Source organism: Triticum aestivum, chromosome 2A (assembly GCF_018294505.1).
Source record: "Triticum aestivum cultivar Chinese Spring chromosome 2A, IWGSC CS RefSeq v2.1, whole genome shotgun sequence".
Lineage (NCBI taxonomy): Eukaryota > Viridiplantae > Streptophyta > Magnoliopsida > Poales > Poaceae > Triticum > Triticum aestivum.
Window position 1 is genome coordinate 345,870,222 of NC_057797.1, and position 72,089 is coordinate 345,942,310.

Consider the following 72,089-nt stretch of genomic DNA (forward strand, 5'->3'; position numbering starts at 1 on the left):
CCACGAAAAAGCCAAAAAAAATTAGGGTTAGTTCATCATATCCGAACCAATCTGAGCCTTTGCATAATCTTTTTAGGGTTTTGCTTTGTTGAATTTGCGGTTGCATCGTCGTGTCTAGTGGCTGGTCTTAGCGTTAGTCTTTTAGAGTTTCGAGTTCTGGTCATAAGTTGTCACGCCGCCACCGCACCATCATCATCGCCCCTGTCACCTACCACCACCGCTCCGAATCCGTATCCATATACCACCACCAATCCGTATCCATATACCACCACCGATCCATATCCATATATTACCACCGCTGCCATATACCACCACCGCTGCCATATACCACCACCATATATCCACCACCAATCCGAGTTCCTTGCATATTAGGTGTGTTTTTGAGATCCATCTAGATTCCGATTCGTGTTTCCTTGCCGGAGTAGGTTTCGGGAAAAAAAACGAGTCCGAAAACCACCCTCCGTTTAGGCCCAAAATTTTTCGAAAATGCATTTTTCGAAAAAAATTCTGGCTATCCTATTTTTAGGTGTTTCTGAGTGTTTTGAGACAGGTGCCATTATAGGAAGTTTTTTTTTGACCTGTTTCCAGTTTTTGGGTCCGGGCAGTCGAAAAAACGAAAAAAAAATTTGGTCCAAAATATTTCGTGCCCATCCTGTCAGTTTGACCTAGGAAGAGTTTTGAGACACTCGCCATTATAGTGATTTTTCGCAAAACAAAAGCAGCGCAAAAAAAAGAGCACAAAAAAAAGAGCGAAAAAAAAATTCCAGAGTGTGCTTGTTCCTTGTTTACGTGCAGCGCCGTGATTTTGTTAGTGTTCTAGGCTCGCGTCTCTAGCACGGTCTAGCCTAGGACCAGCACAGTACCGTCGTTGAGCGTTTATTCAACTTTGCATCTCTGAATTGATTATTGCTGACCCTTTTTGCTACCATATTATAAGCCTTCCCAGCTCCACATACATCTACGTCGTGCGTTTGACTCTCCCTGGTAATCGCTCTATCCAAGCTTTGAGAGTTTTGACTACAACGGTTGCCGATCACCGCCTGCTGCTGGGTAAGAACTGGTAAGAATTTGAGTTTTGCTTGACGGGTTTGTGATACACCACCACCACTTCTTAGTAGTCTGTAGGATCATATTCTTGTGTGTTTCTATTTGCTGCTAACCATGGTAGGATCACAAGCCGATGAGACTGATGGGAGAACCTGACGAACAAACAGCTACATGATAAATTTCAGCAAATGATGAGTGGACAGGTGCAAGATGTGCTAAACAGATTTGACGAGGCCATGGAGAAGATAGATGGCATGGAGAAGACGTTCGAAACAAAGCTTGATAGCAAGTTTAATGAATTGCTCGCGCGTTTACCACCACCACCGGCGGCTGCACCTATCGCACCTCTGCAACACCAACAACAACGCATCCTTCCGAATCAGTATGGACGAGCGAAGCGTGTTCCTATTGAGGATGGCCAAACTTCTGGTGCTGCTGTTCCTGTTATTGATGCTTCTTTGGCTCCTGCTACTGCTGCTGCTGGTACCCAGGAGGATGATGAGTATGCGGGCGATTATGAGGATGAGGTTGATCAAAATCAGAACTACGTGCACCCACCAGCACCACCACCAGAAGGTCGACCTCAGGTATATATTCGTAATGGTAGGCCTGCACCACCACCTCAGGTACGAGATGATGTGCACATTCCTAAACTGAAATTGAATATTCCACCATTTGAGGGTAGATATGTTCCTGATATATATCTTACTTGGGAGTTAGAAACTGAACAACGTTTTACATGTTTACAATATCCCGAGGAGAGACGGGTTGCTGCTGCTGTTTGTGCTTTCACTAGTTTTGCATGTGTATGGTGGTCTGAACATTGTAGATTATATCCTATTCCAACTACTTGGGCTGCTTTGAAAACTGCTATGCATACGCGTTGGGTTCCACCATATTATCAACGTGAATTGCTTCAAAAATTGCAGCGTTAAGACAAGGGAAAAATTCTGTAGAAGAATATTATCAGGAATTACAAACTGGCATGATTAGATGTGGTATTGTTGAGGAGAATGAAGCTATGCTTGCACATTTTCTGGGTGGATTAAATAGAGAGATTCAGACCATTCTAGACTATAAGGAGTATACTAATATCACTCGTTTATTCCATCTTGCTTGTAAAGCTGAACGTGAAGTGCAGGATCGACAAGCATTGGCGCGATCTAACTTTTCTGCAGGCCGACCTTCATCATGGACACCGCGTGCATCTTCTACTTCAACTGCACCAGCACCTCAATCAGGTGCCTCCTCCAGTCGTGATACGAGAAAACAGGCACAACCACCATTATCTGCCAAGAGTGCACCTGCTGGGCCTGCACAGAGTTCTTCTTCTTCCATGGCATCAATAGGGCACACGAGTGATATTATTTGTCATCATTGTAAGGGAGGAGGTCATTATGCGAGAGAATGCAAATCTCCGCGTGTGATGATTGCTACCGCAGATGGTGGATATGAGTCCGCTAGTGACTATGATGAGGAGACTTTGGCTCTTATTACACGTGAAGAACATGGTGGAGATGATTCTGATCATGAGATGCAATACATGGCTCCTGAAGACGCTGACAGGTATGAATGTTTAGTTGCTCAACATGTTTTGAGTGTGCAGGTCACACAAGCTGAGCAAAATCAGAGGCACAATTTGTTCCATACCAAGGGAGTTGTGAAGGAATGTTCTGTGTGCGTCATAATAAACGGAGGGAGCTGCAACAACTTGGCTAGCATGGAGATGGTGGAGAAGCTTTCTCTCACCACAAGACCACATCCACATCCTTACTACATCCAATGGTTCAACAACAGCGGCAAGGTTAAGGTAACATGTACTGTTCGTGTGCATTTTAGTATCTCTACATATGTTGATTATGTTGATTGTGATGTGGTACCTATGCAAGCATGTTCCTTATTACTTGGTAGACCATGGCAATTTGATAAAAACTCTGTACACCATGGTAGAAACAATCACTATACTCTTGTTCATAAGGATAAAAATATTACTTTGCTTCCTATGACTCCTGATTCCATTTTGAAAGATGATATTAATAGAGCTAATAAAGCAAAACAGGTGAAGAATAAGAGTGAAAATCAGATTGTGGCAAAAGAATTTGAGCAACAAATGAAGCCTAATAATAAACCATCTAGTGTTGCTTCTGAAATTAAATTGAAAAGTGCATGTTTATTTGCCACCAAATCTGATATTGATGAGCTAGATTTCAGCAAATCTGTTTGCTATGCTTTTGTGTGCAAAGAGGCATTATTTTCATTCGAGGACGTGCCTTCCTCTTTGCCTCCTGCTGTTACTAACATTTTGCAGGAGTTCGCTGACGTCTTTCCACAAGACGTGCCACCGGGATTACCACCTATTCGAGGGATTGAGCATCAGATTGACTTAATTCCCGGTGCTTCACTGCCAAACCGTGCACCATACCGTACCAATCCAGAGGAGACGAAGGAGATTATGCGTCAAGTACAAGAGCTTCTCGACAAAGGTTATATACGCGAATCCCTTAGTCCTTGTGATGTTCCTATTATTCTAGTGCCGAAAAAGGATGGTACATCACGTATGTGTGTTGATTGTAGAGGCATTAATAATATTACTATTCGTTATCGTCATCCTATTCCTAGGCTCGATGATATGCTTGATGAATTGAGTGGCTCTACAATATTCTCCAAAGTTGATGTGCGTAGTGGATACCATCAAATTCGTATGAAATTGGGAGATGAATGGAAAATAGCATTTAAAACTAAGTTTGGATTATATGAGTGGTTAGTCATGCCTTTTGGGTTAACTAATGCACCTAGTACTTTCATGAGATTAATGAACGAAGTTTTACGTGCTTTCATTGGACGATTTGTGGTAGTTTACTTTGATGACATATTGATTTATAGCAGATCTTTGGAAGAACATTTGGAACATTTACGTGCTGTTTTATTTCTCTACGTGATGCACGTTTGTTTGGTAACCTTGGGAAGTGCACCTTTTGCACCGACCGAGTATCTTTTCTTGGCTATGTTGTTACTCCACAGGGAATTGAAGTTGATAAAGCCAAGATTGAAGCTATTGAGAGTTGGCCGCAGCCCAAAACGGTCACACAAGTGAGGAGTTTTCTTGGCCTCGCTGGATTCTATAGGCGTTTTGTGAGAGATTTCAGCACCATTGTTGCACCTCTCAATGAGCTTACAAAGAAAGATGTGCCTTTTCTTTGGGGTACCGCACAGGAAGAAGCCTTCTCGGTATTGAAAGATAAGTTGACACATGCTCCTTTACTCCAACTTCCTAATTTTAATAAGACTTTTGAGCTTGAATGTGATGCTAGTGGAATTGGATTAGGCGGTGTTTTATTACAAGATGGCAAACCTGTTGCAGACTTTTCTGAAAAATTGAGTGGGCCTAGTCTGAATTATACTACTTATGATAAAGAATTATATGCTCTTGTTCGGACTTTAGAAACATGGCAACATTATTTATGGCCCAAAGAATTTGTTATACATTCTGATCATGAATCTTTGAAACATATTAAAAGTCAAGCTAAACTGAATCGTAGACATGCTAAATGGGTTGAATTCATTGAGACTTTTCCTTATGTCATTAAACACAAGAAGGGAAAAGAAAATGTTATTGCTGATGTATTGTCTCGCCGCTATACTATGCTTTCACAACTTGACTTCAAAATATTTGGTTTGGAGACCATCAAAGATCAATATGTGCATGATGCGGATTTTAAAGATGTAATGCAGAATTGTAAAGAAGGAAGAATGTGGAACAAGTTCGTCGTTAACGATGGATTTGTGTTTCGTGCTAACAAGCTATGCATTCCAGCTAGCTCCGTTCGTCTTTTGTTGTTGCAGGAGGCGCATGGAGGAGGATTAATGGGACACTTGGCGTGAAGAAGACGGAGGACGTACTTGCTACACATTTCTTTTGGCCAAAGATGAGACGGGATGTTGAGCGTTTTATTGCTCGCTGCACTACATGTCAAAAAGCTAAGTCACGACTCAATCCTCATGGTTTGTATATGCCTTTGCCTGTACCTAGTGTTCCTTGGGAGGATATATCTATGGACTTTGTTTTAGGTTTACCTCGAACAAAGAAGGGGAGGGATAGCATATTTGTTGTCGTGGATAGATTCTCGAAAATGGCACACTTTATACCATGTCATAAAAGCGATGATGCTGTTAATGTTGCTGATTTGTTCTTTCGTGAAATTATTCGCTTGCATGGTGTGCCAAATACTATTGTTTCAGATCGTGATACTAAATTTCTTAGCCACTTTTGGAGATGTTTATGGGCTAAGTTGGGGACTAAACTGCTTTTTAGTACTACTTGTCACCCCCAAACTGATGGACAAACTGAAGTAGTCAATAGAACGTTGTCTACTATGCTTAGGGCTGTTTTGAAGAATAATAAGAAAATGTGGGAGGAATGCTTGCCTCATATTGAATTTGCTTATAATCGTTCATTGCATTCTACTTGATAGAGGCAAAGGTGTCCCGTCTTTCGATGAGATGGTGGATTTCGCTTTGGTGGAAGTCGACTTTGACGATCCGACTACGAACGTGCGAGGACGTCGCGCCTTAGCAATCGCTAAACCAACTCCGAGAGGTTATTGACCACGCCGGAGCACGATCAACCTGACCACGAGGGTCTGTTTCCTGCGAGCAAACGAAGAACAAGCAAGAAACTGAGATTGCAATCTGGATATTGCGAATATAAGATGAAAGCTTTATTGATCAAGGTGGGGTTCTGTGACGCCTTTGTCTGGTCGTTGAACACAAACGAAGTACGCGAAGTTGCAGCTATGGCAAACTTTTAATCTAAACAAAACCCAAAGTCTAAACGATGCCCTAAGGGCTGTATATATGGAGGAAGAGGGGGGAATTTCGTGGCCCTTGGTGGAGGGGTCCAAAATCAACCCTATCTCTTGTTTCCCCACACATACGGACTCTAAAAATAGCCTATACTTATGTATTTCGAAATTACATGGGCCTGGCCCAATAATAAGGTGACGCAGCACCTAAAATAGCCTCGGGACGAAATTTATGAAGTGGCATCTTGTATATTTCGTCCAAGGCTTCATGCACCCATTATGGTGGCTTCAAAGTCCTGAAATCATCACTTGTAACTCCGTTATTGTTTCCCTTGCGCATGCCATCATCTCCATGCTTGTTCTTGCTCCAATGTTCATCCTTCTCCAAGCTAGGCCCTTCATTTGTAAGCAAAACAAATGTATCCAATTTAGGCAGCATCATATTCTCATGAACATTAGAATCATTACCAAGAAACGAAAGTACCTGGTAATTTAGTTGGCGTGCACGAGCTCTAGTAATTGGTCCAGTATGTATAGCAGCAGGGGCTGTGGGTGTAACAATTGTATTGATGTCCTTATCAACGTACTTGCTACACATTTCTTTTGGCCAAAGATGAGACGGGATGTTGAGCGTTTTATTGCTCGATGCACTACATGTCAAAAAGCTAAGTCACGACTCAATCCTCATGGTTTATATATGCCTTTGCCTGTACCTAGTGTTCCTTGGGAGGATATATCTATGGACTTTGTTTTAGGTTTACCTCGAACAAAGAAGGGGAGGGATAGCATATTTGTTGTCGTGGATAGATTCTCGAAAATGGCACACTTTATACCATGTCATAAAAGCGATGATGCTGTTAATGTTGCTGATTTGTTCTTTCGTGAAATTATTCGCTTGCATGGTGTGCCAAATACTATTGTTTCAGATCGTGATACTAAATTTCTTAGCCACTTTTGGAGATGTTTATGGGCTAAGTTGGGGACTAAACTGCTTTTTAGTACTACTTGTCACCCCCAAACTGATGGACAAACTGAAGTAGTCAATAGAACGTTGTCTACTATGCTTAGGACTGTTTTGAAGAATAATAAGAAAATGTGGGAGGAATGCTTGCCTCATATTGAATTTGCTTATAATCGTTCATTGCATTCTACTACTAAGATGTGCCCTTTTGAAGTTGTGTATGGTTTCCTACCTCGTGCACCTATTGATTTGTTGCCTCTTCCATCTTCGGAGAAGGTTAATTTTGATGCTAAACAACGTGCTGGATTGATTTTAAAAATGCATGAGTTAACTAAGGAAAACATTGAGCGTATGAATGCTAAATATAAACTGGCTGGAGATAAGGGTAGAAAACATGTTGTGTTTGCACCTGGAGATCTTGTTTGCTTACATTTGCGTAAGGATAGATTTCCTGATTTGCGCAAATCAAAGTTAATGCCACGTGCTGATGGTCCCTTTAAGGTGTTAGAGAAAATAAATGATAATGCATATAAACTTGAGCTGCCTGCAGATTTTGGGGTTAGTCCCACTTTTAACATTGCAGATTTGAAGCCTTATTTGGGTGAGGAAGATGAACTTCCGTCGAGGACGACTTCATTTCAAGAAGGGGAGGATGATGAGGACATCAATACAATTGTTACACCCACAGCCCCTGCTGCTATACATACTGGACCAATTACTAGAGCTCGTGCACGCCAACTAAATTACCAGGTACTTTCGTTTCTTGGTAATGATTCTAATGTTCATGAGAATATGATGCTGCCTAAATTGGATACATTTGTTTTGCTTACAAATGAAGGGCCTAGCTTGGAGAAGGATGAACATGGGAGCAAGAACAAGCATGGATGATGAGGACATGACTACCTTGGATATGACCAAAAATATTGCATATATGCATATTTGTCAGGTGATTTCTAGTGCAAACTATTCAATAATCTATTTATGTTATCTAGAACAAAAATACTTCACACACTTTTGTGTTTTGTCTAATTGCAGGTGTATGGGACATTTGTACAATCCACATATGAAGATAAGGAAGAAAGAGATGTTTATTTGCTGTCCAAAAAGTTCTCTCACGTCACTTTTGGCCCAAGAGAAGATAGAGTCCAAGTCTCTCACGTTCTGGATTCAGATTCGGACTGCACAGACATACCTGACTCAAAACGCACACAAGATTTTCATACGGACTCCGAATTGGGTGATTCTTTTTTTGTTGGAAACTAGATTTCGTGCACTTTCCAACCCAATTGGAATCACCTTCAAATTCGTCCGGAGCGTTGAGTTGTGGATGAAACAATCTGATGCTGCAGCAGAATCCGAGTCAAACTACAAGTCCAAAGGTGTTACATCACCTCCACTTGGGCCCATTGGCCTTGTACGACCTAGATTTAGTTTTAGGCTGCCTTGGGACGTCCTCCCACCTCCTTGGCCGCCACCCCTTGCTCCTATATAAGTAGATCCATCTAGTAGCTTTTTCTTGGGATTTGTTTAGTTAAAAGTTAGCCATTGCAACTTCGTGTACTTCGTTTGTGTCCAACGACCAGACCAAGACCGCTTACGGATCCCCACCTTTATCAATACTTCATATATATTCGCAATATTCAGATTGCTTTTATCATATTCTTGCTCGTTCTTCGATTGCTTGCAGGAATAGACCTTCGTGGTCAGGTTGATCGTGCTCCGGCGTGGTCAATAACCTCAGGAGATTGGTTTCGCGATTGCTAAGGCGCAACGTCGTGCACGTTTGTAGTCGGATCGTCAAAGTCGTCTCCACCAAATCGGTAGTATCATGTCATCGAAAGATCGGGACACCTCGCCCCTATCAATGGAGATGATGGCATGCGCAAGGGGAACAAGAACGGAGTTACAAGTGATGATTTCAGGACTTTGAAGCCACCATAATGGGTGCATGAAGCCTTGGACGAAATATACAAGATGCCACTTCATAAATTTCGTTCCGAGGCTATTTTAGGTGCTGCGTCACCTTATTATTGGGCCAGGCCCATGTAATTTCGAAATACATAAGTATAGGCTATTTTTAGAGTCCGTATGTGTGGGGAAACAAGAGATAGGGTTGATTTCGGACCCCTCCACCAAGGGCCACGAAATTCCCCCCTCTTCCTCCATATATACAGCCCTTAGGAAAGATACACTCTACATAGTGCGTGTGCTTGGGAAAGACGTTTGGGGGCGACGTTTTGTGTGTGTGAGGTGAGTGTGCGAGAACCACATAACTAGGGAGATAGACGTTTGGGGGCGACGTTTTGTGTGTATGGGAAAGATACACTCTACATAGTGCGTGTGCTTGGGAAAGAGATATGCCAGGAGACCTAGCTAGAGAGTGGGGAAAGAGATGTGTGCATGCCCAAGAGACAAAGTGATAGAGACCTATATTGGGGTCCATACTTTAGAAGAGAGAGGGGTGTTAATGTGCTCGTGTGTTGGTGTTTGGGGGAGAGAACGACTTCTCTGTGTGTGGGGCGACGAGGGGGGGTTGGCTTCAGATAAAGAATGAGGTGTCTATATTTGAGGGACTTTAGCGTAATTGAGATATACATGGTCAATAGTGTGTGCACTCGAGGTTGATCAATTTGTTTCATAGTTTGGACAATGAGATAACGATACTTTTGAACATGCATGATATACTTTGATGTACCAGAATTACAAACCTAAGATTGGAATTTTGGAATTCGACTCCATCATTAGCTTTTGTAGTTCATTTAAATGGAGGTACATTTTTAAGCCGGGATTTCGTGATTTCAAATTCATATATCAAACCTAGAGATATACACATACGGGCATGTTCAAACTTTATAATCATCCACTTTATTCATACACATACACATTTTTGCTTTTGTCATCATATTTAGGATAAACACATTTGGAATTTCATTGAAATTGGACCATATGATGGTATTTGCTTGTAGTAGCTCAATGATCCATATTTGAATTGAATGGACAATCTAAGTTTCGAGTTGGAGACATTGATTTTCAAAACTCGCACTTTTTTGCGTGCAAAACTGACAAATTCTCGGCCATGATATCATAGTCAGCCGTACAAGAGCTGAATATAATTTCAGGCGCCAAAAGCTTTCAAACTTCCTTCTCACATCGAAATATCTCGCGCCCGAAAGTTTAGCCCTGTGATATTCCTATTTTACCCCTGCCACATGAATGGAAAAGGGTTGCTTTGGTAACTCCATTGTTTTCCCCTCTTTGCCCCCAACATTCTTCCCTAGAGCCCCTCCCCTTCCCCTCCCCGACCCCTCCCTCCAACCACGGCAAGCCGCCGAACCTAGTCCTCCGCCGCAGCGGTGGACCTCACACCCCGACGGATCTACCTTCCGCACCTTGGACCCCCAACTACCAACTCACCACTTCATCGGAGCCGCTTCAGCGACTGGCTTGTACACCGCTCCAGATCTCCTTGACTGCCATCATGGTCCACCACACCGGATCTACTTAACCGGCGCCCTCGTCCGCCACAGTGTAGGCCCTTCACTGACTCCCTCGTACGTCCCTTCGCTGGCCCTTCATACAAGCCCTCGTCTGCCGCAACAGATCCGCCTCACTGAAAGCACTGTACAACACGCCCGCCAAAGCCTTCGTCCACTGCACCGGACCCGCTCCACGGACGCCATATTCAACTCCACCGTCCCTGCTTTACCGACGCTACAGCCTCATCAGGTTATTTCGATCTGTACTCCTTCGGTTTTTCTCTTTATCGTGCAACTGTTCACTTACCACATATGAGCTTTCTTGTATGTCGACAAGCGCCGCAACCGTAGCACCGGAGCCGCTTCAGCGACGGCGACAGCCGGCCCAAACTCAACCGCAACACGAGCACCATCAATGATCTTTAGCTATCAAGTATGCCAACGATACCCATACGCCGCCGAGAATCAGGTATTATTATCCAACGGCCGGCGCCTACGTTCACTTTCTCAGCATAAGCACCGCACCTTTGAATTTCTTCAGGGCATCATTCAGTTTTTCATGAGACGCGTTATTCTGCTTGCACCTGTAGGGCCATACTTCTGGCAGTGAACATGTTACATGTGCTAAATTAGATACCAGTGCACATATAGTTAATATGCTTTAGTTTTGTCCTAAGTATTAATGTACTTCCTAGATATCACTGCCTACTATTTTACTTCTTGCATGCTATATTTATGATAATGGTGTTGTTTTGGTGCCACCTGTTGGTTCCATCAGACTGCTTCATGTTCTCTGTGCTTAATTACACATCAGCAAACTATCATGTGGTTCCGCTAGTTTTTGTTCATTTTACCCTACATTTTCTGATGCTAGCTATTACATCACTGCTACGAGCCTCTGTTCATTAATTTTTTTGTGTGTTCTTGATCTTCCCAAGTTGCATGACTAATTTGATGCTTCTATTAATTATGGAGCTGCCAACCCCATCAAGCAAAATATTTGTTCTTTTGGGGCTGGCACCTCGAACAAGCATAAAAATAGAGGGAAGCAGATATATTGTCGTCTATGCACACACCCTTCTTTCATTAGTTTAGATGAACCATTGATGATCAATTCGAACCAGTGCATGCGATTAAAATTAATTTTACCTAAATAGAGGGTGCGGAATAAACTACAACAAGGGGATTTGCAACCACGGGATGCTGACGATATCTTCAAAGAACATTGCAACAGCAGCGAGGCTTCACAGCAACATATGGTAAGCTAGTGTGTTTTAGTACATGTGAAATGTAATGTGTGTGGCTGCTTTCTTGGCTTGTGCCTCAACCTGTAATCCTACAGAATAACAAATAGTTTAGTTGTCTGCTTTGTTGTATTGCTTGATTCGAATGCTTGTTTGTTACTTGTTATGCTATACCTGAGTTGGCCAATATGTCAGTAGTGCCTACTGTACTATCGTAAATAAATGCATGCCTAGTTCATTTGAGTCCTTAACTTTTCCTCTGAACTTCATCACAAGATTGTCTTTGTAGTTTATATGAGGCCACACTGTTAAGTGCTTTCTCAGATTATTTCAACTACTTAGATGCCTTGGCAACTTAAATATAGTGGTGGTACACTCCCTTTCAACTAGGGATGTCAACTGGGTCCCGGTTAATCCCGATTAAAGTCCACTAGTGGTATGATAGTTCAAAAGAGTTTTTGTTTTTGAGGAAAATGAACCAGGGAGCTAGCAAAAACTAACTAGATGGGACGGGCGGATGTCGTTTATTTGCCACTTACATCCTTAGTTTCATCTTACCATTTTAATTTCTTTTCGGCTGATGCTGCTTCGAACCATTTAAATATAGCTTGCCATGCTCGGCAACAATTCGTATGTCATTTACCATGTAAGCTTACTGCATGGATCATGCGATAACTATCTCTTACTTATGTCCAGCGGAAACCTTTCAGGATGCTGTTCACACTAGGACACAATGTACAACCCCAGAATCTATTTGTGGAAGTAGTGCGCCATCCATGTTACCAGATGGTAGCAGTTCAGAGGCAACACCGCCGGAGAGCAGTCTGAGCACAAATATTATAGTTCTTGAGGCTCTACTAGAGGCGGAAAGAGATGGTGTGGCTGCCATGAATGAGGTAATCTCAATCTTGAAGCTCGAAATTATGAAATTAGCTGCACGCATTATGCAAGCAACCCAAAAATTGGAGGAAGTAAGAATGTTGCATTTGAAGATGGAGGAGGTCCTGCTGCTTCTGCTATTTGAAGCCCAAGGTAATCCCAGTTCTTCTTTAGATAGCAATTGAAATTGTCGTTAGATTATTGTGCTTGCATGTTGTGTCATGTCTCTGAATGGATTATGTTGTAAGACCCCCTATGTTGTCCATGTGTTGTAATGATCCGAATTTTTTAGGTGAGGTAATCCTCAGTACTTGTATGATTGACATAAGGTGAACTGTTTTTGGTGTGAGCATATTGTATTGGATGAAATAATTGTTTGACTCAAAGTGTATCCAACCTACTGAATTCGAAGATCATGGCATTTCTAAATCATAATCATATATAAAGGTGGAATAAATCTTTGTTGTGGTTTTGAAGAAATAAATAACAAAACCTAGAATTATCTGTGGATATTCATAATCGAATAAAAATTGGATTTGGATTTAGTTGCTAGGGCCCAGGGCAAACGTGAAAGCTAATTCTCTCAAGTTTTGAACGAAGCGGCTAAACACCACTATCATTTGTGGGCTGCCCAAAGCAAGTGTTTGCGAGATGGAAATTGATGTCTACCCCTGACACTTGACATCCTTATCGACCGGATTTACACTGCTGTCGATAGGGGTAGACTACTAACTTCAATCGGACATGACACGGCGGCCTCTGAGCCCATTCAGACATGGTGGCGCCAAACGTGGGTTGCAAAACACATTTGATTCAAGCTCGTCCGAAAGACATGTGTCTCTCTCCATTTCCCCATTCATCCATGGTGGGCGGCAAAACAAACTCTCCTCGTCCGAAATCGATGTAGGCTAATATTTTAAATAGGAGCAGATGTGTAACTTCCCTCAGACGTGACACAACCGCCCTACCTGCCAGCCCTGTTCATACACCATGGGCGCCAACCGTGGGCGGCGAAACACCCTCTCCTCGCCCGAAATCGTTACCAGCAAATATTTGGGAGATGCGAGATTACCGTCCTATCCCCAACCGACATGATGTCCGAAATTTTAAATGGGGGATAGGTTCGTAACTTTCCCACATTTCAGACAAGCGCTTCCCCAAGTTTGAGATCCCCCCTCCCCCTCCATTTCCCCATACATACACCGTCGGTGCCACGACAACCTCCCCACTGCGGCCAGCCTCCTCCGTCCACCACCCCATCCTCCAACTTGCTGGAGCGCTACCCCTACCCTGTCGTCCACTGCAAGAGATGGATGTGTCTCATCCACGGCGCCGGACCAGGATCCTTTCATCGCGTCGTCTCGCTTCATCGGCGCCGTCGTCCACTTTGTCGTTGCCGCTCCTACGACCGCCTCGTCCACGGCAACAGGATTTATCCCCCAACCCGGTCGTCTGCCATCTAAAGTCTTCTTCCCCACCGCCGACAGCCATAGCCCCCGTAGCACCCTCAACGTGTCGGCAGGGGCCTACACGGTGTCGCAAGAGAGGTGGTACTCTTCCATATGTGCTTAAGTTATTGATCTCACCCAGAAAATAGATCTTAAATTGTTTACTGTACTTTTCTTGTCCGTACCAAATCGTAGTGGCTAGTTGAATGCAAACATTGGTTGCGAAGTCGCTTTGTCCGGTTTGCACCTTCAGATCCGCCATGTCACGGTCACTATACTCGTAAAGCTTATGGTTTCTCCCTTTATATTCACTACCATCATCATAGGTGCTTCACTTCTTCATGTCGTGCTAGCACTTCTCCTCAAGACCTCAACCCATCAAACAACATGCCACTCATAATTCCAAAGCTTACGTGTTGAAATATGAATCTGATATGATGCTCATATTACTAAAACAGAGAATGTTTAATTGGTCACCTAATGTTCCTATATTCGTTTTGAAAAGCATGTGCGCCACCCACTGGTCCAGCTAGTTCCACTTTCCTGATTTTACTCTTGATGCTTAGGGTTTTCCCCTTTTATCTACTCTACTATGATCTGCGTGGGTGCTTTCTGTCATACTAGCATTACTCCACCCTTCAAGCTAAACAACACAACACTCAAAATTCCAAAGCTTAGTTATTCAAATATGATTGTGATATGATACTGATATTAGTTAACAGACACATTTAATTGGTTAGATAAAGGTCCCACTTGAGTTTCCAAATGCATGTCGCGACATATAGAGAGACAGCAGAATTGCATTTCTTTGTCACTTGTTGACCGTACTTTCTTGTCCATAACAAATCGTAGTTGTTATTTCAAAGCAAATATCGGTTGCTAACTACCCTTTGCGCGGTTTGCAGCTTTAGATCTGCCATCCCACTGCCACGATCAACACTATACTCATCATGCTTATGATTTCCCCATTTTATGATGACCACGATCAGCCTACGTGGTTCGTGTCGTAATAGCACTGCTCCACCCATCGAGCTAAACAAGCTTAGTTGTACAAATTCAAATCTGATATTATGCTGATATTAGTAAAACTGAGAGATGTTTAATTGGTCAGCTAAATGTTCCTACTTTAGTTTCGAAATGCATGTGAGCCACATATGGAGAGGCCGGAAGGAATAGTATTTCTCTGTGCGCTCTGGTTCGTCATGGGTGGCCAACCGACATTGTATAGAAAGACTTGTAATATCTTCAATCTGCTTGCTCTTCTGCCCTTCTTTAAGATGATCCTCTTCTCTTGCGGTCGACTGGTCAGGTCGAGTTATTCTCCCTTAGTATATTTTGAATCTGTCAGGTCAGGTCGACTTGTTCTTCTTTACTATATGTTGAAGCTATCATCTGCGAAGTATCATCACTTTTGGAGCTCTCATATTTTGAGTAGTAGGCCACATTATATTAATGCACACACCAAATTATAGCATGCATGACACCTCTTAGAAGAATTGCAGAGATAGCACAAAGGGGTTTACAGGGAGGAAGTATTGGATTAGAATCACTTCTGCATTACAAAGATAATCTCACTTGTTTTTATGTTTTCATGCATGTCAGGTATTGAACATTATCAAAATGAATATGATAATGGGCGCACGAGAGGAATATTGCGGAACAATCCACTAGCTAACAAACTTGGCATGGTGGAGGATGGCCTATCTTATTCACCCATCAAGGTGCATGCTCTAACCTGGCAAGGTTGTATTGGTCGCACATATTTTGCATCTGACTTCTTGAATTACTTCTACTTTGTTACACCATCTGCTTAGTTTAAGCATCATATATGAGTATATGCCATACCTATCCATTTTCTGTACATATTCCATGTGTTGTCATACTATGTTTTTCCAGTCAAATGTTGTTCTTTCGTAATACATGTCCAAAAGGAAGAGGGTGATTGCAGATCCTCAAGGAGTACAAACTAGGTATTTGGAAAAGGTAGTGATACCTGTTAAAGCAGATAGATTAGCAGCCACAGAAAACACAGGCCCAACTATAACAAACTTTACCCCTACTCCAGTGGCCAAACCCCTATTAGAACTACTGACAGCCCAGCGTCAGGTGCTGTTTATGATATCAATTCAAAATTTGAACTCCTAAATTTTTGCATGTGCCTTACCTTCTCTCTTGTATGAAAACTAATTTTAGATGAATCTCCTTGCTCAAAGGATCATAGGATCTCACGACAATATTGGGCTCTGCATTGCTCTTGTCAGTACCTCTTGCCCTTTGTCAGCATACTTACACTCATTGTTGTTTGAATATGTAGCATCACTGTAAATGTTCGCTTCTTTATCTTCCCTTTGCTTGAAATTGTAAGATATATATTTAATCTTAGATAAATGTAGAATTAACAGAATGGTTATGAAATTTTGGATTGCTCATGTAAGTACATGTTGTCATGTACTCCCTCTGTATCGAATTAATTGTTGATCAATTGGATGTATTTAGAACTTAATAGTGCTAGATACATCCATTTGAGCGACAACTAATAATGGAAGATGGTGGTATTACTATACATGCATCGCGAGATAGGTGATTGTCTAGCATTACTCTGCATCTTATCTGCCCTGCCCACCACTTTCTCTAAATTATCATATCTACATTTACTCTTACCAAAATTTTGAATAAAGCCACCATTGCACACGTTGATGTCTGCATTCCTCTTGTCAGTACCTTTTGCCTTGTAACGTTGTACTTAATTAATTGCTATTTGATTATGTATCATCAGTCTGCACCTGAGCTTCATTATCCTCTATTTATTTCAATATTATTTGATCTATATTTACTCTTTGCAAAATGTAGAATAATGGCAACGCTTATAAAGAATTTTCTTTGGGGAATTTATTGAATTATCTTTCCATCAACATGGAGAAGGGCTTTGTCCATCCCGTGTTAACATGTAATGTAAGTTCATCCTTCTCAAGCCTTCAAACTTTGTTCTAGTATAGATTTGGATAGGCATCATTTCCTCCACTGATGTTTACATCTGATTGGATGTTTGCAACAACTACCAGCTTTAAATTGTAGTTGTAAAAACATGTTCCTTATGCAGAACAGATCCATTTATTTGCATATATAATTGTGAAACCTATTATGTGTCTCCTTGTTTCTCTTTCAGAGTCGTATCTCTTATGCCAAGCAGAACTTTAGGAAAGATAGTGAGCCAAACCATCTTGAGGACAGCGAGATGACCCCAAGGTCATGTCTTGATGAAGAAAGTGAGTTGAAGCTACTCACCAGCAGGTGTGAGACAACCTCTGTGCAGTCGCTGCCTCAATCAGTCTGACTTCTTCAGTCTCAACTTAAAGCGGAAAGGCTTGCTTCAGCTCAGCTCCGACTTGAAGTCGAAGATGTAATGAAGATGTCAGGGGACTGCCTTGCGCACTATGGTGCCATACAGCTAGGGATGAAGCATCTATCGTTGACACAACTGAGGTCTCATCAGCTTGTTCGGCTGCTTGCGGGGCCCGAGCTTGCCAGGTCTGGTGCCTTCTGAAGTGCTCTCAGTTTTGTATATTCTTTTGTCGTCGCGTTTATATGCACTGGTGGCGACCTTTGATGCCCAGTGTATGTAATCCGCGATCATGTTGCGCTTTAATATCACCGGTAGCGAACTTTGATTCCCAGTGGATGTAATATGCCGTAATTTCTTTGTTGTATAGTCTAGGTTTATTCTTTGGTCGGTGTGTTGTAATTTAGGCCGGAAGGTTCAGTGGATCTCAGTGTTGTCGGTCTTCAGGCCGGCCCGTTACTCATATGGTCCAAAACGTGGGCATATAATCATCTTGGGCCATTAGCAGGTCTAAACCTATAGTAGTTTCCCGCCGCCTTTAACAGGCCATGGGCTACATATTTACTATAGTGACATTGGGCTTCCTACGGGCCGTAGAAACAATGGGCCTTCTACGGTCTGTAGAAACAATGGGCCTTCTACGGGCTGTAGAAACAATGGGCCTTCTACGGGCCGTACCATCAATGGGCCTTAGACGGGCCATATGATCGATTAGCCAAACATGGGCCAAAAACAGACCGCATTATGGTCATAAACGGGCTAGAGTTGGAGTCGTCCGTTCATGGGCCGACCATAACGGACCGTTGTTAATAGGCTGTATTTGATGACGCTATGAAAACGGCCCAATGTATTAACGAGCCACAAATGGGCCGACTGTAACCACGGGCTGAATTTGGCCCACAAGCAGAAAATGGCAATAACTGGTCGTAAGTAACCGAATGCTGGAAATGAGCCCAAGAATAAATGGGCACTGAGAAGGCCGAAAGATAACATGGGCTGCAAACGGCCCAATGGATTAATGGGCCATTAATGGGTATAAAGTGATACACTGTTCAGTACGGGCTAGTTTCACCACGGGCCGTTAATGGCCAAGAGTTACAAAGGGCCTCATATGGGTCGAAAGACGTCATGGGCCATACATGGGCCGGAACTTAAAATGGGCTAGAATCATATTGGACGGCCCAGACAACGCTACTGGGCCTAATTCGGATAGGTCGTAACGGGCCCTGGGTTAGCGGGCTGTAAATGGGCTATATGCGAACAGGCTGTTCACGGGCTTTCCATGGGCCGGCCCGCCACCTTTTGACCAAGTCAAGCGGGCCGGCCTTTTCACAGGAATGGGCCTCTGTTCGGTCGTGCCACGTGTCGACGTATCATAGGCGCCTTCGGTCCAATGAGTGGATGACATTTGTCCCAATGGTGAGCCGACACGTGTTTCCTCCAGCCAATGATGATTTTACACGTGGAAAATCCCCATTGGTCGGGGCTGTTAGCGGGTTATCGGATCCAAAACCGGACCCGATAGCTTAATGGCGTTCCGTTACGGTGGATGCCACGTGTCGGTCACCCTTGACGAAAGCACTTCTATGACGCACGATTTATCGTCATGGAAGTGGACACTTATGTGATGATAATTTTGGTAATGTCATGTAACACTTCTACGACAGCACAGGTATGACTATCTTGATTCTGTCATAAAATTGTCATGGATGTACATGCATAACAGAAAACGTGACCTACTGTGACAAACACGTATCATCACGGAAGTGTATTTTTTTGTAGTGATACGAGCCAATGTCACGGAAGATGATGAGCAAACTATGGCACGTTTCTTGAATGGACTCAATCATCCCATCAAGAAGATCGCCGACTTCCAACCATACTCGAACCTCATCGAGCTAGTGCATCAAGCTACCAAAGCGGAACGTCAAGTGCAAGATGACTTCAAGTATGCCAAGTTCTCATCCAAGTCCTATGGTTTCTCCAACACCCAACCTTCAACGACTCCAACACCTTCTACATCAACAAAGCCTTCTACAAGCAATGTTGACAAGTCGAGTTACAAGAAAACTTCGACAACTCCAAGTCATCCTCCTACTACAAGCAACTTCAAGCCGAGAGCTTCATCATCTTCTACCCCAACTGATGAGACCGTCAAGACAAGTTCCTTCAAATGCTTCACATGCGGAGGCTGAGGCCACAAGTCCTTTGAGTGTACCAACAAGCAAACCATGATCCTCAACAACGATGGTACATACGACTCCATGAGTGAGGGAGAAACGGAAGCACTTGAGCAAGTCGCCATGCACCGGCAAGTGAACGATGAAGAGGAACAAGTCTTTCGTGAACAAGATCTTGAATCTTCAACAACAAGAAGAAGAAGACCAACGATGCCACATCTTTCATACTAAGGTCGGCATCAATGGAAGGTCCGTCAAGGTCATCATCGATGGAGGGAGTTGTCATAACCTAGCAAGTGAAGAACTTTGCTCCAAGCTCCAATTGCCCAAGACGAAGCACCCACATCCCTACAAAGTTCAATGGCTAAGCGACTCCGGCACTATTCAAGTCGAGCATAGAGTGCAAGTCTCCTTCAAAATCGTAGCTTACAAAGACACTTTGGAGTGTGATGTCGTTCCAATGACCGTTTTCCACCTTCTTCTTGGAAGACCATGGCAATTTGATAGAGGTGTCATCCACAACGGTCGAACGAACCACTACATCTTCAAGATGAAAGGAAAGGAGTACGTACTTTGCCCTATGTCTCCAAGACAAGTGATCGCCGACAAGCAAGCCACCCATCGTGGAGAGAATAGTGAGAGAGCGAACCACCAAAAAGAGAGTGAGCGCCACAAGCCCAAATTGAGTGCCCCCATGATGAGCGACAAGAAGAACTTAGTTCTATTTGCGACCAAAAGTGAGATAAGAGGAGTGTGTGAGAACCCATCTAGTGTCCTACACTATGTCCTTTTGTGCAAGGACGACGCACCAAAGGCTAACACCTCTCACACTCTACCTTTAGTGTTGTCTTCTCTTTTGCAGGAATTCCAAGATGTTTTCCCCGACGAGCTACCTCCGGGACTACCTCCACTACGAGGCATCGAGCACCGCATCGACCTCATCCCTGGAGCACCTCTTCCGAACAAAGCTCCCTACCGCATCAACCCCAAAGAAACCAAAGAAATACAAAGCCGAGTAAAGCATCTCATAGACCATAGACATGTGCGCGAAAGTTTGAGTCCTTGTGCCTTTCCAGTCATTCTTGTGCCAAAAAGAGACGGTAACTTTCGCATGTGTTCCGATTGTAGACCTATCAATGCTATCACCGTTCGCTATAGGTATCCCATTCCACGCCTTGATGATATGCTTGATGAACTTAGTGGTGCCACTATATTTTCCAAAATTGTTCTTAAAAGTGGTTACTATCAAATCCGCATACAAGAGGGTGATGAATGGAAAACCACTTTCAAAACAAAGTTTGGTTTGTATGAGTGGTTAGTCATGCCTATGGGTTTATCGGAAGCACCGGGTACTTTTATGCGTCTTATGAATCATGTATTTCACCCTTACATTGGTGAGTTTGTTGTGGTATACTTCAATGATATCCTTGTTTATAGCAAATCTCTTAAAGATCATGTCACCCATGTTTGAACAATTTTGCAAAATCTTCGAAAATAGCATCTCTATGCTAACATGGAAAAGTGCCTTTTTGGCGTTGATAAGCTCATTTTCTTGGGTTTTGTAATTTCCTCTAAGGGTGTTCATGTTGATGACTCTAAGATCAATGCTATTAAAACTTGGCCACAACCAACCAACTTGCATCACGTGCATAGCTTCCTTGGTTTAGCCTGTTTCTACCATAGATTTGTGAAGGACTTTAGCACCATTGCTTCACCTTTGCATGCTTTGAGCAAGAAAAATGCACCTTTTGTTTGGGGACCATCCCAAGATACCGCATTCAATGAGCTTAGGAATTTGCTTACTCATGCTCCCGTGCTTGCATTGCCCAACTTTGACAAACCCTTTGAGATTCATTGTGATGCTAGTGGTAATGGCATAGGAGGTGTGTTAACGCAAGAGAAGCGCCCCATAGCTTACTTTAGTGAGAAACTTTCCGGAGCGGAACTCAATTACCCCATCTATGACAAAGAGTTATATGCTTTAGTGCGAGTTTTGCATGAATGGGAACATTATCTTCGCCCTCATGAATTTATCATCCATACCGATAATGAAACACTTAAATACCTTAAGGGTCAAACTAAGTTGAACAGTGTCATGCTAAATGGAGTGAATTCATTGAGTCTTTTCCTTATGTCATCAACTACATCAAAGGTAAGGAAAATGTTGTGGCGGACGCTCTTTCCCGCATATGCATGCTTGTTACTCAACTTGAATTAGATGTCATTGGCTTTGAGCACATAAAAGACTTGTATGCGCATGATCCAACTTTTGCTACTCCTTATGCCAAGTGTTTGACGCATACATCTTGGGAACGCTATTACATCAAAGATGGATATCTTATGAGAGCTAACAAACTTTGCATCCCCGAGTCTTGTCTTCATTTGTTGCTTTTGTAGGAATCTCATGGAGGAGGACTAATGGGACATTTTGGACGCGACAAGACTTTTGCTATGCTCTCCAAGAACTATTATTGGCCCAAGATGTTTCACGAAGTCAACCGCTTCACCAACCGATGCTCTACATGTCGCAAAGCTAAGTCTAAAGCTCAATCCCATGGACTTTATATGCCTCTCCCAATTCCATATCAACCATGGGAATATATTAGCATGGATTTTGTACTTGGATTGCATAGAACTAGAAATGGAAAGGATTCGGTATTTGTTGTTGTGGACTGATTATCTAAGATGGCGCATTTCATTCCTTGCAACAAGATAGACGATGCTTCACATGTTGCCAATCTCTTTTGTAGGGACATCTTACGACTACATGGAGTGCCAAAGACAATTGTCTCGGACCGCGATGTCAAATTCTTGAGTTACTTTTGGAAGACCCTATGCGCCAAGCTCGGAATCAAGCTACTCTTCTCCACGGCTTACCATCCTCAAACCAACGGCCAAACAGAGGTGACCAACCGCACACTCTCCGCTCTACTTCGAGTGCTAATCAAGAACATCAAGGAGTGGGAGGAGTGTCTACCTATCGCCGAGTTCGCCTAAAACCGCGTAAGACACTCAACTACTGGCAAGCCCCCCTTCGAGGTCGTCTACGGATTTAACCCATTGTCCCCTTTGGACATTCTCCCTCTACCACTACAAGAGCGCATCAGTATGGACACAAGTACATGCGTGAACCATCTCAAGAAGGTGCGTGAAGATACAAGACATACCATCGAGCACCAAGTACAACGACTTGCGACCAAGCGCGACATCAACAAGCACCCCATGGTGCTCAACATTGGAGATCTTGTGTGGCTACACCTTCGCAAGGACTGCTTCCCCAACGAACACAAGTCCAAACTTCGACCATGAGCGGATGGACCCTTCAAGGTGCTTGAACGCTACAACAATCGCCTACAAGATCGACATTCCACGCGACAAGTACTCTGTGAGCGACATCTTCAACGTCAAAGATATCTCGCCCTACCATGGTGATGAGGATTTCGATCCGAGGTCGGATCTTCCCCAAGGGAGGGGAGATGATGCGGAGCATCCTATGGTCATCCCCATGAACCTACCATCGTTTCACGAAGTGCCAAGAGGACCTATGACTCGAGCTAGAGCTAGAGCTCTCGAGACCGAGGTGACTTCTCTCCTTAGTGATATTACATATGATCCTCTCGAGACATGGCTACTACCTAAGTCTGAGATGTTGTGCATGATTATGTACCAAGAGGACCCTCCCGAAGATGCACGTGAAGACGGACAAGCCGCCAAGTCCATGGCTGAAGAGGAACGCCGAAAGGAGAAGAAGGCAGCTCCAGGACCCGTACATCCGGCCGCTAGAGACATCGACTACAGCAGCATTCCAGCCGCCGAGCATCTACAGGCCCCGGACATTCGGCCCCAGCCCGGACATCTGGCCTGACCCGGAAATCCGGCCCCAACACCCCGATATCCGGACAAGTTGCAAACAGAGGACAGAAGAAAAGCCCCGTCAGCCCGGACATCCGGCCCTAGTCCCGGACATCCGGCTCCTCCCGAAGGCCCGGACATCCAGCCCGACGCCCGGACGTCCGGCTCCGTCTGTCTGCGCACAGTAAAGGGTCGAGGCCCATGTACCCTTTCGACCCCCCTAGACTATATATAAGAACATGTCATCCATCATGAAAGAATAGTTATTGTGTATAACATGATGGGGATGCAAATTGAGCATACAAGTATAAGGATCATGCAATGGATGGGAGTGATCAAAATCTCCTAAAATGTATGAGGAAACTATGGGGGTCTCCTCATGAGCAATATTGGAAACATCATATGGAGAAAATGGACAACATCCAAAACAATGCATATCCGAAGCTAGGTGGTCATGGCATGGCATATGAGATAAAGGATGCAAAGGGAGCATATCAATATCATCACAAGAAAAACAAATGCCAATAACCATGGGCTTTTCATCTATGCCATATGTGCAAATTGGGTTAATTTTAATGGCATATGCATAGTCACTATGAAGAGATTGCAAATATGACATGTGGTCGATCTCATGTATAGCATATGACAAGTCAAGCGGATTGGCAAACATGATGTGACCGAGAGAATTAGCACAAGAAATCCTATGTAACATGTCATCACAACTAATAGACTCCACATGGAAATCATCATACTCATCATAAATGGGTAAATCATCGCATGGGGAAATCATACTAGCATGAAGCATGTCAATACGGGGATCAACATCATGAAAGCAATCAATGTCAAGAATGTCCACTAGTGGGACTAGAGCATCACCGTCACCTATGTTACCGTTTTCATTCCACTCAAATGGTGTAGGTGAGGTGGGAAAGACCAAATGGTGGTCATCTTCATCTTGATGGAACCACTTGGGGGTGCATCATATTCCACCATGGCCATCGTCTTGTCCAAAGGTAGGACGAAGTCGTCGAGAATCGGCGCGTCATCATATAAGGGACCTAGCACCAAATGAGAAGACACAATAGAGGTAGAGGTCAAGTCGTTACTGTTGAAAGTGGCCTCGCATGACCTATCAACTATCTCACTCTCTCTATGTGGTGGTTCACTCACTCCCTCATGGTAGGTGCACTCAATGTCACATATGGTGGAGTCACTCATCTCACTCAAGTGGTGGGGGTTGTGGCTCTCCTCACATGGGAATTGTGGCAACACATCACATATGGGGCTAGTGGTGAAGTCACTCTCACTCTCAATATGGTGGCTAAAGTCACTCAAATCATCACATGTCGACGTGGTCGAAGGGAAAATCCCATGCTCAACCGTCTCGTTGTCGTCGCCGTGGATGAAGGCCGAAGATGGCACATCATCACTCTCGCCGTGGATGAAGGCCGAAGATGGAACATCATCACACTCGCCTCCTAAGATGGAAGCATCATCCTTGCTCGCCACCGTGTCACTCGCCTCTAAAGCTTGGTCCTTGAGGGTCTCCGTAGTCGTACTCATCGCCGTACCGTCTTGAAAAAGAGTCATGGAGGACTCGGCATCATCAATGCCACAAAGAGGGATGGCGTCAGACTTGGGAGTATCGTCTTGGAGCTCATCGGGCTTGGACATCGTGGTGGTACTATCCTCATGCTCGTTCTCATGGAGCTTGGTCATCGCGAAGTGAGCTTGGGGTAGAGAAACTTTGGCCTTCATGAGTTCTTGGTCCGCCTTGAGAGCACCAATGTAGTTGTCGTTGAGGGACTTGTAGTTCTCGAGGAAGATCGTCTTGGAGATGTCGTTGTGCAATCCCATCATGAAGTGGAACTTCATCGAAATGGGGTCGTCCACGCTGGCTCGTCGCAAGGCAATCTTCATCTCCTTGAAGTACTCGTCGATGTACTTGGATCCTTGGATAGTGTTCTCCAATTGGCGGTGAAGTTGTTCCGTGTAGGTTGGAGGCACAAACTCTCGCCGCAAAGCTCTCTTCGTCTTGGGCCAACTCATGTCGTACCTCTCCAAAGGTGTGTGAAGCCACCATGTGGACGCGTAGTCGTGGAAGTTACTTGTGGCACACTTCACTTGATCTTCGGGAGGGACTTGATGTAGCTTGAGGTAGTCGTCCAGCAAACCCTCCCACTCGAGATACTCCTCGGGTTCTTGAGTCCCATAGAAAGGAATCATGTGGTCGATGTCGAGGTCGTAGTAGCGTGTGGAAGTCGCGGACTTGAGCTTGGGTGATGAGGACATCAATACCATTGTTACACCCACAGCCCCTACTGTTACATATACTGGACCAATTACTAGAGCTCGTGCACGCCAATTAAATTACCAGGTGCTTTCGTTTCTTGGTAATGATTCTAATGTTCATGATATTATGATGCTGCCTAAATTGGATACATTTGTTTTGCTTACAAATGAAGGGCCTAGCTTGGAGAAGGATGAACATTGGAGCAAGAACACGCATGGAGTTGATGGCATGCGCAAGGGGATCAAGAACGGAGTTACAAGTGATGATTTCAGGACATTGAAGCCGCCATAAGGAGTGCATGAAGCCTTGGACGAAATATACAAGATGTCACTTCATAATATTCGTCCATAGGCTATTCTAGGTGCTGCGTCACCTTATTAATGGGCCAGGCCCATGTAATTTCGAAATACTTAAGTATAGGCTATTTTTAGAGTCCGTATGTGTGGGGAAACAAGAGTCAGGGTTGGTTTTGGACCCCACCCTCAAGGGCCACGAAATTCCTCCTCTTCCTCCATATATACAGCCCTTAGGGCGTCGTTTAGACTTTGGGTTTTGTTTAGATTAAAAGTTCACCATAGCTGCAACTTCGCGTACTTCGTTTGTGTCCAACGACCAGACCAAGACGTCACAGAACCCCACCTTGATCAAAAAAACTTTCATCTTATATTCGCAATATCCCGATTGCAATCTCAGTTTCTTGCTTGTTCTTCGTTTGCTCGCAGGAAATAGACCCTCGTGGTCAGGTTGATCGTGCTCCGGCGTGGTCAATAATCCTCGGAAGTTGGTTTAGCGATTGCTAAGGTGCGACGTCTCGCACGTTCGTAGTCGGATCGTCAAGGTCGACTCCCACAGAAAACGATAGCCACCATCTCATCGAAACATCGGGAAACCTTAGCCTCTATCAAGTGGTATCAGATTTCCAGGTTGCTCGGTGAGATTTTACAGTTTTTCATAGATTAGATCGAGTCTGTTCTTCATACCTACAGTCCACGAAAAAGCCAGAAAAAAATTAGGGTTAGTTCAACATATCCGAACCAATCTGAGCCTTTGCATAATCTTTTTAGGGTTTTTGCTTTGTTGAATTTGCGGTTGCATCGTCGTGTCAAGTTGCTAGTCTTAGAGTCTAGTCTTTTAGAGTTTCGAGTTCTGGTCATAAGTTGTCACGCCGCCGCCGCACCATCATCATCGCCCATCTACCACTTTTGCTTATCCGCCACCGCTCTGAATCCATATCCATATACCACCACCAATCCGTATCCATATACCACCACCAATCTGTATCCATATACCACCACCGCTACCATATACCACCACCGCTGCCATATACCACAACCATATATCCACCACCAATCCGAGTTCTTCTCATATTAGGTTTGTTCTTGAGATCAATCTAAATTCTGATTCGTGTTTCCTTGCCTGCGTAGGTCTCGGAAAAAAGGAGTCTGGAGACCCCCGGGCAGTTTTTAGGCCAAAATTTTCACGGGCAAAATTTTTTTCCCTATCCTATTTTTAGGCTTTTCTGAGTCTTTTGAGCCACGTGCCATCATAGTGATTTTTTGTCGCACTTTTTCGTCGTCGCTGCCCTGATTTCCGAAAAAAAGTGAAAAAAAAAATTCGTGCCCATCCTATCAGTTTGACGAGGGAAGAGTTTTGAGACACTCGCCATTATAGTGATTTTTCGCAAAAAAAAGAGGAGCGCATAAAAAAAGGAGCGCAAAAAAAAGAGCGAAAAAAAAGAGTTCCAGAGTGTGCTTTTCCCTTATTTACGTGCAGCGCCGTGATTTTGTTAGTGTTCTAGGCTCGCGTCTCTAGCACGGTCTAGCCTAGGACCAGCACAGTACCGTCGTTGAGCGTTTATTCAACTTTGCATCTCTGAATTGATTATTGCTGACCCTTTTTGCTACCATACTATAAGCCTTCCCAGCTCCACATACATCTACGTCGTGCGTTTAACTCTCCCTGGCAATCGATCTATCCAAGCTTTTGAGAGTTTTGACTACAACGGTTGCCGATCACCGCCTGCTGTTGGGTAAGAACTGGTAAGAATTTGAGATTTGCTTGACGGATTTGTGACACCCGCCACCACCACCACTTGTTAGTAGTCTATAGGATCATATTCTTGTGTGTTTCTATTGCTGCTAACCATGCCAGGATCACAAGCCGATGAGACTGACTGGGAGAACTTGACGAACAAGGAGCTTCATGATACGTTTCAGCAAATGATGAGTGGACAGGTGCAAGATGTGATAAACAGATTTGAAGAGGCCATGGAGAAGATAGATGGCATGGAGAAGACGTTTGAAACAAAGCTCGATAACAAGTTTGCTGAATTGCTTTCGCGTTTTCCACCACCACCACCAGCTGCTCCTGCCGCACCTCTGCAACAACAGCAACAACATCCACTACCTCCACGTCGGGAAACAGCCCTCCGTCGAGCGAGCCGTGTCCCTCTTCAGTCGGGCCAAACTCCTGGTGCTGCTGTTGATACTTTTGTGGCTCCTACTGCTGATGTGGAGGAGGATGATTATGTGGGAGATTATGAGGATGAGGTTGATCAAAATCAGAACTACGTGCCACCACCAGCACAGCAACCACCAGGTCGTCCACATGCAAATAATGGTAATGGTAGGGCTCACCCTCAGGTACGAGATCATGACCATCTCCCTAAACTAAAATTGAATATTCCACCATTTGAGGGTAGATATGTTCCTGATATATATCTTACTTGGGAGTTAGAAACTGAACAACGATTTACATGTTTACAATATTCCAAGGAGAGACGTGTTCCTGCTGCTGTTTGTGCATTCACTAGTTTTGCATGTGTTTGGTGGTCTGAGCATTGTAGATTATATCCTATTCCGGCTACTTGGGCTGCTTTGAAAACTGCTATGCGTACTCGTTGGGTTCCACCATATTATCAACGTGAATTACTTCAAAAATTGCAGCGCTTAAGACAGGGGGAAAATTCTGTAGAAGAATATTATCAGGAATTACAAACTGGCATGATTAGATGTGGTATTGTTGAGGAGAATGAAGCTATGCTTGCACGTTTTATGGGTGGATTAAATAGAGAGATTCAGACGATTCTAGACTATAAGGAGTATACTAATATCACTCGTTTATTCCATCTTGCTTGTAAAGCTGAACGTGAAGTGCGGGATCGACAGGCATTGGCGCGGACTAACTTTTCTGTAGGTCGACCTTCATCATGGACACCACGTGCATCATCTACTTCCACACGTTCTGCTACACCGGCGCCTCCGTCGGCTGCCACCTCCAACCGTGATACAATAAAGCAGGCACAATCACCACTATCTGCCAAGAGCAAACCTTCTGGGCCTGCAAAGAGCTCTTCTTCATCCATGGCATCAACAGGGCAAACACATGATATTATTTGTCAACGTTGCAAGGGTGGAGGTCATTATGCGAGAGAATGCACATCTAAGCGTGTGATGATTGTTACTGAGGATGGTGGGTATGAGTCCGCTAGTGACTATGATGAGGAGACTTTGGCTCTTATTACACATGAATAACACGGTGGAGACGATTCCGATCATGAGACGCAATACATGGCTCCTGAAGATGCTGACAGGTATGAATGTTTAGTTGCTCAATGTGTTTTGAGTGTGCAGGTTACACAAGCTGAGCAAAATCAGAGGCATAATTTGTTCCATACAAAGGGAGTTGTGAAGGAACGTTCTGTTCGCGTGATCATAGATGGAGGGAGTTGCAATAACTTGGCTAGCATGGAGATGGTGGAGAAGCTATCTCTCACCACAAGACCACATCCACATCCTTACTACATCCAATGGTTCAACAACAGCGGCAAGGTTAAGGTAACACGTACTGTTCGTGTGCATTTTAGTATCTCTACATATGCTGATTATGTTGATTGTGATGTGGTACCTATGCAAGCATGTTCCTTATTACTTGGTAGACCATGGCAATTTGATAAAAATTCTATACACCATGGTAGAAACAATCAGTATACTCTTGTTCATAACGATAAAAATATTACTTTGCTTCCTATGACTCCTGATTCCATTTTGAAAGATGATATTAATAGAGCTAATAAAGCAAAAGAGGAGACAAATAAGAGTGAAAATCAGATTGTGGCAAAAGAATTTGAGCACCAAATGAAGCCTAATAATAAACCATCTACTGTTGTTTCTGAAATTAAATTGAAAAGTGCATGTTTACTTGCCACCAAATCTGATATTGATGAGCTAGATTTTAGCAAATCTGTTTGCTATGCTTTTGTGTGCAAAGAGGCATTATTTTCATTCGAGGACGTGCCTTCCTCTTTGCCCCCTGCTGTCACTAACATTTTGCAAGAGTTCGCTGATGTCTTTCCACACGACGTGCCGCGGGGATTACCACCTATTCGAGGGATTGAGCATCAAATTGACTTAATTCCCGGTGCTTCGCTACCCAACCATGCACCATACCGTACCAATCCAGAGGAGACGAAGGAGATTATGCGTCAAGTACAAGAACTGCTCGACAAAGGTTATATACGCGAATCCCTTAGTCCTTGTGTTGTTCCTATCATTTTAGTGCCGAAAAAGGATGGTACATCGCGTATGTGTGTTGATTGTAGAGGCATTAATAATATTACTATTCGTTATCGTCATCCTATTCCTAGGCTAGATGATATGCTTGATGAATTGAGTGGCTCTACAATATTCTCCAAAGTTGATTTGCGTAGTGGATACCATCAAATTCGTATGAAATTGGGTGGTGAATGGAAAACAGCATTTAAAACTAAGTTTGGATTATATGAGTGGTTAGTCATGCCTTTTGGGTTAACTAATGCACCTAATACTTTCATGAGGTTAATGAACGAAGTTTTACGTGCTTTCATTGGACGATTTGTGGTAGTTTACTTTGATGACATATTGATTTATAGCAAATATTTGGAGGAACATTTGGAACATTTACGTGCTGTTTTTATTGCTCTACGTGATGCACGTTTGTTTGGAAACCTTGGAAAGTGCACCTTTTGCACCGACCGAGTATCTTTTCTTGGCTATGTTGTTACTCCACAGGGAATTGAAGTTGATAAAGCCAAGATTGAAGCTATTGAGAGTTGGCCGCAGCCCAAAACGGTCACACAAGTGAGGAGTTTCCTTGGCCTCGCTGGTTTCTATAGGCGTTTTGTGAGAGATTTCAGCACCATTGCTGCACCTCTCAACGAGCTTACAAAGAAGGATGTGCCTTTTGTTTGGGGTACCGCACAGGAAGAAGCCTTCACGGTATTGAAAGATAAGTTGACACATGCTCCTTTACTCCAACTTCCTAATTTCAATAAGACTTTTGAGCTTGAATGTGATGCTAGTGGAATTGGATTAGGAGGTGTGTTATTACAAGATGGAAAACCTGTTGCATACTTTTCTGAAAAATTGAGTGGGTCTAGTCTGAACTATTCTACTTATGATAAAGAATTATATGCTCTTGTTCGGACCTTAGAAACATGGCAACATTATTTATGGCCCAAAGAATTAGTTATACATTCTGATCATGAATCTTTGAAACACATTAAAAGTCAAGCAAAACTGAACCATAGACATGCTAAATGGGTTGAATTCATTGAGACTTTCCCTTATGTCATTAAACACAAGAAGGGTAAAGAAAATGTTATTGCGGATGCCTTGTCTCGTCGTTATACTATGCTTTCACAACTTGACTTCAAAATATTTGGTTTGGAGATCATCAAAGATCAATATGTTCATGATGCTGAATTTAAAGATGTATTGCAGAATTGTAAGGAAGGGAGAACTTGGAACAAGTTCGTTCTTAACGATGGATTTGTGTTTCGTGCTAACAAGCTATGCATTCCAGCTAGTTCTGTTCGTCTTTTTTGTTGCAGGAGGCGCATGGAGGAGGATTAATGGGACACTTTGGCGTCAAGACGACGGAGGATATGCTTGCTACACATTTCTTTTGGCCAAAGATGAGACGGGATATTGAGCGATTTGTTGCTCGCTGCACTACATGTCAAAGAGCTAAGTCATGACTCAATCCTCATGGTTTATATATGCCTTTGCCTGTACCTAGTGTTCCTTGGGAGGATATATCTATGGACTTTGTTTTAGGTTTACCTCGAACAAAGAAGGGGAGGGATAGCATATTTGTTGTCATGGATAGGTTCTCGAAAATGGCACACTTTATACCATGTCATAAAAGCGATGATGCTGTTAATGTTGCTGATTTGTTCTTTCGTGAAATTATTCGCTTACATGGTGTGCCAAATATTATTGTTTCAGATCGTGATACTAAATTTCTTAGCCACTTTTGGAGATGTTTATGGGCTAAGTTGGGGACTAAGCTGCTTTTTAGTACTACTTGTCACCCCCAAACTGATGGACAAACTGAAGTAGTCAATAGAACATTGTCTACTATGCTTAGGGCTGTTTTGAAGAATAACAAGAAAATGTGGGAAGAATGCTTGCCTCATATTGAATTTGCTTATAATCGTTCATTGCATTCTACTACTAAGATGTGCCCTTTTGAAATTGTGTATGGTTTCCTACCTCTTGCACCTATTGATTTGTTGCCTCTTCCATCTTCAGAGAAGGTTAATTTTGATGCTAAAGAACGTTCTGAATTGATTTTAAAAATGCATGAGTTAACTAAGGAAAACATTGAGCGTATGAATGCTAAATATAAACTTGCTGGAGATAAGGGTAGAAAACATGTTGTGTTTGCGCCTGGAGATCTTGTTTGGTTACATTTGCATAAAGATAGATTTCCTAATTTGCGCAAATCAAAGCTAATGCCACGTGCTGATGGTCCTTTTAAGGTGTTAGAGAAAATAAATGATAATGCATATAAACTTGAGCTACCTGTAGATTTTGGGGTTAGTCCCACTTTTAACATTGCAGATTTGAAGCCTTATTTGGGTGAGGAAGATGTGCTTCCGTCGAGGACGACTTCATTTCAAGAAGGGGAGGATGATGAGGACATCAATACCATTTGATGAGGACATCAATACAATTGTTACACCCACAGCCCCTGCTGCTATACATACTGGACCAATTACTAGAGCTCGTGCATGCCAACTAAATTACCAGGTACTTTCGTTTCTTGGTAATGATTCTAATGTTCATGAGAATATGATGCTGCCTAAATTGGATACATTTGTTTTGCTTACAAATGAAGGGCCTAGCTTGGAGAAGGATGAACATTGGAGCAAGAACAAGCATGGAGATGATGGCATGCGCAAGGGGAACAAGAACGGAGTTACAAGTGATGATTTCAGGACTTTGAAGCCACCATAATGGGTGCATGAAGCCTTGGACGAAATATACAAGATGCCACTTCATAAATTTCGTCCCGAGGCTATTTTAGGTGTTGCGTCACCTTATTATTGGGCCAGGCCCATGTAATTTCGAAATACATAAGTATAGGCTATTTTTAGAGTCCGTATGTGTGGGGAAACAAGAGATAGGGTTGATTTCGGACCCCTCCACCAAGGGCCACGAAATTCCCCCCTCTTCCTCCATATATACAGCCCTTAGGGCATCGTTTAGACTTTGGGTTTTGTTTAGATTAAAAGTTCGCCATAGCTGCAACTTCGTGTACTTCGTTTGTGTTCAACGACCAGACAAAGGCGTCACAGAACCCCACCTTGATCAATAAGCTTTCATCTTATATTCGCAATATCCAGATTGCAATCTTAGTTTCTTGCTTGTTCTTCGTTTGCTCGCAGGAAACAGACCCTCGTGGTCAGGTTGATCGTGCTCCGGCGTGGTCAATAACCTCTCGGAGTTGGTTTAGCGATTGCTAAGGCGCGACGTCCTCGCACGTTCGTAGTCGGATCGTCAAAGTCGACTTCCACCAAAGCGAAATCCACCATCTCATCGAAAGACGGGACACCTCCGCCTCTATCAAGTGGTATCAGATTTCCAGGTTGCTCGGTGAGATTTTACAGTTTTTCGTAGTTTAGATCGAGTCTGTTCTTCATACCTACAGTCCACGAAAAAGCCACAAAAAAAAATTAGGGTTAGTTCATCATATCCGAACCAATCTGAGCCTTTGCATAATCTTTTTAGGGTTTTGCTTTGTTGAATTTGCGGTTGCATCGTCGTGTCTAGTTGCTGGTCTTAGAGTCTAGTCTTTTAGAGTTTCGAGTTCTGGTCATAAGTTGTCACGCCGCCGCCGCGCCATCATCATCGCCCCTGCCATCCACCACTACCGCTCCGAATCCGTATCCATATACCACCACCGATCCATATCCATATACTACCACCACCGCTGCCATATACCACCACCATATATCCACCACCAATCCGAGTTCCTTGATTATTAGGGTTGTTTTCGAGATCCATCTAGTTTCCGATTCGTGTTTCCTTGCCGGAGTAGGTTTCGGAAAAAAAAAGAGTCGGGTAGCCACGCTCCGTTTAGGCCCAAAATTTTTCGAAAACGCATTTTTCGAAAAAATTTCTGGCTATCCTATTTTTAGGTGTTTCTGAGTGTTTTGAGACAGGTGCCATTATAGGAAGTTTTTTTTGACCCGTTTCCAGTTTTTGGGTCCGGGCAGTCGAAAAAAAAAAATTGGTCGAAAAAATTTCGTGCCCATCCTGTCAGTTTGAGCTAGGAAGAGTTTTGAGACACTCGCCATTATAGTGATTTTTCGCAAAAAAAAAAGCAGCGCAAAAAAAAAGAGCGCAAAAAAAAAGAGCGAAAAAAAATATTCAGAGTGTGCTTTTCCCTTGTTTACGTGCCGCGCCGTGATTTTGTTAGTGTTCTAGGCTCGCGTCTCTAGCACAGTCTAGCCTAGGACCAGCACAGTACCGTCGTTGAGCGTTTATTCAACTTTGCATCTCTGAATTGATTATTGCTGACCCTTTTTGCTACCATATTATAAGCCTTCCCAGCTCCACATACATCTACGTCGTGCGTTTGACTCTCCCTGGTAATCGCTCTATCCAAGCTTTGAGAGTTTTTGACTACAACGGTTGCCGATCACCGCCTGCTGCTGGGTAAGAACTGGTAAGAATTTGAGATTTGCTTGACGGATTTGTGACACCCACCACCACCTGATGAGGACATCAATACAATTGTTACACCCACAGCCCCTGCTGCTATACATACTGGACCAGTTACTAGAGCTCGTGCACGCCAACTAAATTACCAGGTACTTTCGTTTCTTGGTAATGATTCTAATGTTCATGAGAATATGATGCTGCCTAAATTGGATACATTTGTTTTGCTTACAAATGAAGGGCCTAGCTTGGAGAAGGATGAACATTGGAGCAAGAACAAGCATGGAGATGATGGCATGCGCAAGGGGAACAAGAACGGAGTTACAAGTGATGATTTCAGGACTTTGAAGCCACCATAATGGGTGCATGAAGCCTTGGACGAAATATACAAGATGCCACTTCATAAATTTCGTCCCGAGGCTATTTTAGGTGCTGCGTCACCTTATTATTGGGCCAGGCCCATGTAATTTCGAAATACATAAGTATAGGCTATTTTTAGAGTCCGTATGTGTGGGGAAACAAGAGATAGAGTTGATTTCGGACCCCTCCACCAAGGGCCACGAAATTCCCCCCTCTTCCTCCATATATACAGCCCTTAGGGCATCGTTTAGACTTTGGGTTTTGTTTAGATTAAAAGTTCGCCATAGCTGCAACTTCGCGTACTTCGTTTGTGTTCAACGACCAGACAAAGGCGTCACAGAACCCCACCTTGATCAATAAAGTTTTCATCTTATATTCGCAATATCCAGATTGCAATCTCAGTTTCTTGCTTGTTCTTCGTTTGCTCGCAGGAAACAGACCCTCGTGGTCAGGTTGATCGTGCTCCGGCGTGGTCAATAACCTCTCGGAGTTGGTTTAGCGATTGCTAAGGCGCGACGTCCTCGCACGTTCGTAGTCGGATCGTCAAAGTCGACTGCCACCAAAGCGATATCCATCATCTCATCGAAAGACGGGACACCTTTGCCTCTATCATAAGAACTGGTAAGAATTTGAGATTTGCTTGACGGATTTGTGATACACCACCACCACTTCTTAGTAGTCTGTAGGATCATATTCTTGTGTGTTTCTATTGCTGCTAACCATGCCAGGATCACAAGCCGACGAGATTGACTGGGAGAACTTATCGAACAAGGAGCTTCATGATAAGTTTCAGCAAATGATGACTGAACAGGTACAAGATGTGCTGAACAATTTTGAAGAGGCCATGGAGAAGATCACTGGCCTTGAGAAGACGTTCGAAACAAAGCTCGATAACAGATTTAATGAACTGCTTGCGCGTCTTCCACCACCGGCTGCACCTGTCGCACCTCTGCAACAACAACAACTACGCCCCCTTCCGAATCAGTATGGACGAGCACAGCGTGTTCCTATTGTGCCAGGACAAAATTCTGGTGCCGCTGGTACTGTTGTTGGTGTTTCTTTGGCTCCTGCTACTGCTCCTGCTGGTACCCAGGAGGATGATGAGTATGCGGGCGATTATGAGGATGAGGTTGATCAAAATCAGATCTACGAGCAGCCACCAGCACCACCACCAGCAGGTCGACCTCAGGTATATATTCGTAATGGTAGGCCTGCACCACCACCTCAGGTACGAGATGATGTCCATATTCCTAAACTGAAATTGAATATTCCACCATTTGAGGGTAGATATTTTCCTGATATATATCTTACTTGGGAGTTAGAAACTGAACAACGATTTACATGTTTACAATATCCTGAGGAGAGACGAGTTGCTGCTGCTGTTTGTGCTTTCACTAGTTTTGCATGTGTATGGTGGTCTGAACATTGTAGATTATATCCTATTCCAACTACTTGGGATGCTTTGAAAACTGCTATGCGTACGCGTTGGGTTCCACCATATTATCAACGTGAATTGCTTCAAAAATTGCAGCGTTTAAGACAAAGGAAAAATTCTGTAGAAGAATATTATCAGGAATTACAAACTGGCATGATTAGATGTGGTATTGTTGAGGAGAATGAAGCTATGCTTGCACGTTTTCTGGGTGGATTAAATAGAGAGATTCAGACCATTCTAGACTATAAGGAGTATACTAATATCACTCGTTTATTCCATCTTGCTTGTAAAGCTGAACGTGAAGTGCAGGATCGACAAGCATTGGCGCGAACTAACTTTTCTGCAGGCCGACCTTCCTCATGGACGCCGCGTGCATCTTCTACTTCAACTGCACCAGCACCTCAATCAGGTGCCTCCTACAGTCGTGATACAAGAAAACAAGAACAACCATTATCTGCCAAGAGCGCACCTGCGGGGCCTGCACAGCGTTCTTCTTCTTCCATGGCATCAACAAGGCACACAAGTGATATTATTTGTCGTCGTTGTAAGGGAGGAGGTCATTATGCGAGGGAATGCAAATCTCCGCGTGTGATGATTGCTACCGCGGATGGTGGATATGAGTCCGCTAGTGACTATGATGAGGAGACATTGGCTCTTATTACACGTGAAGAACATGGTGGAGATGATTCTGATCATGAGACGCAATACATGGCTCCTGAAGACGCTGACAGGTATGAATGTTTAGTTGCTCAACGTGTTTTGAGTGTGCAGGTCACACAAGCTGAGCAAAATCAGAGGCACAATTTGTTCCATACCAAGGGAGTTGTGAAGGAACGTTCTGTGCGCGTCATAATAGACGGAGGGAGCTGCAACAACTTGGCTAGCATGGACATGGTGGAGAAGCTTTCTCTCACCATAAGACCACATCCACATCCTTACTACATCCAATGGTTCAACAACAGCGGCAAGGTTAAGGTAACACGTACTGTTCGTGTGCATTTTAGTATCTCTACATATGCTGATTATGTTGATTGTGATGTGGTACCTATGCAAGCATGTTCCTTATTACTTGGTAGACCATGGCAATTTGATAAAAATTCTGTACACCATGGTAGAAACAATCACTATACTCTTGTTCATAAGGATAAAAATATTACTTTGCTTCCTATGACTCCTGATTCCATTTTGAAAGATGATATTAATAGAGCTAATAAAGCACAACAGGAGAAGAATAAGAGTGAAAATCAGATTGTGGCAAAAGAATTTGAGCAACAAATGAAGCCTAATAATAAACCATCTAGTGTTGCTTCTGAAATTAAATTGAAAAGTGCATGTTTATTTGCCACCAAATCTGATATTGATCAGCTAGATTTCAGCAAATCTGTTTGTTATGCTTTTGTGTGCAAAGAGGCATTATTTTCATTCGAGGACGTGCCTTCCTCTTTGCCTCCTGCTGTCACTAACATTTTGCAGGAGTTCGCTGACGTTTTTCCACAAGACGTGCCACCGGGATTACCGCCTATTCGAGGGATTGAGCATCAGATTGACTTAATTCCTGGTGCTTCACTGCCAAACCGTGCACCATACCGTACCAATCCAGAGGAGACGAAGGAGATTATGCGTCAAGTACAAGAGCTTCTCGACAAAGGTTATATACGCGAATCCCTTAGTCCTTGTGCTGTTCCTATTATTCTAGTGCCGAAAAAGGATGGTACATCACGTATGTGTGTTGATTGTAGAGGCATTAATAATATTACTATTCGTTATCGTCATCCTATTCCTAGGCTAGATGATATGCTTGATGAATTGAGTGGCTCTACAATATTCTCCAAAGTTGATTTGCGTAGTGGCTACCATCAAATTCGTATGAAATTGGGAGATGAATGGAAAACAGCATTTAAAACTAAGTTTGGATTATATGAGTGGTTAGTCATGCCTTTTGGGTTAACTAATGCACCTAGTACTTTCATGAGATTAATGAACGAAGTTTTACGTGCTTTCATTGGACGATTTGTGGTAGTTTACTTTGATGACATATTGATTTATAGCAGATCTTTGGAAGAACATTTGGAACATTTACTGATGAGGACATCAATACAATTGTTACACCCACAGCCCCTGCTGCTATACATACTGGACCAATTACTAGAGCTCGTGCACGCCAACTAAATTACCAGGTACTTTCGTTTCTTGGTAATGATTCTAATGTTCATGAGAATATGATGCTGCCTAAATTGGATACATTTGTTTTGCTTACAAATGAAGGGCCTAGCTTGGAGAAGGATGAACATTGGAGCAAGAACAAGCATGGAGATGATGCCATGCGCAAGGGGAACAAGAACGGAGTTACAAGTGATGATTTCAGGACTTTGAAGCCACCATAATGGGTGCATGAAGCCTTGGACGAAATATACAAGATGCCACTTCATAAATTTCGTCCCGAGGCTATTTTAGGTGTTGCGTCACCTTATTATTGGGCCAGGCCCATGTAATTTCGAAATACATAAGTATAGGCTATTTTTAGAGTCCGTATGTGTGGGGAAACAAGAGATAGGGTTGATTTCGGACCCCTCCACCAAGGGCCACGAAATTCCCCCCTCTTCCTCCATATATACAGCCCTTAGGGCATCGTTTAGACTTTGGGTTTTGTTTAGATTAAAAGTTCGCCATAGCTGCAACTTCGTGTACTTCGTTTGTGTTCAACGACCAGACAAAGGCGTCACAGAACCCCACCTTGATCAATAAGCTTTCATCTTATATTCGCAATATCCAGATTGCAATCTTAGTTTCTTGCTTGTTCTTCGTTTGCTCGCAGGAAACAGACCCTCGTGGTCAGGTTGATCGTGCTCCGGCGTGGTCAATAACCTCTCGGAGTTGGTTTAGCGATTGCTAAGGCGCGACGTCCTCGCACGTTCGTAGTCGGATCGTCAAAGTCGACTTCCACCAAAGCGAAATCCACCATCTCATCGAAAGACGGGACACCTCCGCCTCTATCAAGTGGTATCAGATTTCCAGGTTGCTCGGTGAGATTTTACAGTTTTTCGTAGTTTAGATCGAGTCTGTTCTTCATACCTACAGTCCACGAAAAAGCCACAAAAAAAAATTAGGGTTAGTTCATCATATCCGAACCAATCTGAGCCTTTGCATAATCTTTTTAGGGTTTTGCTTTGTTGAATTTGCGGTTGCATCGTTGTGTCTAGTTGCTGGTCTTAGAGTCTAGTCTTTTAGAGTTTCGAGTTCTGGTCATAAGTTGTCACGCCGCCGCCGCACCATCATCATCGCCCCTGCCATCTACCACCACCGCTTATCCGCCACCGCTCCGAATCCGTATCCATATACCACCACCGATTCATATACCACCACCGATTCATATCCATATCCATATACTACCACCGCTACCACCACCGTTGCCATATACCACCACCATATATCCACCACCAATCCGATTTCCTTGCTTATTAGGTTTGTTTTCGAGATCCATCTAGTTTCCGATTCGTGTTTCCCTGCCGGAGTCGGGTAGCCACGCTCCGTTTAGGCCCAAAATTTTTCGAAAACGCATTTTTCGAAAAAAATTCTGGCTATCCTATTTTTAGGTGTTTCTGAGTGTTTTGAGACAGGTGCCATTATAGGAAGTTTTTTTTGACCCGTTTCAAGTTTTTGGGTCCGGGCAGTCGAAAAAAAAAAATTGGTCGAAAAAATTTCGTGCCCATCCTGTCCGTTTGAGCTAGGAAGAGTTTTGAGACACTCGCCATTATAGTGATTTTTCGCAAAAAAAAAAGCAGCGCAAAAAAAAAGAGCGCAAAAAAAAGAGCGAAAAAAAAAATTCAGAGTGTGCTTTTCCCTTGTTTACGTGCCGCGCCGTGATTTTGTTGGTGTTCTAGGCTCGCGTCTCTAGCACAGTCTAGCCTAGGACCAGCACAGTACCGTCGTTGAGCGTTTATTCAACTTTGCATCTCTGAATTGATTATTGCTGACCCTTTTTGCTACCATACTATAAGCCTTCCCAGCTCCACATACATCTACGTCGTGTGTTTGACTCTCCCTGGTAATCGCTCTATCCAAGCTTTGAGAGTTTTTGACTACAACGGTTGCCGATCACCGCCTGCTGCTGGGTAAGAACTGGTAAGAATTTGAGTTTTGCTTGACGGATTTGTGACACCCACCACCACCACTTGTTCGTAGTCTGTAGGATCATATTCTTGTGTGTTTCTATTGCTGCTAACCATGCCAGGATCACAAGCCGACGAGATTGACTGGGAGAATTTATCGAACAAGGAGCTTCATCATAAGTTTCAGCAAATGATGACTGAACAGGTGCAAGATGTGCTGAACAATTTTGAAGAGGCCATGGAGAAGATCACTGGCCTTGAGAAGACGTTCGAAACAAAGCTCGATAACAGATTTAATGAATTGCTCGCGCGTCTTCCACCACCACCACCCGCTGCACCTAACGCACCTCTCCAACAACAACAACAACGACTACCTCCACGTCGCGAAATAGACCTTCGCCGAGCGAGCCGTGTTCCTCTTGCGTTTGGCCAAACTGTTGGTGCTGCTGTTGATACTTCTGTGGCTCCTGCTACTGCTGTTGCTGGTACCCAGGAGGATGATGAGTATGCGGGCGATTATGAGGATGAGGTTGATCAAAATCAGATCTACGAGCAGCCACCAGCACCACCACCAGCAGGTCGACCTCAGGTATATATTCGTAATGGTAGGCCTGCACCACCACCTCAGGTACGAAATGATGTCCATATTCCTAAACTGAAATTGAATATTCCACCATTTGAGGGTAGATATGTTCCTGATATATATCTTACTTGGGAGTTAGAAACTGAACAACGATTTACATGTTTACAATATCCTGAGGAGAGAAGAGTTGCTGCTGCTGTTTGTGCTTTCTCTAGTTTTGCATGTGTATGGTGGTCTGAACATTGTAGATTGTATCCTATTCCAACTACTTGGGCTGCTTTGAAAACTGCTATGCGTACGCGTTGGGTTCCACCATATTATCAACGTGAATTGCTTCAAAAATTACAGCGCTTAAGACAAGGAAAAAATTCTGTAGAAGAATATTATCAGGAATTACAAACTGGCATGATTAGATGTGGTATTGTTAAGGAGAATGAAGCTATGCTTGCACGTTTTCTGGGTGGATTAAATAGAGAGATTCAGACCATTCTAGACTATAAGGAGTATACTAATATGATGAGGACATCAATACAATTGTTACACCCACAGCCCCTGCTGCTATACATACTGGACCAATTACTAGAGCTCGTGCACGCCAACTAAATTACCAGGTACTTTCGTTTCTTGGTAATGATTCTAATGTTCATGAGAATATGATGCTGCCTAAATTGGATACATTTGTTTTGCTTACAAATGAAGGGCCTAGCTTGGAGAAGGATGAACATTGGAGCAAGAACAAGCATGGAGATGATGGCATGCGCAAGGGGAACAAGAACGGAGTTACAAGTGATGATTTCAGGACTTTGAAGCCACCATAATGGGTGCATGAAGCCTTGGACGAAATATACAAGATGCCACTTCATAAATTTCGTCCCGAGGCTATTTTAGGTGCTGCGTCACCTCATTATTGGGCCAGGCCCATGTAATTTCGAAATACATAAGTATAGGCTATTTTTAGAGTCCGTATGTGTGGGGAAACAAGAGATAGGGTTGATTTTGGACCCCTCCACCAAGGGCCACGAAATTCCCCCCTCTTCCTCCATATATACAGCCCTTAGGGCATCGTTTAGACTTTGGGTTTTGTTTAGATTAAAAGTTCGCCATAGCTGCAACTTCGCGTACTTCGTTTGTGTTCAACGACCAGACAAAGGCGTCACAGAACCCCACCTTGATCAATAAAGCTTTCATCTTATATTCGCAATATCCAGATTGCAATCTCAGTTTCTTGCTTGTTCTTCGTTTGCTCGCAGGAAACAGACCGTCGTGGTCAGGTTGATCGTGCTCCGGTGTGGTCAATAACCTCTCGGAGTTGGTTTAGCGATTGCTAAGGCACGACGTCCTCGCACGTTCGTAGTCAGATCGTCAAAGTCGACTGCCACCAAAGCGATATGATGAGGACATCAATACAATTGTTACACCCACAGCCCCTGCTGCTATACATACTGGACCAATTACTAGAGCTCGTGCACGCCAACTAAATTACCAGGTACTTTCGTTTCTTGGTAATGATTCTAATGTTCATGAGAATATGATGCTGCCTAAATTGGATACATTTGTTTTGCTTACAAATGAAGGGCCTAGCTTGGAGAAGGATGAACATTGGAGCAAGAACAAGCATGGAGATGATGGCATGCGCAAGGGGAACAAGAACGGAGTTACAAGTGATGATTTCAGGACTTTGAAGCCACCATAATGGGTGCATGAAGCCTTGGACGAAATATACAAGATGCCACTTCATAAATTTCGTCCCGAGGCTATTTTAGGTGCTGCGTCACCTTATTATTGGGCTAGGCCCATGTAATTTCGAAATACATAAGTATAGGCTATTTTTAGAGTCCGTATGTGTGGGGAAACAAGAGATAGGGTTGATTTCGGACCCCTCCACCAAGGGCCACGAAATTCCCCCCCTCTTCCTCCATATATACAGCCCTTAGGGCATCGTTTAGACTTTGGGATTTGTTTAGTTAAAAGTTAGCCATTGCAACTTCGTGTACTTCGTTTGTGTCCAACGACCAGACCAAGACCGCTTACGGATCCCCACCTTTATCAATACTTCATATATATTTGCAATATTCAGATTGCTTTTATCATATTCTTGCTCGTTCTTCGATTGCTTGCAGGAATAGACCTTCGTGGTCAGGTTGATCGTGCTCCGGCGTGGTCAATAACCTCAGGAGATTGGTTTAGCGATTGCTAAGGCGCAACGTCGTGCACGTTTGTAGTCGGATCATCAAAGTCGTCTCCACCAAATCGGTAGTATCATCTCATCGAAAGATCGGGACACCCCGCCTCTATCAAGTGGTATCAGAACAAGAGACGAATAAGAGTGAAAATCAGATTGTGGCAAAAGAATTTGAGCAACAAATGAAGCCTAATAATAAACCATCTAGTGTTGCTTCTGAAATTAAATTGAAAAGTGCATGTTTATTTGCCACCAAATCTGATATTGATGAGCTAGATTTCAGCAAATCTGTTTGCTATGCTTTTGTGTGCAAAGAGGCATTATTTTCATTCGAGGACGTGCCTTCCTCTTTGCCTCCTGCTGTCACTAACATTTTGCAGGAGTTCGCTGACGTCTTTCCACAAGACGTGCCACCGGGATTACCGCCTATTCGAGGGATTGAGCATCAGATTGACTTAATTCCCGGTGCTTCACTGCCAAACCGTGCACCATACCGTACCAATCCAGAGGAGACGAAGGAGATTATGCGCCAAGTACAAGAGCTTCTCGACAAAGGTTATATACGCGAATCCCTTAGTCCTTGTGCTATTCCTATTATTCTAGTGCCGAAAAAGGATGGTACATCACGTATGTGTGTTGATTGTAGAGGCATTAATAATATTACTATTCGTTATCGTCATCCTATTCCTAGGCTAGATGATATGCTTGATGAATTGAGTGGCTCTACAATATTCTCCAAAGTTGATTTGCGTAGTGGATACCATCAAATTCGTATGAAATTGGGAGATGAATGGAAAACAGCATTTAAAACTAAGTTTGGATTATATGAGTGGTTAGTCATGCCTTTTGGATTAACTAATGCACCTAGTACTTTCATGAGATTAATGAACGAAGTTTTACGTGCTTTCATTGGACGATTTGTGGTAGTTTACTTTGATGACATATTGATTTATAGCAGATCTTTGGAAGAACATTTGGAACATTTACGTGCTGTTTTTATTGCTCTACGTGATGCACGTTTGTTTGGTAACCTTGGGAAGTGCACCTTTTGCACCGACCGAGTATCTTTTCTTGGCTATGTTGTTACTCCACAGGGAATTGAAGTTGATAAAGCCAAGATTGAAGCTATTGAGAGTTGGCCGCAGCCCAACACGGTCACACAAGTGAGGAGTTTTCTTGGCCTCGCTGGATTCTATAGGCGTTTTGTGAGAGATTTCAGCACCATTGCTGCACCTCTCAATGAGCTTACAAAGAAAGATGTGCCTTTTCTTTGGGGTACCGCACAGGAAGAAGCCTTCATGGTATTGAAAGATAAGTTGACACATGCTCCTTTACTCCAACTTCCTGATTTTAATAAGACTTTTGAGCTTGAATGTGATGCTAGTGGAATTGGATTAGGAGGTGTGTTATTACAAGATGGCAAACCTGTTGCATACTTTTCTGAAAAATTGAGTGGGCCTAGTCTGAATTATTCTACTTATGATAAAGAATTATATGCTCTTGTTCGGACTCTAGAAACATGGCAACATTATTTATGGCCCAAAGAATTTGTTATACATTCTGATCATGAATCTTTGAAACATATTAAAAGTCAAGCTAAACTGAATCGTAGACATGCTAAATGGGTTGAATTCAGTGAGACTTTCCCTTATGTCATTAAATACAAGAAGGGAAAAGAAAATGTTATTGCTGATGCATTGTCTCGTCGCTATACTATGCTTTCACAACTTGACTTCAAAATATTTGGTTTGGAGACCATCAAAGATCAATATGTGCATGATGCTGATTTTAAAGATGTAATGCAGAATTGTAAAGAAGGAAGAATGTGGAAAAAGTTTGTTGTTAACGATGGATTTGTGTTTCGTGCTAACAAGCTATGCATTCCAGCTAGCTCCGTTCGTCTTTTGTTGTTGCAGGAGGCGCATGGAGGAGGATTAATGGGACACTTTGGCGTGAAGAAGACGGAGGACGTACTTGCTACACATTTCTTTTGGCCAATGATGAGACGGGATGTTGAGCGTTTTATTGCTCGCTGCACTACATGTCAAAAAGCTAAGTCACGACTCAATCCTCATGGTCTATATATGCCCTTGCCTGTACCTAGTGTTCCTTGGGAGGATATATCTATGGACTTTGTTTTAGGTTTACCTCGAACAAAGAAGGGGAGGGATAGCATATTTGTTGTCGTGGATAGATTCTCGAAAATGGCACACTTTATACCATGTCATAAAAGCGATGATGCTGTTAATGTTGCTGATTTGTTCTTTCATGAAATTATTCGCTTGCATGGTGTGCCAAATACTATTGTTTCAGATCGTGATACTAAATTTCTTAGCCACTTTTGGAGATGTTTATGGGCTAAGTTGGGGACTAAACTGCTTTTTAGTACTACTTGTCACCCCCAAACTGATGGACAAACTGAAGTAGTCAATAGAATGTTGTCTACTATGCTTAGGGCTGTTTTGAAGAATAATAAGAAAATGTGGGAGGAATGCTTGCCTCATATTGAATTTGCTTATAATCGTTCATTGCATTCTACTACTAAGATGTGCCCTTTTGAAGTTGTGTATGGTTTCCTACCTCATGCACCTATTGATTTGTTGCCTCTTCCATCTTCGGAGAAGGTTAATTTTGATGCTAAACAACGTGCTGAATTGATTTTAAAAATGCATGAGTTAACTAAGGAAAACATTGAGCGCATGAATGCTAAATATAAATTTGCTGGAGATAAGGGTAGAAAACATGTTGTGTTTGCACCTGGAGATCTTGTTTGGTTACATTTGCGTAAGGATAGATTTCCTGATTTGCGCAAATCAAAGTTAATGCCACGTGCTGATGGTCCCTTTAAGGTGTTAGAGAAAATAAATGATAATGCATATAAACTTGAGTTGCCTGCAGATTTTGGGGTTAGTCCCACTTTTAACATTGCGGATTTGAAGCCTTATTTGGGTGAGGAAGATGAACTTCCGTCGAGGACGACTTCATTTCAAGAAGGGGAGGATGATGAGGACATCAATACAATTGTTACACCCACAGCCCCTGCTGCTATACATACTGGACCAATTACTAGAGCTCGTGCATGCCAACTAAATTACCAGGTACTTTCGTTTCTTGGTAATGATTCTAATGTTCATGAGAATATGATGCTGCCTAAATTGGATACATTTGTTTTGCTTACAAATGAAGGGCCTAGCTTGGAGAAGGATGAACATTGGAGCAAGAACAAGCATGGAGATGATGGCATGCGCAAGGGGAACAAGAACGGAGTTACAAGTGATGATTTCAGGACTTTGAAGCCACCATAATGGGTGCATGAAGCCTTGGACGAAATATACAAGATGCCACTTCATAAATTTCGTCCCGAGGCTATTTTAGGTGCTGCGTCACCTTATTATTGGGCCGGGCCCATGCAATTTCGAAATACATAAGTATAGGCTATTTTTAGAGTCCGTATGTGTGGGGAAACAAGAGATAGGGTTGATTTCGGACCCCTCCACCAAGGGCCATGAAATTCCCCCCTCTTCCTCCATATATACAGCCCTTAGGGCATCGTTTAGACTTTGGGTTTTGTTTAGATTAAAAGTTCGCCATAGCTGCAACTTCGCGTACTTCGTTTGTGTTCAACGACCAAACAAAGGCGTCACAGAACCCCACCTTGATCAATAAAGCTTTCATCTTATATTCGCAATATCCAGATTGCAATCTTAGTTTCTTGCTTGTTCTTCGTTTGCTCGCAGGAAACAGACCCTCGTGGTCAGGTTGATCGTGCTCCGGCGTGGTCAATAACCTCTCGGAGTTGGTTTAGCGATTGCTAAGGCGCGACGTCCTCGCACGTTCGTAGTCGGATTGTCAAAGTCGACTTCCACCAAAGCGAAATCCACCATCTCATCGAAAGACGGGACACCTCCGCCTCTATCACCATTGTTACACCCACAGCCCCTACTGTTACATATACTGGACCAATTACTAGAGCTCACGCACGCCAATTAAATTACCAGGTACTTTCGTTTCTTGGTAATGATTCTAATGTTCATGAGATTATGATGCTGCCTAAATTGGATACATTTGTTTTGCTTACAAATGAAGGGCCTAGCTTGGAGAAGGATGAACATTGGAGCAAGAACACGCATGGAGTTGATGGCATGCGCAAGGGGATCAAGAACGGAGTTACAAGTGATGATTTCAGGACTTTGAAGCCGCCATAAGGAGTGCATGAAGCCTTGGACGAAATATACAAGATGCCACTTCATAATATTCGTCTATAGGCTATTCTAGGTGCTGCGTCACCTTATTAATGGGCCAGGCCCATGTAATTTCGAAATACTTAATGATAGAGGCAAAGGTGTCCCGTCTTTCGATGAGATGATGGATATTGCTTTGGTGGCAGTCGACTTTGACGATCCGACTACGAACGTGCGAGGACGTCGCGCCTTAGCAATCGCTAAACCAACTCCGAGAGGTTATTGACCACGCCGGAGCATGATCAACCTGACCACGAGGGTCTGTTTCCTGCAAGCAAACGAAGAACAAGCAAGAAACTGAGATTGCAATCTGGATATTGCGAATATAAGATGAAAGCTTTATTGATCAAGGTGGGGTTCTGTGACGCCTTTGTCTGGTCGTTGAACACAAACGAAGTACGCGAAGTTGCAGCTATGGCGAACTTTTAATCTAAACAAAACCCAAAGTCTAAACGATGCCCTAAGGGCTGTATATATGGAGGAAGAGGGGGGAATTTCGTGGCCCTTGGTGGAGGGGTCCGAAATCAACCCTATCTCTTGTTTCCCTACACATACGGGCTCTAAAAATAGCCTGTACTTATGTATTTCGAAATTACATGGGCCTGGCCCAATAATAAGGTGACGCAGCACCTAAAATAGCCTCGGGACGAAATTTATGAAGTGGCATCTTGTATATTTCGTCCAAGGCTTCATGCACCCGTTCTTGTTCCCCTTGCGCATGCCATCATCGCCATGCTTGTTCTTGCTCCAATGTTCATCCTTCTCTAAGCTAGGCCCTTCATTTGTAAGCAAAACAAATGTATCCAATTTAGGCAGCATCATATTCTCATGAACATTAGAATCATTACCAAGAAACGAAAGTACCTGGTAATTTAGTTGGCGTGCACGAGCTCTAGTAATTGGTCCAGTATGTATAGCAGCAGGGGCTGTGGGTGTAACAATTGTATTGATGTCCTCATCATCCTCCCCTTCTTGAAATGAAGTCGTCCTCGACAGAAGTTCATCTTCCTCACCCAAATAAGGCTTCAAATCTGCAATGTTAAAAGTGGGACTAACCCCAAAATCTGCAGGCAGCTCAAGTTTATATGCATTATCATTTATTTTCTCTAACACCTTAAAGGGACCATCAGCACGTGGCATTAACTTTGATTTGCGCAAATCAGGAAATCTATCCTTACGCAAATGTAACCAAACAAGATCTCCAGGTGCAAACACAACATGTTTTCTACCCTTATCTCCAGCAAGTTTATATTTAGCATTCATGCGCTCAATGTTTTCCTTAGTTAACTCATGCATTCTTAAAATCAATTCAGCACGTTGTTTAGCATCAAAATTAACCTTCTCCGAAGATGGAAGAGGCAACAAATCAATAGGTGCACGAGGTAGGAAACCATACACAACTTCAAAAGGGCACATCTTAGTAGTAGAATGCAATGAACGATTATAAGCAAATTCAATATGAGGCAAGCATTCCTCCCACATTTTCTTATTATTCTTCAAAATAGCCCTAAGCATAGTAGACAACGTTCTATTGACTACTTCAGTTTGTCCATCAGTTTGGGGGTGACAAGTAGTACTAAAAAGCAGTTTAGTCCCCAACTTAGCCCATAAACATCTCCAAAAGTGGCTAAGAAATTTAGTATCACGATCTGAAACAATAGTATTTGGCACACCATGCAAGCGAATAATTTCACGAAAGAACAAATCAGCAACATTAACAGCATCATCGCTGACATGGTATAAAGTGTGCCATTTTCGAGAATCTATCCACGACAACAAATATGCTATCCCTCCCCTTCTTTGTTCGAGGTAAACCTAAAACAAAGTCCATAGATATATCCTCCCAAGGAACACTAGGTACAGGCAAAGGCATATATAAACCATGAGGATTGAGTCGTGACTTAGCTTTTTGACATGTAGTGCAGCGAGCAATAAAACGCTCAACATCCCGTCTCATCTTTGGCCAAAAGAAATGTGTAGCAAGTATGTCCTCCGTCTTCTTCACGCCAAAGTGTCCCATTAATCCTCCTCCATGCGCCTCCTGCAACAACAAAAGACGAACGGAGCTAGCTGGAATGCATAGCTTGTTAGCACGAAACACAAATCCATCGTTAACGACAAACTTGTTCCACATTCTTCCTTCTTTACAATTCTACATTACATCTTTAAAATCAGCATCATGCACATATTGATCTTTGATGGTCTCCAAACCAAATATTTTGAAGTCAAGTTGTGAAAGCATAGTATAGCGGCGAGACAATGCATCAGCAATAACATTTTCTTTTCCCTTCTTGTGTTTAATGACATAAGGAAAAGTCTCAATGAATTCAACCCATTTAGCATGTCTACGATTCAGTTTAGCTTGACTTTTAATATGTTTCAAAGATTCATGATCAGAATGTATAACAAATTCTTTGGGCCATAAATAATGTTGCCATGTTTCTAAAGTCCGAACAAGAGCATATAATTCTTTATCATAAGTAGAATAATTCAGACTAGGCCCACTCAATTTTTCAGAAAAGTATGCAACAGGTTTGCCATCTTGTAATAACACACCGCCTAATCCAATTCCACTAGCATCACATTCAAGCTCAAAAGTCTTATTAAAATCAGGAAGTTGGAGTAAAGGATCATGTGTCAACTTATCTTTCAATACCGAGAAGGCTTCTTCCTGTGCGGTACCCCAAAGAAAAGGCACATCTTTCTTTGTAAGCTCATTGAGAGGTGCAGCAATGGTGCTGAAATCTCTCACAAAACGCCTATAGAATCCAGCGAGGCCAAGAAAACTCCTCACTTGTGTGACCGTTTTGGGCTGCGGCCAACTCTCAATAGCTTCAATCTTAGCTTTATCAACTTCAATTCCCTGTGGAGTAACGACATAGCCAAGAAAAGATACTCGGTCGGTGCAAAAGGTGCACTTCCCAAGGTTACCAAACAAACGTGCATCACGTAGAGCAATAAAAACAGCACGTAAATGTTCCAAATGTTCTTCCAAAGATCTGCTATAAATCAATATGTCATCAAAGTAAACTACCACAAATCGTCCAATGAAAGCACGTAAAACTTCGTTCATTAATCTCATGAAAGTACTAGGTGCATTAGTTAACCCAAAAGGCATGACTAACCACTCATATAATCCAAACTTAGTTTTAAATGCTGTTTTCCATTCATCTCCCAATTTCATACGAATTTGATGGTATCCACTACGCAAATCAACTTTGGAGAATATTGTAGAGCCACTCAATTCATCAAGCATATCATCGAGCCTAGGAATAGGATGACAATAACGAATAGTAATATTATTAATGCCTCTACAATCAACACACATACGTGATGTACCATCCTTTTTCGGCACTAGAATAATAGGAACAGCACAAGGACTAAGGGATTCGCGTATATAACCTTTGTCGAGAAGCTCTTGTACTTGACGCATAATCTCCTTCGTCTCCTCTAGATTGGTACGGTATGGTGCATGGTTTGGCAGTGAAGCACCTGGAATTAAGTCAATCTGATGCTCAATCCCTCGAATAGGCGGTAATCCCGGTGGCACGTCTTGTGGAAAGACGTCAGCGAACTCCTGCAAAATGTTAGTGACAGCAGGAGGCAAAGAGGAAGGCACGTCCTCGAATGAAAATAATGCCTCTTTGCACACAAAAGCATAGCAAACAGATTTGCTGAAATCTAGCTCATCAATATCAGATTTTGATGAGGACATGACTACCTTGGATATGACCAAAAATATTGCATATATGCATATTTGTCAGGTGATTTCTAGTGCAAACTATTCAATAATCTATTTATGTTATCCAGAACAAAAATACTTCACACACTTTTGTGTTTTGTCTAATTGCAGGTGTATGGGACATTTGTACAATCCACATATGAAGATAAGGAAGAAAGAGATGTTTATTTGCTGTTCAAAAAGTTCTCTCACGTCACTTTTGGCCCAAGAGAAGATAGAGTCCAAGTCTCTCACGTTCTGGATTCAGATTCGGACTGCACAGACACACCTGACTCAAAACGCACACAAGTTTTTCATACGGACTCTGAATTGGGTGATTCTTTTTTTGTTGGAAACTAGATTTCGTGCACTTTCCAACCCAATTGGAATCACCTTCAAATTCGTCCGGAGCGTTGAGTTGTGGACGAAACAATCTGATGCTGCAGCAGAATCCGAGTCAAACTACAAGTCCAAAGGTGTTACATCACCTCCACTTGGGCCCATTGGCCTTGTACGACCTAGATTTAGTTTTAGGCTGCCTTGGGACGTCCTCCCACCTCCTTGGCCGCCACCCCTTGCTCCTATATAAGTAGATCCATCTAGTAGCTTTTACTTGGGATTTGTTTAGTTAAAAGTTAGCCAACGCAACTTCGTGTACTTCGTTTGTGTCCAACGACCAGACCAAGACCGCTTACGGATCCCCACCATTATCAATACCTCATATATATTTGCAATATTCAGATTGCTTTATCATATTCTTGCTCGTTCTTCGATTGCTTGCAGGAATAGACCTTCGTGGTCAGGCTGACCGTGCTTCCGGCATCATCAGTAACCTCAGGAGATTGGTTTAGCGATTGCTAAGGCGCAACGTCGTGCACGTTTGTAGTTGGATCGTCAAAGTCGTCTCCACCAAATCGATAGTTATCATCTCATCGAAAGATCGGGACACCCTCGCCTCTATCAAGTGGTATCAGTTTTCAGGTTGCTCGGTGAGAATTTCCAGTTTTCCTAGATTAGATTTATTTTCTTACCTATTGTCCAAGAAAAAGCCACAAAAAAGAGTTAGATCTATTCATCCTTGGTCCAAGCCAGTCTGAGCCTTTGCAATTTTCTTTTCATTGCTTGCATAGTTGAATTATCGGTTGCATCGTCGTGTCGAGTTGCTGGTCTTAGTGTCTAGTTCCTTTAGAGTTTCGAGTTCTGTTCACATTAGTCACGCAGCCGCTGCATCATTATCCCATCCGCTGTCCACCATCCAATCCACCAATTTCCACCACGTGCTACGCACTGTTTATTGTCATAATCATAGTTGAGGTCACTCACATCTTCGCCTGATCGAATCTGCATCTTATCTAGTTTGTCTTGGAAAGAGGGAGAAAAAGAAGATAAAGAAAAAAAAGAGAGAAAAAAGGAAAGAAAAAAAAAGAAAAAGAGGGTGAAGAAAAAGAAAAAAAAAGCGTGAGAAAAAAAAAGAGAGAAGAAAAAAAAATTGGATCTATCTAGAATCAATCTCGTACCTGAATTCGGATTGGAATCTGTTTTGTGCACTGTTCAGTAAACAGCTTGTCTATTGTTTCACATCATTATCTTTACTGCCGTTGTGATCTTCACTTATATCTTGTTGTCCAGAGCTACTTTGTATCCTTCATTGATGCTGGTTGTGCTATGACGTGACCTCATTAGTGTTCTAGGCTCGCGTCTCTAGTTCGGTCTAGCCTAGGACCAGCACAGTACCGTCGTTGAGCGTTTATTCAACATTGCATCTTTGAATTGATTATTGCTAATCTTTTGCTACCATATATAGCCAACCCAGCTCCACATATTTCTACACCGTGTATACGTACGCTCCCCTGGCAATCGCTTTACTCAATATTCGGAGTTACTTGACACCGCTGGTTGCCGATCACCGCCTGCTGCATGGTAAGAACGTGTAAGACATTGATATTTGCTTTACTGTGAGCGCTTTACCACCACATCCTAATAGTTATAGGAACATTATTTTTGGGTTTTGTTTCTTGTTCTACTAATCATGACAGGATCCAGAGTCAATTCATGGGCTTCGTCGATCGCGGGAGACGTGCCACCACCTTTGCAAATACCACAACCGTCACGAGAGGTGCACAAACATCCAAATGCACATGATCAGGTTAATGTATCTATACCACCATTTAATGGCCGTTTTAAACCTGCTTTATATATTGAATGGGAGTTCGACATAAAAAATATATTTGCTTCCCATAATTTCGATGAACATAAAAAGGTTAAGGTTGCGGTTGGTTCTTTCACTGGTTATGCTTTGGTTTGGTGGAGTGAATATTGTCGATTACACCCTGATTATATACCTACTACTTGGGATGATTTGAAACTTGCCATGCGACATACTTTCGTCCCTGCTTATTATACTCGTGACATGATTAAGAAGTTGCAACACTTAAAACAAGGTAGTGAAACTGTAACAAAATATTATGATGATTTACAAACTACCTTGTTGCATTCCTCTTTAGAAGAAAGTGAAGATGATTTTATGGATAGATTTTGGGGAGGATTAAACCGTGATATTCAAGAGATACTAATTCATGAAGAGTGTTATCCTATGGACCATTTGTTTCATCTTGCTTGCAAAGCTGAACATGAAATAAAACGACGTGTTGGCCACGAGGAGAACAAGCGCACGGTGCACATTCCAAGAGTTGATATGATTGTTCCTTCAACTACTAAGCATACTATGACAACCACATCCGTTGTTGTCAGGACTACATCACCTCCACCATGTGACACATCGCCCCCGAGAGTGGCTACATCATCTGAGTTGATCATAAGAGGTAATGACAAAGGTACTGATCTTCCATCTCTACATGAGAATGATGAATGCCTTGTCAATTTGAATGCACCATCTGATGAGCTACCCACTACTTTGATCACACCACCTATTTTAGAGGACTACGTTGATAATTTGACTTTGCCATGTGATCAAACAACTGAAATACCAACAATTTTGAGTGCACCCATTGAATTAACTATTGATGCAAAAGAACCAATGTTTAATCATTTTGATATGACCTCTAATCTTGGTGATGATTCTGTGTTGAATGACTTATTGCATGTCTGCTTATTTAAGCATGTTGTAGCATGTAAATTTGATGCAAGTACGGTTTATTCACCAATGTTGGGATGGTTTAATGATGAACATTGTCAATCTTTTGAAATGAATAAGAGCTTCACTTATATGTGCAAACTGAGTTGCAATATTTTCATGCCTTCTACTTCTTGTGCTAATTTTTTGGCTTTAGATTTTCTGAACTATGCAAGTTACTCATCTATTCAAGTGTCATATATGCAAAAATCAAGGGAAGTAAAAATGGATGACATATACATATACAACATGTACACCTTGTCTCTTTTGTTAGCCACATTTCAGATTAAGCAACGCCGAGGACGGCTTTATTTTCAAGAAGGGGAGGATGATGAGGACATGACTACCTTGGATATGACCAAAAATATTGCATATATGCATATTTGTCAGGTGATTTCTAGTGCAAACTATTCAATAATCTATTTATGTTATCCAGAACAAAAATACTTCACACACTTTTGTGTTTTGTCTAATTGCAGGTGTATGGGACATTTGTACAATCCACATATGAAGATAAGGAAGAAAGAGATGTTTATTTGCTGTTCAAAAAGTTCTCTCACGTCACTTTTGGCCCAAGAGAAGATAGAGTCCAAGTCTCTCACGTTCTGGATTCAGATTCGGACTACACAGACACACCTGACTCAAAACGCACACAAGTTTTTCATACGGACTCCGAATTGGGTGATTCTTTTTTTGTTGGAAACTAGATTTCGTGCACTTTCCAACCCAATTGGAATCACCTTCAAATTCGTCCGGAGCGTTGAGTTGTGGACGAAACAATCTGATGCTGCAGCAGAATCCGAGTCAAACTACAAGTCCAAAGGTGTTACATCACCTCCACTTGGGCCCATTGGCCTTGTACGACCTAGATTTAGTTTTAGGCTGCCTTGGGACGTCCTCCCACCTCCTTGGCCGCCACCCCTTGCTCCTATATAAGTAGATCCATCTAGTAGCTTTTCCTTGGGATTTGTTTAGTTAAAAGTTAGCCAGTGCAACTTCGTGTACTTCGTTTGTGTCCAACGACCAGACCAAGACCGCTTACGGATCCCCACCATTATCAATACTTCATATATATTCGCAATATTTAGATTGCTTTATCATATTCTTGCTCGTTCTTCGATTGCTTGCAGGAATAGACCTTCGTGGTCAGGTTGATCGTGCTCCAGCGTGGTCAATAACCTCTCGGAGTTGGTTTAGCGATTGCTAAGGCGCAACGTCGTGCACGTTTGTAGTCGGATCGTCAAAGTCGTCTCCACCAAATCGATAGTTATCATCTCATCGAAAGATCGGGACACCCTCGCCTCTATCAGGTATGGTGCACGGTTTGGCAGTGAAGCACCGGGAATTAAGTCAATCTGATGCTCAATCCCTCGAATAGGCGGTAATCCCGGTGGCACGTCTTGTGGAAAGACGTCAGCGAACTCCTGCAAAATGTTAGTGACAGCAGGAGGCAAAGAGGAAGGCACGTCCTCGAATGAAAATAATGCCTCTTTGCACACAAAAGCATAGCAAACAGATTTGCTGAAATCTAGCTCATCAATATCAGATTTGGTGGCAAATAAACATGCACTTTTCAATTTAATTTCAGAAGCAACACTAGATGGTTTATTATTAGGCTTCATTTGTTGCTCAAATTCTTTTGCCACAATCTGATTTTCACTCTTATTCTTCTCTTGTTGTGCTTTATTAGCTCTATTAATATCATCTTTCAAAATGGAATCAGGAGTCATAGGAAGCAAAGTAATATTTTTATCCTTATGAACAAGAGTATAGTGATTGTTTCTACCATGGTGTATAGAGTTTTTATCAAATTGCCATGGTCTACCAAGTAATAAGGAACATGCTTGCATAGGTACCACATCACAATCAACATAATCAGCATATGTAGAGATACTAAAATGCACACGAACAGTACGTGTTACCTTAACCTTGCCGCTGTTGTTGAACCATTGGATGTAGTAAGGATGTGGATGTGGTCTTGTGGTGAGAGAAAGCTTCTCCACCATCTCCATGCTAGCCAAGTTGTTGCAGCTCCCTCCGTCTATTATGACGCGCACAGAACGTTCCTTCACAACTCCCTTGGTATGGAACAAATTGTGCCTCTGATTTTGCTCAGCTTGTGTGACCTGCACACTCAAAACACGTTGAGCAACTAAACATTCATACCTGTCAGCGTCTTCAGGAGCCATTTATTGCGTCTCATGATCAGAATCATCTCCACCATGTTCTTCACGTGTAATAAGAGCCAAAGTCTCCTCATCATAGTCACTAGCGGATTCATATCCACCATCCGCGGTAGCAATCATCACACGCGTAGATTTGCATTCTCTCGCATAATGACCTCCTCCCTTACAACGACGACAAATAATATCACTTGTGTTCCCTGTTGATGCCATGGAAGAAGAAGAACTCTGTGCAGGCCCAGTAGGTGCGCTCTTGGCAGATAATAGTGGTTGTGCCTGTTTTCTTGTATCACGACTGGAGGAGGCACCTGATTGAGGTGCTGGTGCAGTTGAAGTAGAAGATGCACGCGGTGTCCATGATGAAGATCGGCCTGTAGAAAAGTTAGATCGCGCCAATGCTTGTCGATCCTGCACTTCACGTTCAGCTTTACAAGCAAGATGGAATAAACGAGTGATATTAGTATACTCCTTATAGTCTAGAATGGTCTGAATCTCTCTATTTAATCCACCCAGAAAACGTGCAAGCATAGCTTCATTCTCCTCAACAATACCACATCTAATCATGCCAGTTTGTAATTCCTGATAATATTCTTCTACAGAATTTTTCCCTTGTCTTAAACGCTGCAATTTTTGAAGCAATTCACGTTGATAATATGGTGGAACCCAACGCGTACGCATAGCAGTTTTCAAAGCAGCCCAAGTAGTTGGAATAGGATATAATCTACAATGTTCAGACCACCATACACATGCAAAACTACTGAAAGCACAAACAGCAGCAGCAACCCGTCTCTCCTCGAGATATTGTAAACATGTAAAATGTTGTTCAGTTTCTAACTCCCAAGTAAGATATATATCAGGAACATATCTACCCTCAAATGGTGGAATATTCAATTTCAGTTTAGGAATATGGACATCATCTCGTACCTGAGGTGGTGGTGCAGGCCTACCATTACGAATATATACCTGAGGTCGACCTGCTGGTGGTGGTGCTGGTGGGTGCACATAGTTCTGATTTTGATCAACCTCATCCTCATTATCGCCCGCATACTCATCATCCTCCTGGGTACCAGCAGCAGCAGTAGCAGGAGCCAAAGAAGCATCAATAACAGGAACAGCAGCACCAGAAGTTTGGCCATCCTCAATAGGAACACGCTTCGCTCGTCCATACTGATTCGGAAGGATGCGTTGTTGTTGGTGTTGCAGATGTGTGATAGGTGCAGCCGGCGGCGGTGGTGGTAAACGCGCGAGCAATTCATTAAACTTGCTATCAAGCTTTGTTTCGAACGTCTTCTCCATGCCATCTATCTTCTCCATGGCCTCGTCAAATCTGTTTAGCACATCTTGCACCTGTCCACTCATCATTTGCTGAAATTTATCATGTAGCTGTTTGTTCATCAGGTTCTCCCAATCGGTCTCATCGGCTTGTGATCCTACCATGGTTAGCAGCAAATAGAAACACACAAGAATATGATCCTACAGACTACTAAGAAGTGGTGGTGGTGTATCACAAACCCGTCAAGCAAATCTCAAATTCTTACCAGTTCTTACCCAGCAGCAGGTGGTGATCGGCAACCGTTGTAGTCAAAACTCTCAAAGCTTGGATAGAGCGATTACCAGGGAGAGTCAAACGCACGACGTAGATGTATGTGGAACTGGGAAGGCTTATAATATGGTAGCAAAAGGGGTCAGCAAAAATCAATTAAGAGATGCAAAGTTGAATAAACGCTCAACGATGGTACTGTGCTGGTCCTAGGCTAGACCGTGCTAGAGACGCGAGCCTAGAACACTAACAAAATCACGGCGCTGCACGTAAACAAGGGAAAAGCACACTCTGGATTTTTTTTCGCTCTTTTTTTTTGCGCTCTTCTTTTTTTTGCGCTGCTTTTTTTTGCGAAAAATCACTATAATGGCGAGTGTCTCAAAACTCTTCCTAGGTCAAACTGACAGGATGGGCACGAAATTTCTTCGACCAATTTTTTTTTCGTTTTTTCGACTGCCCGGACCCAAAAACTGGAAACGGGTCAAAAAAAAACTTCCTATAATGGCACCTGTCTCAAAACACTCAGAAACACCTAAAAATAGGATAGCCAGAAAATTTTTTGAAAAATGCGTTTTCGAAAAAATTTGGGCCTAAACGGAGGGTGGTTTCCGGACTCTTTTTTTTTCCGAAACCTACTCCGGCAAGGAAACACGAATCGAAAACTAGATGGATCTCGAAAACACACCTAATATGCAAGGAACTCGGATTGGTGGTGGATATATGGTGGTGGTATATGGCAGCGGTGGTGGTATATGGCAGCGATGGTAATATATGGATATGGATCGGTGGTGGTATATGGATATGGATTGGTGGTGGTATATGGATACGGATTCGGAGCGGTGGTGGTAGGTGACAGGGGCGATGATGATGGTGCGGTGGCTGCGTGACAACTTATGACCAGAACTCAAAACTCTAAAAGACTAACGCTAAGACCAGCAACTAGACACGACGATGCAACCGCAAATTCAACAAAGCAAAACCCTAAAAAGATTATGCAAAGGCTCAGATTGGTTCGGATATGATGAACTAACCCTATTTTTTTGGCTTTTTCGTGGACTGTAGGTATGAAGAACAGACTCGATCTAAACTACGAAAAACTGTAAAATCTCACCGAGCAACCTGGAAATCTGATACCACTTGATAGAGGCAAAGGTGTCCCGTCTTTCGATGAGATGATGGATATCGCTTTGGTGGCAGTCGACTTTGACGATCCGACTACGAACGTGCGAGGACGTCGCACCTTAGCAATCGCTAAACCAACTCCGAGAGGTTATTGACCACGCCGGAGCACGATCAACCTGACCACGAGGGTCTGTTTCCTGCAAGCAAACGAAGAACAAGCAAGAAACTGAGATTGCAATCTGGATATTGCGAGTATAAGATGAAAGCTTTATTGATCAAGGTGGGGTTCTGTGACGCCTTTGTCTGGTCGTTGAACACAAACGGAGTACGCGAAGTTGCAGCTATGGCGAACTTTTAATCTAAACAAAACCCAAAGTCTAAACGATGCCCTAAGGGCTGTATATATGGAGGAAGAGGGGGGAATTTCGTGGCCCTTGTTGGAGGGGTCCGAAATCAACCCTATCTCTTGTTTCCCCACACATACGGACTCTAAAAATAGCCTATACTTATGTATTTCGAAATTACATGGGCCTGGCCCAATAATAAGGTGACGCAGCACCTAAAATAGCCTCGGGACGAAATTTATGAAGTGGCATCTTGTATATTTCGTCCAAGGCTTCATGCACCCATTATGGTGGCTTCAAAGTCCTGAAATCATCACTTGTAACTCTGTTCTTGTTCCCCTTGCGCATGCCATCATCTCCATGCTTGTTCTTGCTCCAATGTTCATCCTTCTCTAAGCTAGGCCCTTCATTTGTAAGCAAAACAAATGTATCCAATTTAGGCAGCATCATATTCTCATGAACATTAGAATCATTACCAAGAAACGAAAGTACCTGGTAATTTAGTTGGCGTGCACGAGCTCTAGTAATTGGTCCAGTATGTATAGCAGCAGGGGCTGTGGGTGTAACAATTGTATTGATGTCCTCATCACTTAAGTATAGGCTATTTTTAGAGTCCGTATGTGTGGGGAAACAAGAGTTAGGGTTGGTTTCGGACCCCACCCTCAAGGGCCACGAAATTCCCCCTCTTCCTCCATATATAGATCCCTTAGGGCGTCGTTTAGACTTTGGGTTTTGTTTAGATTAAAAGTTCGTCATAGCTGCAACTTCGCGTACTTCGTTTGTGTCCAACGACCAGACCAAGACGTCACAGAACCCCACCTTGATCAATAAAGCTTTCATCTTATATTCGCAATATCCCGATTGCAATCTCAGTTTCTTGCTTGTTCTTCGTTTGCTTGCAGGAAACAGACCCTCGTGGTCAGGTTGATCGTGCTCCGGCGTGGTCAATAACCCTCGGAAGTTGGTTTAGCGATTGCTAAGGCAAGACGTCTCGCACGTTCGTAGTCGGATCGTCAAGGTCGACTCCTACAGAAAACGATAGCCACCATCTCATCGAAACATCGGGACACCTTAGCCTCTATCATTCGGGAGCTTCTCTTGAGCATAGTCTTGAGGTGCTTGTTGGCGAAGATGCCATATATTCATAGGCGAAGATGCCTTGAAGTCTCTTCGCGAAGATGCCAAAGTGGTTTGTGTAGCCATAGCTCCGTCTTGGTGGTGCTTGTCTCGCGGTCTTCTCTTATGGTCATGAAGTTTGGACTTGCCGTGAAGTAGGGCTTGTTGCGACTTGTAGGTAGGCGCTTGTGGAGCATCATCATGATGATGTTGTCGTTGTCGTGCTTGAGCTCGATGTAGATGTCGTTCGTCGTCGTCGTGCACATGTTGCTTGGAGGTGACTTGCCCTTCATGACGAGGCGGATCACAAACGTGATGGTGGTCGCCATGGAGATGTGGACGAGGACGACTTGCGCTTGCATCATTTTTGCACTCCAAAGACTTGTGACCTGAACGTCGCCGTCTTGAGGATGATGAAGGGGAAGAACGGTTGGTCAACAAGGTCCGAATCTCCTCCATCCTTGCATCTTGCTCCTCCTTTTGTGCGGAAAGCTTGTTGTTGATGTAGTTGTACACGCCGTCGTTGTTGTGGAAGACCGGAGATGAAATGCCTTGCCTATCCATCACAAGATTCGAGCCAATATGAGTGGAGAAAGAGAAGAACGAATACCAAATGTACCTTGACCGAAGTTGAAAGTGGATCAATGATCACTCTAATGTGGACAAGGAAATAGCACAATTGGTACCAATTCTTGTCGGTTTCTCACACCTACACAAGTAAGGCTTATGGTGGAGCTCGATGAGGATAGTGGCACAAAAATTTGATGTAAAATGTTAGCAAGAGTCAATAATGTTGAAAGAGATTCACAAATTCGCAAGTGAAAGAAGTAGACCAATAGCAATATGTGGCACACGGAAACACACACACGGATAGATAAATGGGGTCGTGCAACCAAGGATGAGCTCAAAATGTGGAATCCACGAAAAATGCTCTTGTTGCACAACTCTAGAGAGACGTTAGCACGATTGCTCAATAGGCAGATACGACACTTGTGCACAACCTATAGGAGACAAAAATGCAACGACTTCTATCCCAAGTATGCTATGTATATATGGTTCCCGGTGTTATGATCCAAGATGATCTTATATGACAATGTGGTATGATGCTATGTCACTTGCTTACAAGCTTCTTTGCTCTTTCTCTTTTGCTTAAAAGCTTTATTCTTTTTTTTGTATGGCCACTTTGCGAAATGCACAAATCAAGATAGCGATTGTGTATATGCGGGAACAAACTTGAGGCACACGAGATGATATGATACCAATATGATATGGTATGTATGCAATGTATGGTGTAGATCACTAATGTGCACAAGTAACGTTGCCGACAATACTCAAATGGCTAGTCTCGATAGGCAAGTAACGCAAAATGGGCTAGGGGTTATCAAAGCAATGGCAAGGGAATATACAATGGAGGGATACCACGATACCAAGATGATATGGAGGTTATCGTCCGCGGTGATGATGAGTGGCGGTGATCTTGATGGAGATACCAAGATGATGGTGACTCGTCCCTAAGTAGCCGAAACACCATAGGAAACGAAAAAACCGCGAACTCAAAATCTCAAATGTCAAATGGTGGTAGCGGAATGCGGTGGTGTTGCACTAGGAAATGCGGAAGTGGAGGTTATGGTGGTGGACTATACACGGTGTCGGAGTTGAAAGCACGGTCCCTAAGTAGCTGAAACACCTTAGGAGATACAACTCACAACACAACCAAAATTGGGTTAAGTTGAGGTGGCGGAAGTGTATAGTGGTCAAGCCTATGCGGAAGTGGAGGTTATGGTTGATGAAGAAGCGACCGTCCCTAAGTAGCCTAGACACCTTAGGAGACTCAAAGCACTCCTCAAGCAACCACTAATGTGATGGGGAACAAAATTTGTTAGGTTGCGGAAGTCGGAAATGGTGTAGCAGATGATGTGGTGGAAGTCCTAGGCAAAGATGCCAAAATTGTCACACTTTGATGTAGTCAAAAGATGTTGGTGGTATTTTTGTGGGAAGGAGGATGTCAAGAGCTTTTCGACGAGCTAAAGAACGTCAAAATCGGAGTTCGGATGAATTAGTTATGTCCGAAACAAAAATCAGCCAAAGTCAGTTTTTACACGTAGCGGACGTCCGCTAATGGACGGATGTCCGGTGGCCGGACATCCGGTGAGCTCAGAAATCCGCTAATTTCCATCCGGGTTAGGGGTTCCGGTCATCCAGTGGATGATGGACGTCCGGTCGTTCCAGGGGCTCCGGACGTCCGGTAAAGTGACGGTCGTCCGGTGGTCGGGGTCAACGCGAGATTTCAGATCCGGGACGCGATTTTGGGCGGAATTTGGGGATTTTGGGGTCAAAATTGATGAGATTTCGTGGATGGAAAGTGGGGAAAATTGGGGAAATGCTAGATCCACTCGAAACCAAGCAAATCCATGGATCAAAATCAACAAAACATCATCAAACCAACAAATCACAAAAAAAATTGGCGCTATTTTTGGTGGGGATTTTTGAAATTGGGGAAGAACACAACAAAATTAGGCTAGAAAACACAACGGGGAGGCTCCAAATTCGTGATAAACCTAAGATCTGATGCCAAGATGATGTAGGGTGGAACCCTAGATGGCCGATCTTTCATGGAAGGAGCGGATCCCAAGAATGAACACGAAGAACACGAGGGGAAAACGGGGGGAAACACGAGAGAAATCACTCAACCAACAAGAAATAGATCACACATGCGCTAGATCGATGAACACAAAGGAAGATACATTGATTCAAAGTCAACAACGGACGATACAAACGGTAACCGAGTTCTTCTCCGTGAGGAGGTCTTGATGGGGCCACCCAAGAGGGGGTCTTGAATCCAAGGGGATCTTCTCCGTAGAGGGGCCGCGGTCTCTCTCGTGGAGTAGATCCGTAATGGATGAGCGTAGCTCTATCTCGAAGTATGAGCTAAACCAACGCTAACCCTAACTAGGAGGAGGTGGAGGAATATATATAGTCTAGGTCCACGAAGGGGTAAGTGGGAGAGGGATACATGGGCTTCATGCCCAATCTCTGTACGCAGACAGGTACCGGACGTCCGCTGGGGACCGGTCGTCCGGTGCCTCGTGGGCTTCCGGACGTCCGGTAGTCGCCGGACTTCCGCTCACTTTGGCTCGGTTGAGGTGGCACCGGATGTCCGGTAGCTGGCGGTCGTCCGGTCGCCGGTCATCCGGTGTCGTCGGTCTTCCGCTGAATGGGATCGAATGTAGATGTGCCGGTCATCCGGTGGGGCCGAACGTCCGCTTGCTGGGAGGGGCCGGTCATCCGGTGTCGTCCGGACGTCCGCTCGCTGGAGCTTCTTCGGCAGCTCTTCTTCTTGCGTCTTCGTTTCCATGCTTCCCTCGCGGACGGTGTAGTTGTACACTTGCGCTCGCACTCCTCCTTGTCATCCGTGAAGCTCCGACAATACCTATGCATGCACGATGGAGGGTCAAGTAGTATACCGTCCTCGAAGGGGTCAAGTGAGCACGTGTAAAGGAGAGGATTCACCTTTATGTATGTGAAGTAGATGTCGCACGTGTCACTTGCCGAATGAAATCTTGACATGGTGATGTCCATAGGATGCTCCGCATCGAGAGAGACCGCGGCCCCTCTTCGGAGAAGATCCCTTTGGATTCAAAACCTCCTTGCGGAGAAGACCCCCATCAAGACCTCCTCACGGAGAAGACCGGCTACCATGTGTATCGTCCCTTGTTGATTTTGGATCTTGTATCTCCTCTCGTGTTTCGAGGATCTAGCACATGTGTGACTTAATCTTGTTGGTTTGAGTGTTTCTCTTTGTGCCCCTTTGTGATTTCCCCCCGTGTTTCCCCTCGTGTTCTTCGTGTTCATTGCGGGATTCGCTCCTTTCGTGAAAGATCGGCCCCTAGGGTTTCCACCCAACATCATTAGTCCTTGTGTTGTTCATATTATACTAGTGCCAAAAAAGGATGGTACATCGCGTATGTGTGTTGATTGTAGATCCATTAATAATATTACAATTTGTTATTGTCACCCTATTCCTAGGTTGATGGATTAAGTGGTTCTACCATATTATCCAAAGTTGATTCGCGTAGTTGATACCATCAAATTCGTATGAAATTGGGAGATGAATGGAAAACTGAATTTAAAACTAAGTTTGGCTTATATGAGTGGTTACTCATGCCTTTTGGATTAACTAATGCACCTAGTACTTTCATGAGATTAATGAACGAAGTTTTACGTGCTTTCATTGCACGATTTGTGGTAGTCTATTTTAATTATATAATGATTTATGCAGATCTTTGGAGGAACATTTGGAACATTTATGTGTTGTTTTTATTGCACTATGTGTTGCACGTTTGTTTGGTAACCTTGGGAAGTGCACCTTTTGCACCAACTGAGTATCTTTTCTTCGATATGTTTTTACTCCACAAGGAATTGAAGTTGATAAAGCCAAGATTGAAGCTATTAAGTGTTGGTTGCAGCCCAAAATGGTCACACAAGTGAGGAGTTTTGTTGGCCTCCATGGTTTCTATAGGCATTTTGTGAGAGATTTCAGCACCATTGGTGCACCTCTGAGTGAGATTACAAAGAAGGATCTGCCTTTTGGTTGGGGTACCACACAGGAAGAAGCCTTCAGGGTATTGAAAGATAAGTTAACACATGCTCCTTCACTCCAACTTCATGATTTTAATAAGACTTCGGAGCTTGAATGTGACGCTGGTGGAATTGTATTAGGTTATTACATGATGGTAAACCTGTTGCATACTTTTCTGAAAGGGTTTTTATCATTTATGACACTAGTTGTGTCCCACTACTCAGTTTTTCCACTAGGAATTTCAACTGCTCAAAAATGCCTTCTCTTCGTAGGTACATGCTCAAAAATGCCCCTGGACACCATTACTTTCAGCTCAAATGATGTTTGCCATGTTATAGTGACATAAATACCTATGCACCAACATGTCAACTCTCCCTCTATAAAGTGTTGGTCCCACTTATCCCAACATCATTCTTATTTTCTTGTAAAATTATTTGCTTGCTTACTCCTAACAAGTGGTCCCCACACTTACCATTGTGAGATAGAGAGAACTGGCATGTGGATCTAGTGGTATTTTTTCATATAACATGGTTAACGGGTTTGACCCGACAATAACGATGTCTAATGGCATTTTTGAGCAAACATATAACGGAACAATAGTGTTTTTTTAATATCTAATTGAAGGAAATATGCCCTAGAGGCAATAATAAAGTTGTTATTTAAATATTTCCTTATATCATGATAAATGTTTATTATTCATGCTAGAATTGTATTAACCGGAAACTTGATACAAGTGTGGATACATAGACAAAACACTTTGTCCCTAGTAAGCCTCTACTAGACTAGCTCGTTAATCAAAGATGGTTAAGTTTCCTAACCATGGACATGTGTTGTCATTTGATGAACGAGATCACATCATTAGGAGAATGAAGTGATGGACAAGACCCATCCGTTAGCTTAGCATAATGATCATTAAGTTTTATTGCTATTGCTTTCTTCATGTCATATACATATTCCTTTGACTATGAGATTATGCAACTCCCGGATACCGGAGGAATACCTTGTGTGCTATCAAATATCACAATGTAACTTGGTGATTATAAATATGTTCTACAGGTACCTCCGAAGGTGTTTGTTGGGTTGGCATAGATCGAGATTAGGATTTGTCACTACGAGTATCGGAGAGGTATCTCTGGGCCCTCTAGGTAATACACATCATGATAAGCCTTGCAAGCAATGTGACTGATGAGTTAGTTACGGGATGATGTATTATGGAACGAGTAAAGAGACTTGTCAGTAATGAGATTTAACTAGGTATGAAGATACCGACGATTGAATCTCGGGCAAGTAACATACCGATGACAAAGGGAATAACATATGTTGTCATTATGGTACGACCGATAAAGATCTTCGTAGAATATGTGGGAACCAATATGAGCATCCAGGTTCTAATGTTGGTTATTGACCGGAGAGGTGTCTCAGTCATGTCTACATAGTTCTCGAACCCGTAGGGTCCGCACACTTAATGTTTGATGACGATTTTTTATTATATGAGTTATGTGATTTGGTGACCGAATGTTGTTCGGAGTCCCGGATGAGATCACGGACATGACGAGGAGTATCGAAATGGTTGAGAGGTAAAGATTCATATATAGGACGATGATATTCGGACACTGGAAGTGTTCCGGGGGTACCGGGTACATATCGGGTCACCGGAAGGGGTTCCAGGCACCCCCCCCCCAGCAAAGATTTGGGCCTATTTGGCCAAAAGGGGAAATGCAGCAGCCAGCATGGGCTGTTGCGCCCCCCATGTAGGCCGAATAGGAAGAGGAACGAAAGGGGGAGAGAGAAAGGAAGGGGAGGGATTCAGCCTCCCGCTTCCTTCTCTCCCCTCTCGTCTTTCCTTCTCCCTTCGGAAAACAAGGAAAGGGGGGCGAATTGGGGTGGGAGCCCAAGTAGGATTCGGCCTACCTGGGCGCCCCCTGGCTGCCTCTTCTCCCCTCTAATATATACGTGGGGAGGGGGCGCCTAGAACACATAGAAACAACTGGTAGCCGTGTGCGGTGCCCCCTCCATAGTTTACTCGTCCCGTCATATTGTCGTAGTGCTTAGGCGAAGCCCTGCGCGGATCACTTCACCATCACCATCACCACGCCGTCGTGCTGACGAAACTCTCCCTCGACAGTTTGCTGGATCAAGAGTTCGAGGGACGTCATCGAACTGAACGTGTCCAGAACTCGGAGGTGTCGTATGTTCGGTGCTTGATCGGTCAGAACAAGAAAAAGTTCGACTACATCAACTGTGTTGTCAAACACTTCCGATTTTGGTCTACGAGGGTACATGGACGCACTCTCCCTTTCTCGTTGCAATGCATCTCCTAGATAGATCTTGCGTGAGTGTAGGAATTTTTTGAAATTGCATGCTACGTTTCCCAACAATGGCATCAGAGCCAGGTTTATGCATAGATGATATGCACAAGTAGAAGACAAAGAGTTGTGGACGGTGATCTTCATACTGCTTACCACCAATGTCTTATTTTGATTCGGCGGTATTGTTGGATGAAGCGGCCCAGACCAACCTTACATGACCACGTTCATGAGATCGGTTCCACCGCCAGACATGCAACAAATTTTGCATAAAGGTGGCTGGCGGGTGTCTGTTTCTCCAACTTTAGTTGAATCGAATTTGACTGCGACCGGTCCTTGTTGAAGGTTAAAACAGCAAACTTGATAAATCACCGTTGTTGTTTTGATGCGTAGGTAAGAATGGTTCTTGCCAGAAGCCCGTAGCAGCCACGTAAAACTTGCAACAACAAACTAGAGGACGTCTAACTTGTTTTTGCAGGGCATGTTGTGATGTGATATGGTCAAGACATGATGTGATATACGTTATTGTATGAGATGATCATGTTTTGTAGAAGTTATCGGAAACTGCCAGGAGCCTTATGGTTGTCACTTTATTGTATGAAATGCAAACGCCATGTAATTGCTTTACTTTATCACTATGCGTTAGCGATAGTTGTAGAAGCAATAGTTGGCGAGACAACCATGCCGCTATGATGGAGATCAAGGTGTCAAGCCGGTGACGATGGAGATCATGACGGTGCTTTGGAGATGGAGATCAAAGGCACAAGACGATGATGGCCATATCATGTCACATATTTTGATTGCATGTGATGTTTATCTTTTATGCATCTTATTTTGCTTAGTACGGCGGTAGCATTATAAGATGATCCCTTACTAAAATTTCAAGGCATAAGTGTTCTCCCTGAGTATGCACTATTGCGATAGTTTGTCGTGCTGACACACCACGTGATGATCGGGTGTGATAAGCTCTACGTTCACATACAACGGGTGCAAGACAGATTTTTACATGCGGAATACTCAGGTTAAACTTGATGAGCCTAGCATGTACAGACATGGCCTCGGAACACTGGAGACTGAAAGGTCGAACGTGAATCATATAGTAGATATGATCAACATAGAGATGTTCACCATTGAAAACTACTCCATCTCACGTGATGACCGGACATGGTTTAGTTGATATGGATCACGTGATCATTTAGATGACTCGAGGGATGTCTATCTAAGTGGGAGTTCTTAAGTAATATGATTAATTGAACTTAATTTATCATGAACTTAGTCCTAATAGTATTTGCATATCTATGTTGTAGATCAATAGCTCGCGATATAGCTCCTATATATTTTTGATATGTTCCTAGAGAAAATTTGAAAGATGACAGTAGCAATGATGCGGACTGGGTTCGTGATCTGAGGATTATCCTCGTTGCTGCATAGAAGAATTATGTCCTTGATGCACCGCTAGGTGACAAACCCATTGCAGGAGCAGATACAGATGTTATGAACGTTTTGCAAGCTCGATATGACGACTACTTGATAGTTTAGTGCACCATGCTTTGCAGCTTAGAACCGGGACTTCAAAAATGTTTTGAACGCCACGGAGTATATGAGATGTTCCAAGAGCTGAAATTGGTATTTCAGACTCATGCCCGTGTGGAGAGGTAGGAGACCTCTGACAAGTACTTTGCCTACAAGATGGAGGAGAATAGCTCAGCTAGTGAGCATGTGCTCAGAATGTCTGGGTACTACAATCGCTTGAATCAAGTGGGAGTTAATCTTCCAGATAAGATAGTGATTGGCAAAGTTCTCCAGTCACTATCACCAAGTTACTAGAACTTCGTGATGAACTATAATATGCAAGGGATGACAAAAACAATTCCCAAGCTCTTCACAATGCTGAAATCAGCGAAGATAGAAATCAAGAAATAGCATCAAGTGTTGATGGTTAACAAGACCACTAGTTTCAAGAAAAAGGGCAAGGAAAAGAAAGGAAAACTTCAAAAACAATGGCAAGAAAGTTGCCACTCCCATGAAGAAGCCCAAAGCTAGACCCAAGCCTGAAACTGAGTGCTTCTACTGCAAAGGAAATGGTCACTGGAAGTGGAACTGCCCAAATACTTGGCGGATAAGAAGGTTGGCAAAGTGAACAAAGGTATATTTGATATACATGTTATTAATGTGTACTTTACTAGTGTTCATAGTAGCCCCTGGGTATTTGATACATGTTCAGTTGCTAAGATTAGTAACTCGAAACAGGAGTTGCAAAATGAACAGAGACTAGTTAATGGGAAGGTGACGATGTGTGTTGGAAGTGATTCCAAGGTTGATATGATCACCATCGCACACTCCCTTTACCTTCGGGATTAGTGTTTGTTGGTGTACAAAAGTAGGGGCTCTTCTTTTGACCCCTTTACTTGTGCACGAGCAGTCAGAGCCGCGTGCCACGGCCACACTTAGTAGGGCAGAGGAGGGAAGCCGGAGAGAAGCCGAAACAAGAGGCAACCAAGGCAACGCCAAGACCAGAAGAGCAGGAGAGCAAGAGGGCGAGGTGGACTCCCTCGGCAAGATCCTTGCCGAGGCAGCCTCTGCAGCCCCGGCAAGAGCCTTGACAGGGCAACTTGCCCGATGCCAGTGGAGTGAGCCACCCTTGAGCCCACAGGCTCCAACCCAACCAACTACATTGGAACCAAGGCTCGGGAGGCGCCTCTGTGGTGGCATGCAAATCTTCTTCAAGATCATAAACATGTGAGATTAGATGAAGACCAGAAGACGGCGACCCTCGGTGGGATCCTAGTCGAGGAAATCCACAAGACCCCCGGCAAGACCCTTGCCGGGGACAACTGCAACACCACAATAGCACCCTTGCCGGGCCCCCGGCAAGACCCTTGCCGAGAGCATCAGCAGGGCCACTGCCAGGCCCGCGCCAACCAAGACTCCACCACCGTCCCCAAGCAGCTGCTAGCTCAACCAGCTGGGTAGGCACCTGTGTGGCGATGGGCAGCCTCTACACCGACTCAGCAAGCACCTGCGTGGCGGCATGCGACCCTTCATGAAGGCTCCACCACCACGCCAACCCAACAGCCAGCCAACGTGGCGCCATGATGCCTCATTAGCTCGGACGCGTGTCGAGGCCAGGCGAGGCGGCGACAGCTGGGACGTGCTTCCCTGGCGTCCTCGATAAAGCAAGGAAGGCACGTCGGTAGTGCATTAAATGCGTTTGTCTGATGGTCCCAGAGGATAGGCTTGTCAACTGTAGACCTTTCCACCTCCTGTGTGCCACTGTGGCAACCGCTTTTTCCTATAAAAGGAGGCCCGAGGTGACCAGGAGAGGGATTTGGCTCTTATGGGCAAAGTTGCGCCCCGTAGCTAGCTTAAGAACACAAGAACACTCAAATACATCCAGCAAAGCAGGACTAGGGTATTACGCATCTTTGCGGCCCGAAACTGGGTAAACGATTCGTGTGCTTCCTGTCAAACCTGCTCTTCGCACAACCTCGCGTCTGCCAACCATAGAAGGGATCCCAGTTACCCCATAGGTGTTGTTTCCACCGACATCTCTGGCGAGCCAGGTAGGGGGCGCAGTTGTGAAAATCTGGTCTGGCAGTCAGCCTAGCGGTTTTTTATCGTCATGGCTCCCAAGAAGAAGGCGGCCACGGTGGTTGGTTCGTCGGGAGCTGAACGGCCCGTACCGGTGCGGGCGAGCAGCGGGCCAGTCGCGGACAGAACCCGAGGCGCGACCCGCGAGCACCAACATCGCTCTGGCAGTCAGAGCCTGGCGAGCCGCATAGTTCGTGCGCAAGGCGACGGGCCGCATGCCGTGAAATCCAGACGGAGCTGCCCCCCCCCCCGTAGGCGGCGTGGGACCCTCTAGGGGCGTCGCCGTACCACCCACGGGCGGCGCGGCGACCTCCAAGACGCCCACTCTGGCGCCCACGGCACGCTCTTCCCAGGTTATGCGCGACGAGCAGCGTCACCACGCCGGTGACCCTGGGCACCGCCGTGGGGAGAGTCATGTGCGTCATTTGCGGGACGAAGGAGGTCAGCATGCCCGCCGAACTGCTGAAGAAAATGGCACACGGCCGTCGGGCCGTGACAGAGCTCCTTCTAACGTGGTTAGAAGTCGAAGCGCGCCACGGTCCACGCAGCTTTTGCCGCCACCCACGCCAGTAGAAGCTTTGGCGTGCGTGCAACTACTCCTCGACTTCCCTCCTGCTGCGGAGAAGCTCGACGAGTGGAGAGCCACTATCCGGAGCCTCATAGGCGTCGCCAACAAAGACGGGCCACGGCCGACGGGGCCCTCAGGCCGACGCTCCATCGAGCCATTGCATGCTAGCAGCAGAGGGGCCAGAGGCGCCGCGGCCACGGTGCACTCTCCTCCTCCACGCCAGCCACCGCGGATGTCGGTCCGTCGTGATGACGCTTTTGGTAACACTTCCATAGCATCGTCCGACCCACGGACCCACCGCGACCAATGCTAGGTCCTTCAGGAGCGAGGCCATGAAGATATTCGAACCACCATCGAGCGTCGGCGCGATACGCGTCACCAGTCAGACAGGCGGGCGGGGCCCGCTATGGACCACCCAGCACCAGGAGGCTCCGGCGGCCTACCTTACAAGGTGGGTTGCCCAGCCT